The sequence below is a fragment of the Zosterops lateralis genome (genome assembly GCF_965231275.1).
Source record: "Zosterops lateralis genome assembly, chromosome: 1".
Taxonomy (NCBI): domain Eukaryota; kingdom Metazoa; phylum Chordata; class Aves; order Passeriformes; family Zosteropidae; genus Zosterops; species Zosterops lateralis.
Window position 1 is genome coordinate 109,018,101 of NC_139762.1, and position 69,438 is coordinate 109,087,538.

The 69,438-nt window shown below is 37.7% G+C and overlaps 1 protein-coding gene across 4 annotated transcripts; it reads right to left on the minus strand.

The window, feature by feature from the left end:
- Nucleotides 1-8,756: 8,756 nt before the first annotated feature.
- TRAPPC8 (trafficking protein particle complex subunit 8) lies at nt 8,757-60,738 on the minus strand. Of its 4 annotated transcripts, XM_083862896.1 has the most exons (31): nt 59,840-60,738; nt 54,447-54,641; nt 51,798-51,881; nt 48,893-48,982; nt 47,390-47,564; nt 46,845-46,998; nt 45,669-45,750; nt 43,968-44,215; nt 42,295-42,410; nt 40,489-40,639; nt 40,007-40,107; nt 39,048-39,153; nt 37,426-37,557; nt 35,217-35,441; nt 34,043-34,151; nt 33,104-33,298; nt 32,787-32,917; nt 31,651-31,725; nt 30,827-30,953; nt 29,556-29,713; nt 28,302-28,744; nt 25,816-25,963; nt 24,471-24,567; nt 23,961-24,029; nt 23,805-23,845; nt 22,062-22,247; nt 21,509-21,610; nt 14,805-14,852; nt 13,314-13,459; nt 11,729-11,818; nt 8,757-9,787 (listed from the first exon to the last, which is right to left on the minus strand). In XM_083862896.1, the coding sequence occupies exons 1-31, from the start codon at nt 59,994-59,996 to the stop codon at nt 9,553-9,555; spliced, it is 4,416 nt and encodes a 1,471-aa protein (XP_083719022.1). In that variant the 5' UTR covers nt 59,997-60,738; the 3' UTR covers nt 8,757-9,552. The 4 variants fall into 4 exon arrangements, with proteins under 4 accessions (XP_083719022.1, XP_083719024.1, XP_083719023.1 ...); XM_083862898.1 differs by lacking the exon at nt 51,798-51,881; XM_083862897.1 differs by lacking the exon at nt 14,805-14,852.
- Between the last annotated feature and the right edge of the window lie 8,700 nt (nt 60,739-69,438).

The window sequence follows — 69,438 nt, forward strand, 5'->3', positions numbered from 1 at the left end:
GTCTCCACAAGCACCCAGGAGATACTGGAGCCAATCTCTTCTTCCCAGGTGCCACAGGAAGCCACCGGGTCAAACACAAGAAAGCCATAAAAGTATCACACACACATCCAGACCCACATCTGGCAAGAAGCACAGATGGGTTTGTCACAGTTTCAGCACAAGCTGAACCTAAAATGGTTCTGAAAATAGAAACTGCCCCCAAAAGAGCAGCACATGGTGCTGAAGCAGAGGGTGGAGGGTGGCGTGTCAGCAACACCACCAACCACACAGCAGCATTGTTGAGGATTCTCTAAGCCATGACACACAGGCACTGAGTTGAAATTCTTTCTCCTAAATAGTCATATTTTATCATTTTCCAAAAAGTTAAAAAACCCAAAAACTCCAATAAAAAAGCACCTCTACTTTAAAACCATTGTTATACTGATTTTTGTACAAAAAAAAAAAAAATCCTTAAAGTTCATATTTTATTCCCATCAAAATATGATAATGAAACAGAGGGGAATGCAAATCAAAGCCTTCTTGCCTTGATTTATTTATTTTCCCTCCACTGAGATATGCCATTATTTTGATTTATTCCAGTTTTGCAAATTAAGAAGTCACAAACACTGTTGATGGTACAGGCAAAATTATGGCATAGTATACAACTCCCAATATAAGCACATCTCCCAGAAAACTTAAATCTTGTTTTCAAAGCTAATGCCCACCTGGAAACTGTTCTGACTTTAACAACAAGCCTCCAAAATATCACCAGTCTCTGAATTCATAGAATAGGAGGCAAAGTGACAATATGTACTGAAACATTCTCTTCCCTCCAAAAAGTAACATTGTCTTTAACAGTGAGTTTCTTAGGAAACAGAATAACCTTATTGTCATTTTTGACTTGAAAAATTAGCAGTCAGGGAATTTGAATTGATTTGCACTGATAATTAAAGTGAAGCAATACTTTGATGGAATACAAAGAGAGAATATCAGGAATCCTGAAAGTCACTACCTCCCCTGGTTCTTAAACTGCTCCTTTGCATTTTGAAGCTCTGCCCAAAAACTTCTTGCCTCAGATTTCTGCCTGGGCCACAATACAAATACTTCTCCTTCTGTAATTTTTAAGTTTGTTTTGCCAGTTTCATTTTCTTTTACAGAAGACAGTTGTAAGGATCAGCAATTTTAGAGAGGTCTGTGATGATCCATCAAAGCCTTCTGACCTCTAGTCTAACATTCTTTAAAAGCAGTATAAAGGATAATACAGATTTAATGTCAAAAGAATCCTTAAGAAAAGCTCTCAATTACAGGACACAAGTCTCATGTGAAAAATGAAAAGCTCTATCAGCATATTCCTTGGTTTTGCCAGAAATAGCCACCAGAGCATATCTGCCCCTACTGGTGTTTCCTGATACTTCTACAGGAATCTGAGGGAGAAGGAGGCTACAGCTTTTATGCTTATCTCCTTTTCCCATCCAAGATGAGGAATGATGGTTATTATCTTTCCTTCTTCCATCCTGCTAATTAATTGAGAGCAGGCAATTTCAAATAGTAAACTTATACACTTTTCAGATACCATTTTCCACCCTCTTCCTTCTCTTGACCACAGGTGCAACACCTGCTCTGAGTTCTCATTTACCCAATCACTTTGTCTTAGCTGCAGTATCAGGACAGAATAAATTTAATTGGGATTAAGGATTTATTTGGATTTTTTTCCCCTCTCTGACCCTTTTTAGTTGCCTAGTGACTCTCCTACTTGCAGATGGGATAGACTTCATTTTTTCTTAGTAGCTCTGTTTTAGATTTAAAATGAGAATATGGACTTGAGGATGTTTGCCCTTGCTCCTAAAGAAATATAGCAAACTTCAATTAATTTCATAGACACAGACACTCTATTAATCAGTGGTTTCCAATGTCAAAAAACAGTAGTGTGTCAAACAGTTAGTTTGGTACTATTAATGTGTAAATGCAGGATTTCAAAATGAAGACATTGACTTTTTTTTTCATCAGTCAGGAGCCAGTGCTGTCAATGCTGTCATATCTCATTTCTGTGATAAATGCTGAATTGATCAACGCATCATCCATCATACAGGTACTGTATAAGGAACACCAGACCTGATTGTACAATGATAAGCTGCCACACATGGCTAAACATCCCTGACAGGAATAATTATCTGTTTAACAAACTTAACTGTCTACAGCAGCATACAGGATTTTTTATAAGATAGTTGATGTAGGGCATTCATAATGAACAGGATCAACTATACTCACAGCAGACAATTCTATTTGGTAAACTGCCCTGATTAAGGATGTGGATAACACAGTCCTTGTTTCATTTACCACCAAAGTGTTGGGATTTAGCAACTTGCTTTCAGTTGCTAAATTTCTTCTAAACAATTTTTGCAAGCAGAAGCTTCTGGATTGCTGTCTCACCTGCCCCGAGGATGCTAATGCAGGTGTGTTGGCCTCACAGCTCACTCTGGGATTGTTCATGTGATCAGCCAAAGAGCAAGTGCTTGAGCTCTTGTTTATATATATTTTCTCCAGAGCTGTTTGGCACTGCAGGGATTCTACAAGGCTGGAGCCTTCCTGTCATGCTCTCCTCACTCTCACTGAGACACAGAGCACTGACAGTTCAGGCAGAGCCTTAACTCACAGAAGGGATGCTAGTTTTAAACCAACTCACTTAAATGCATGAGTTTTCATTGTAAAGATTCCAATCAGGGGGGGAAAAAAAGCCACAAAGCTGCTCCTTCACAACTTCTCATTTCCAGCAATACTTACAGCAGTCAAAGTGAGAAAAAGGATGGTAGCACAGGGAAGGTTTCCACTACATATCTGCCCTTCCACTGTGACCCCAATGCACACATTGTTAGCCTTGTGTAATGAAAGCATACCACTGTGCAAAGACCTCCACTGAATGGGATTTAAAAATCCTATTTTTAATTGGCATTTCTCCATGCTAAGGAAATGAATGCGTTTTCATGGCAACCTTCATCAATGTCAAATTTGACACACTCAGAAATTATATTGTAAAATGCTGAAAATACCTACCAAGCCTTCTGAGAAATTCTAGTCCATAGCCAGTTACGTAAAAGACTGAACAAAAGGAAGCTTTTCTCAGGAGTATGTTCAACACCCACACATATTTGCTGAACTCTGCCTTGCAGAGTAAAAAAAAGTCTTATCTGGTAGGAAAAAATGTGGTGACAAGCAACAATAAATTATTCCCAATCTCCTTGTAATCTTTGACAGATCCATTATTGAAAAAGTTCTAGATATTACTCTAAAAATATATATACTTCCAAGTGGTATTTCAATAAGTTAACTACTCTGCTCTAATCTGCATCTATAACAGAACAAATAAATTTAATAGTGTTTTTAGTACATCTGAGGATACACTTCATCCAGAATGCTTAGCACTCATGTGACCTACAGATGAAGAGTAGATTTGAAAAGCAGCCAGAAAGAGAACATGAACCTCTAAGGCAGTGACATCTCCCCTCTGTGATCTGGAGAATAAAAGCTGTGATCCTTGAGGACAGATGCTAAAATGAAAAACAGCATTAGCTGTGATTTCTGAGTCTTGTCCTCTTACCCTGACTGATGTGTTCAATCAGTTCTGTCACAGCAGGAAAACTTTCTAGGGTAGTCTTCTCTCGTAGGCCTCTCACTGCTCCTCCCAAGCAGAGCCAGAAGTGCTTTGAACTGCTACTGCCCTTTCCTCTCTCTGGCAGCTCCCTCCACTTGCCCATGGCATTACAATTGGGAGGGATATTTATAGAAGGTTTCTTGGTTGTTTTTTTGGAGGGTTTGTTTGTTGGTCCATTTTTTAAAGTTGTCTCATGGCTGCAAAACTCTTGGAACAAGCAAATCATGTTTTCAAGTACTTCCCCAACATCATGAGAGCTATCACTGCATATTAAAAAAACCTGATATTTTCAAAGCATCTCCTGGGTTCAAGAGCTTAGGGTTAACTGCCACTAAAACTAAATGTACCTAATACAATCCCGGTGTCAGCAACTGTAAGCGGAGCCCATGTCCTGAGCACACTTTTGTCCCTCCCTCTGGCATGCCCCCAACAACAGCATCTGCACTGAGAAGTGAGGAAAGCCGGGTCTATCACTGATGCTTTCTTCACAAGGGTAGGAAGAAATATTTTTTACTGTGAATTTCAGGAAGTATTTCTGTTCTTGGTAAGAAGGGGTTCTTAATTCTTCTACATTCTCCTCAATATACAGATATACTTCCTTCATCCTAAGACTCCAAAGTACCTGGCAATCATGGGGCAGCTGTGTAGAGATCATCACTAAGTTATTTACCTCAGTAAGAAAAATCTATGGCGAGAGTTGTATTTTTTTTTCTTTTTCTTTTCTTTTTTTTTTTTTTTTTTTTTTTTTTTAAGCAGAATTTGCATCATCCTGGAGGAAACAGGGTAAGGAACTATGCCACAATAATCAGGAGAACAATACATCTATTCTGACTTACAAAGAAGAAAACCCGAGGAATAACACTTGCAAACACCAGCCGAATTGATTTATACACTGCTATAGTCTATAAGCAACACTTTTTAAACAGTGTTCATTTTTCCACTTCTTCAGCTACCACTAAGCAATTAGCAGAACTCATTAACCAAGTGACATTTTACAAATTAATAATTTACTCCTGTAAACTAGAAATGTGTATAAATAAATCTTGAGTTAAACAGGATCAGGAAACATTCAGAGTTTAATCTGTATTCACGGTTTTAAAAACAGAAGTATTGAAAAAATTATCTTCTGTTCAGCCTAGCTTTTACTCTGTAGAGAGTCTTTTTTTCCATGAAATTGTTCAAGGGTAATTTTGAAGAGACAGTAAACATTAAGATTTTAAGGGACTGAAGAAAAGGCAACGTGCATATGAAGAAAGACTGAAGCTCCTTCAGTGGCTTTCCATTACTGCAGACATCTTCGTATTTTAGTATATTCAGAAATAACCCCTTATCTCACTGGAGCAAGAGTGTAATAAGTGAAAAACATCCAGGAGTCCCTACTGTATTCATTGCAATTCAGCAACCTGACTTCTGAGACACCTGGGCTGGGTGACACTTCTGGTGTAGACAGCCCTGTGTCTTAAAAGACAACCTTTAATATTAAAAGTTCTGCTCCCATTAATCTGACTGTGGCTGCCATTGCACCACATGGTTGCACTCTCCAGGGTGATGGCTCTTCAGTAAAGCAGCTGCATCTACACTTTACAGCTGAAGAATAATGAAAATGTTATTCTGTGGTTTAGTCAGAGAGAAAATTTAACTTTAGATCAGTAAGAAAGCTTTGGTGTATTACCAAGATTCTTTACATTGTGTAGTTATTGTGACCTTAGGTTTAAATAATGAAAACCAACTTTTCTTTTTTTTCATTATTCTAGTTATACACTATCCTCATTCCTAAGGCATAGGCATTTTCCAGTCAGTCTAGTACTTTAACAAAATTTTTCTCACAACTTAATTATATTGTCTTTTTATCATAACATGGTATACATGTATGCCTGTGTTACACGTGTAAAGAAATTTGGTAACAGCTCAAAATACAACCTATGAAATGAGACCCAGACTGGCCATGGGTATCAAGTATTATTTCTGCTGAAATTCACTATGTCAGTGAATCCAAACATGAAATTCTTCTACTTTTATCTTGGAACCTTACGCATTTCTTCTGGAGCAGCACACAATTAGAGTGACTGCCAAAGAACAGTTACTTTGAACCTCTCTATTCTGCTCCTGGACTTGGCAAAATCCTATCACAAAAATGAAATAAACTGCAACTGAGTTTATGCTTCAAGAAACACCAGAATTTCCTAATACTAAGAACTTTTTCAAAAATATTATGAAATTGTACTTAATAGCTTAGGTACTTTCCCTGTCCAGCGGGAAGAAACACAACTCCAGAAGGAGTCCAAAGTTATTTAGTAAACAAAAGTAAAGTTTATTTCTGGGGAAAACTGATGCTTCAAGGCATAGGCCACTAGAGTATTTTTATCTGTCAAAACTGGAAATGAATTGGTGCTCATTTCCTTTGTTAGCTTCAAGTCTTGGATCCTGAGAGTCAGTAATAATGACTGATGACCTATGACATGAGGGATAATAAGGAATCCTATTTGGCTTTGTCTGTAGTTTTGTATAAAAACACAATGGAGAAACTGGTTCAGTGCCCTTTTTCTACTTAGAAAATTCATGTTTTATTATTTTGAAATAAAAAAGATAATTTTATTTCTTTTTCCCCTCATCTTTCATACTAAATTCTTCACTGACCCCAAGTGTCTAGCCCTACTTGTTTCACTGTACAGACAGTCTTTCCAGGAACAAGCAAATGATTTCAGAAACCTGGCAGATTTTAAACTTTACAAAACTGTATTTAAATTAAGCGGATTTCAGTGGATTTTATATTAATTGGTATGAAGTCAGGCTGTGTGGTGAAGACCAATTATCTTCAAACTTCCAAACTTGGAATGGTAACCAGTTCCTGCAGAGAACATGGGTTTTCACACATACTGAGTATCAGGAGAATATTACCTGTGTTAAATCATGGTAAGAATAGACTTTTTATGTCATTTGCCAGACACTGTTCTATTGAGACAGCAATAAAAATTAAAGTTACACCAACCACAAGAATAAGTAGATGGCCATTTTGCTTATGAGTTAAGCCATTAATACTGCTTTTGCTACAAACTTGTAGATTATTTATTGCAAGTTAAGTCATTATTCCATTACTCAATATTTAGACAGGATTTTAATAATATATTTTCAATAGAGATAAAGTGAGTTTCTGTCATAAGTAATTTAAGTATTAATTTAAAGTTATGATAGTTTTTCCTGTTTTGAGGTATAGACAAGTTTAAGTTACAAGACAAGGCAACAAATTGAGAAAATTTCAGATTTCTGCGTAACCATTCCTTAAAAAAAAAAAAAATTAAGAATAAAATAGTGACAGTTTCAGCCAAGACAAGCACACAATATTAAAAATATAAGAACAATACTCCATTTAGAATGATCTCTACTGTTTTTGAGGAAGCAGATGGGGATTGCTGCTTGAGACAAGTAAAAGCACAAGACCTTGCTATGTTATCAGTCATCTCCTACAGGATTGACATTCTGACTCTTATCACTCCAGATTTGCATTGCACAAAACAGTAATCTGTCAATGCAGCACTTCAGCAATTTTTGCAAACCAGCCTACAACCACCTGAATTCCCCATGCAAACAATGGAGTAATGCATGCCATGAAGTGTGGAAGGACGGCAGAATTCACCTCAGGAAAAGGTTTGTTAGTTACTCAGCTCAAATGAAAAGCTGAACTTCATGTCTATTTGTATATGGAATTATTTCTGTATTTTAAGTAATATAAGATAAAATTGTTCCCAAATTCCCCAGACTGAAACAGGGCATTTTATTTCTCACCAAAAATCTCTAGCTTGGCAAGTTTCATGGTTTTATGTTACAAAGGTTGCAAGAAAGGAAAATCCACTAGATTCCTAGTACAAAAAAGATCCCTTGGATCCTATTGTGTTTGAGAACCATTTCTAGCTATCTCAAAATAAGATGTGATCTACTGTGAGCCACAACATTGCTGTGACAGAAGCACAAGCATGCCCTTGCAAATATATTTATTCAATGGCAAGACAAGACGAATTTTCATTTCAACAGAATTGTTTTCCATCATCACTGGGAGAACACAGTGCAGACACAGTTTCCCACACTAGAATCCACTAAGGACGCATGCTTAGCTCTACTTCCCTGCTAGTTCCTCTCCTAAGCAATCATACAATAAAACTCTGATTTTTAGAGCTCCCAAAGACACACTTAGAATTTCTAATGACACACCAGGAGAGACAAAAAGCATGTCTCCAGCTAACCATTGCTACTGCAATTCCAAAAAAGGAGAAGCGCCACTGTTACATTTGAAATCCAGAAAAGCAGGTTGCTAAGGACCCTCCTCCCTCAAACGCCCACAGCTGGGTCTCAGCCTGATGAATCCCAGACTGCCCAGATGTGCAGGTCAGAGCTTACACATTGAGGTCTGGAGTGCTGAGAAACTCCAGCAGCTGCTTTGCCCTGCTCATCATCTCATCTCACTGCACTGTCACTGAGAGATTCTCAAACCCTCACCTGCTTTTTACCTGCCAGTCATTGCTCAATGGCCAGATCTCACTTTGAACTGACACTTGTACCATCTCCAACCTCCATCAGATAAGCCCAGTTCCCTCCCCAAGGTCTCTTCTCTCCTCCTTTCATCCACAGTTTCTAAACATGATGCTCTTGATAACCCACTTTGGACAGGCTGTCTTAAAATATACACCAACTGTGACTTAGAACATTGTGGCGTACAGTGCACAGTTGAATGGCATCAATAATGACTTTTCTTTCCCTAAATGGGTGTGAGATAGAAAAAGCAACGATGACACTGCTTAAGGCTACAGTGCCGAGAACCTTTTAGAATATTATTTCAAGCTGTACACCAGTTCTATTGATACAGCAACATGATCCACAGCCCTATTAAGCTTGACTATGAAAGGTAATGGGCTGTGAATGGGTTCCAAGACTTTCAGGAAGTCCTGGAGACAGTCATACAATAGTACCAAACAAAAGTAAAATTGGAAAGCTTACCTGAAAAGAGTAAAAATGCATCAGAAGGTTGATGCACTGTCTCATACACCAGCACTGTCCCGTGATAGCAGCAGCACCTGTGGATTGCTACAGCTGTAAGCAAAGGGAAGCAAAAAGGCCACCAGTCCATACAGTGAATATGGTGTATGCTTTATTCTATTTACAGTACATTTGTTATAAATATAATACATTTCTTGAAAATCTTGAGTAGATTTTTTAAACAGATCAGCTGTTATAGTTACATAATAAAGTAAGTGACAATTTAAATGACAATCTCATGGTTGTGAAATAGTGCATTCTGTTTTGAGATGAATGAGAAAATACTCAAACTGGTTCAAATTATTTTTAAACACCCTAGGTGGACTTTTATGTAAACCTTGAAAAGCCACCAGTTTCCATAAATATGAAACCAAAATTTTAAACTAAAGAACCGAGAAGCAGAAATGGATTTGAGAGACCTCATTGAACTTCACAGTAAGGTTGGGATTTACCATGACTAATGGCTTCAGACAGGAAAAAGCCAATGAGGTTTTCTTCCTGAACCATATCCTAATACAGCCACAAATATTAAACACACCATGCTGGATGTTGTAACAGCAGTAACAGCTGCATTTTTGACAGGGCATTGGACATACAAGTATGTTCAGATCTGCAGTTAGAGTATTTTATGTTATGAGTATCTTAATTACCAGAGAAGAAATACATTATAAAAGGATAAACGTATTTTCAGTCCAACGTGCCTTGCATCAAGAAACAAACTGACAAGTCATCTGAATATTTTGCTATTTTCTTTTCTACACGATCTTTAGTAACGAGTTAGATGTTTGAGGTGCTATTTCAAAAAAACTGCAGCAAAATGTCAACCAGCAATGTAAGAAAAGAATCCCATTTATTTTGTCTTTTAGTGCCTTTTTTTTTTTTTTTTCAGGAAGTGGTCAGATATTATTGATAATAATAAGTGCAGGCATGGAGTTCTGCTGACTTGTTTCGAACAAAGTAACTTGGTCCACGAGCTTGGCAAATACTCTAGGGGTTCCAAGGTTATAGACACCAGTATGAACAAAGCAAGCTTTGAGCTGCAAGCTATAGACCTCCTGGCCTTTAAGTTGAAGCTTGTATTGTGTTTGCCCAAGCCATGTAAAAGATCCATGTATTTCTAGTGCTTCAGAGCTGAAAAAAAAATAAAATTAAAATGTTAATTCTCTGTACTTGAAGTATATATTACCAATTTACAAGATTCCCTCCAACTTCAAGTTTTCCCAAGATTTCAAAATGCACTCTGTCCCCCTCACCAGGCCCTTACAAAGATTTATACTTTCTAAAAACTTTTCAGAAGGCAGGAGTAGGGAACTTATGTTACTGTTCTGGCTCTCCTTGGATGAATGCCCACTGCCGTTTGTCTTTGATGTCTTTGAAGCTGCTGAGTCTTTTTGACTGCTTGCCTACAATCTCTACTCTTAAATCACTGCCTTCCCCAAATGCATACTGCTGCCTTTGTTCTGAGAACCCTCCTTTAAGAGATTTAGGTTTATCTAGCAAGACGAAGCTAAACTTTGCAAGGATTAACAGTTGCCATCATAGCTACAGACAGAACTCCACTTAACATTTTATTGAGATACTATAATACAACTTTAAAAAAAATTCATGTGTCTGTCTTCTTTCCTGCTACATCCATACCACACATGTGTTGCCAAAAATACATGCAGACTCAGAGTACCCTTTAGGCAAATTTAGGGATGCTTATGTTCATCCATCAGCTCAGTTTAACTTTGGGTCTTACCAAATGTTCTCTGACTCACTTAAAAATCCTTAGAGTGGCTCTCCCCTTAGCTCAGGTGAATCATTACAAACCTTCAGAGTATTTCTTTGGTTCCTAATGTACTGTATACTATACACAGGACATTAATTACACATAGATGTACAATTAAGAACTCAGTGTATTCTCAGCTTTCTACATAACTGGCACATAACACTAACACTAAATGTAGTAAAAAGATCCAAACTGTCACAGTTTAAGGAAGTACTATCTAAGGCATTCTTAGGCCCATCCCATGAGCTAGAGTTAAATCAAACTGCATGTCACACAGGAATAGTCAACATGGACATACACTGCCTTAGAGACATTGCACTTATACATTAGGAGAGAATGTTTGGGGGCTTTCTTTTTAAGCAGTTTCATTCATTAAGCACCATCCTTCCAAAGACATGTCTCACAATGTAACACAACACAACCATCTTGTGAAAAAACAGCAGATCGGTGAAAGGCTTCCTAATTATACCTGAGAAGTAAAACCACATTTAAATCTTCAGCCTTCCATTTCAGAACCTGTGTATTAGGCTCTGGGCTTTTGATACCTTACTTGGCTCCATAGATTGTCAGCAAGAAGCACCCCCCCCAATGTCTTCACAATCTTTCTCCCCTTCCTGGTGCAAACAAACTAGGTATTACTATATCTAAGAGGGCAGAAGGGAGGAAGGGAAGCTGTCACCTGCATTACCCATTAGTTGAAGCTGCCTTGTTTGAACAGAAGTGGCAGAATTACAATAGTACAGGTATCATGGTACTGAATTCTCTATCCCACGAAAAATCTTCAGTAAAACTTTTAGAAGCAATTCATGAACACTTCCTCAAAGCTACTATTTTCCCCACATACTACTACAGTTCTAAGCAAAAAAGCAGTCGTAAGAATCAGCTGCTAAATCTAGAGGAAGTTTTTAAAATATCCAAGGTTCTATAAAATTTTACACTAAGCCAAATTGCAGGAGGAAGTTGTCTACTAATTACTCAGTATTTTAAAAATGAAACCCCTGACAACTTATGTTTAATAAAGGTTGGTGAAGCTCCTATTTCACTGATGGAAAAGCATTTCCCATTTTCTAGAAAAGATCTGCAGAGTTTTAAATATTCAAGAGTCCCAATTAAAGGCTCTTTCTTAGCAGAGACTGAAAATGGTTAACTGTATGAACTCTTTATGAACTTTCATTCTTTCAAAGAAGCCACTGTTGAAAAAAATCCTATTCCAGATATTCAATATAGTTAAAATATTACAAGACTCCCCAAGCTAGGATGGGTTCTTAAAAAACACTGTTTTATTAACATTCACACACTACCTTGTTGGTTTATGCCTCAAATCAATCATCACATCTACAACAGCCTGGGAACAATTGGAAAGTAGGAGAGTCACAGGTACCAGACAGAGGCTGCAAAGAGAAACAGTTCCATATTAAATGAAAAAAAATCTTAATCCTGGATTGTCTTAATTATACTCTTAAATAGTTAAAATGAATTCTAGTAACACAGAATTTATATGTAGTTGTCAATTATGTTAAAGTCAATACAGTATAGGCAGCAATATAACCATTTACACTGACTAGAGCTACTTATAATAAAAGTTGTCAATTAAGGCAAACAGCATTGGCTCATTTCCTGTAAACCTCAGTTTACAGGAAATCTGCTTGTGTGATGAGAAGTATTTCAGAATGGGGTAACATGATCCAGTATGCTATTTTCTGAATTTCTGGTTGGCACATCTTGACTGGATACTTTTCTTCTGCACTGCCTCCTGTACAGGAATTGTTAGCATTGGGCCTTAAGTTATAGCCTGAACAGTGCCCAAACAGAACGACAGCACATGCACATCAGGATTTAATGCAAGCCTTTATCCTCAATAAAACTAACAGTTAATTGATATTCTGCTTATTCACAACTACTATTATTGTTTCTATAAATAAAGCTGCAGTAAGATATTGACAGGCAGGAACATAAACTACTGCAGCTGAAACAGCTCTATGTATTCACCAAATGATTTGTGCCATTGGAATTCCCTGCCATTGCTTAACAGTCTAAATATTCTAAAACTGAATTGTAAGAAAAGAACTATTACACTATAACCATAAGAGGTGAATGTCTTAAAGGGATAATGCATGGTCTATCACTGTCATTAAAATACAGCACTTTAAAATATTTGAACGTTAGAGTTTAGAAACAAATCCCTTTCTTTTGACAACTTACATTATTATAAAAAACTGTAACACAGTAGAGCTTTCAGATAAAACAACTCAAACCTAAACAGGTACCTTCATGTTTCAATTACAAGCCATTTAATGTTCCGAACTTAAGCCAAGGGGTTTGTTCATATCATTACCATTTAGAAAGACTCATGGATTTTACAGGCTCCAACCAATTCATTCCAAAAAGCAGCAGGCTTTGTAAGAGGTTAATACTGATATTCTTCCAGGAGACAAGCCCCAGTGATCTGAACAGTTACCACCTTTCCTTTTGACGTAAGTCAGAACCATGTGCAGCTAATCTTGGCAAGTGAGATGCTGTAGACATAACAGTTCCTTTGAGCTAAAAGTACATCCCTCTTTCTGTCTGGCTTCTCAAATAAATCACACTATTTATTACTCTAACAACAAAAATAAACACAAAGGGGGCAGACTATTTTTCTTTCAGTGAGTTTGATAATATTACTTGTTAACATTAAAACTGTGAACTATGGTATTATAGCCCTTTTTTTGTTACATGAAACTTTCATTTTACCCATAAAATTCTGAAGCAGTGAGTTTAAAAATTGAACAAGATTTCACACTTGCATACCAGATTTTTATACCATAACCCACATAACATCTCTCAAAATGATTCATGTCCAGTTAACAATGTTTCTGAAGTTTCTAAAGGTAATGTCCCACTAACCTTTTTTGATGAAAAGAATGATTGAAAGACTCTGGATAATGAAGACTTGTCTTAATAAGATTAGAAAGCTGCTCTGGTGTTGGTCTTGCAGGTACTGGTGTGTTTTCTGGTCGAAAAAACTTTAATAGAACCGTTTCTGGTAGTTCCTGAAACAAATTCAGAATAACACTGAAAATAGTAACATATGGTACAAGATATCTTGTCACAGAAGTTACAATTTTTCATTTTGAACTACAGCTCATAATGGAAAAAAGTCTGCAGCATCATGAAGCTCACTTTTGCTTTCCAATGCGGTTTGTAACTAAGCATGCTGGATGAGGAACTGGTGTGATTTACCTACTACCTTCTTTTGAGACATTTCACAGTTGCTTACAAAAAAAAAACAAAACTATCTGTACTATTTTCACAAAAGCATGCTATTGTTGCAGTGGTTTGCTAGTCCTCGGATTTGGCTTCTAGGAAAAAGGGACAGCATTTACACTGTTCCCTGTTCAGCAGCTGTACCTAACAACAAAAATTCATCACCTGCCCTACAAAGTTCAAAACAGGAAAGACAAGGCACAAGTCTCCCAGAATAGATCCAAAGTAAAGCAAACAAATTTACAGGAATGTGAACACTGTAAGAAGGATTTAATAACAGAGTACCTTTGAAATGCATAACAAGCATTTGCAGATATGAAAGTTACCTTTTGTCCCCAGCTGAAAGCCCAAGACAAGCTCTAACACATTATTTGGGATTCCCCCCAACCCTTTGGATGGAATGAGTCTCTGAAGCAGAAGAAATTAAGTGACACAGAAAGCTGCAATCAGCCTGCATTTGGTGCAGCATTTCTGTCCAACATCATCCAATCTGGTTTGTGAGCAGGATTTATTCAAGAAGGGGCTGCCCTTTAGAATTTCCTTATGAACCTATTCTGCAGCAAATCCATCTTTAAAATAAAAAAAGAATTTACAGCAGTAAATGCGACTGCCTAATAAAAGCACATGAAACAAGATTTTTAAGAAGCCACCAGAAAGTTGGTACAGTATAATAAAGTTAATACTTTTCATTAAAAAGTGATAGACTGTACCTTCTAAGCTGAACAGAAACACTACAGGCAATGAAACCTGATTTAAAATTCAAACACTGGGTGTTCAGAAACACGTTTTAACACCTAAGTCACTGTGCTGATAATACCAGGAAGACATCAAATGTTTCAACAGGCTTGCAAGTCTTTCCTTCAAAAGGAAGAGTAGTTTTCTCAAAAAGTAATTTGAGAAGAAAAAAGGATATTCCATAATAACAATAAAATATATTTTAAGTGTTGAATGAATTTGGTGTTTCCATCCTACCCTATCTAACAATGCAAACTGACAGCATGAAACACGACAGAGGTTATAGGTTTTCATTTAAATTATTCTCTCCCCTCAAATATTCCAACCAATTTTCAAGGCTGCCTTCAACCACACAGCAATATCCTACATACTGTAGTTTGCCCTAGAGTCAATTACCTGTTCCAAGTCCTCCCAATCAGAATTCCCGAGTATTTTTTTAAAACCCTACAAAAGACAAATACGAATATTTACCTCTACAAGTAGACACGTACATCATGAAATGCAGCAGAAACATTTACTGGTGAAAGTGCATACTGCTGTTAATACTTCAAACCTTTAGTTCTAATATTACGCCTCTGTTGAAGGACTGGAAAGCAGCAAAATTAATCATTTTCCAGAAGAGCTAAATCTTAATTCCAGCCAGCTTCTGGGTGTCAGAGTCAGAGAAGATGTCTCTCTCTCCAAGTTTAGCTGCTCAAGCTCTAGGCTTTTTGTGATTGTGTACCTAGAACAAAGGCTAAGATATGACATTTAGCCCATGATTCTCTTACCTAATGAATGGCTCAGGAAAGAATTAAGCACTTCCAAATGATAACCAAGAAGATCAGAAAACCATGCAGAGACAGCTAATAAATGCTAAGTTTAAGGATGCATTAAACTTCTGTCCTACTCTGGATCTCATGAAATTGGATCAAGGCTCAAAAGAACCAAACCAAAAGCCCATACCTACTTGGCACCTCTACCCTCCCTTCCAGAATATACACTAAGCAGTAACAGCCTTATATTTAGAAACAAAGCAAAAGAAAAATCAAGAACTGAACAGGCAATATTTTGTTGCCGAACTCCTAGATTATCATTGCAAGTGAAGTAATGCCTTTAAAAGGGAAAAAAAGACACTCTGACACCTAAAATCTGCTTGCTGACCCAGTGTGATTCTTTGCAGAGCCTACAGAAGTGTCGCAAGCTCCAGTAACCAGCATAAACTGCATACAAGAAAGCCACATCAATGGTTCGGGTTGTCCCTTTAAAAAATCAGTTATGGTGTAATTTGAGTGTCTCATTTATACAAACTGGTAGAGAAGCTTGACTGGAAGAGACTTTGTAAGAAATTGGAAGAGGGGTATGTGTTTTCATAATTGTTTTACATTCTATAGCTGCATTTTAAAGCTTTTTTGGTTTTGCCTAAAAATACACAACAGGCATTAGGACCAGAACAACAGTGTGGAACCCTTAGGTTTTAAGAGCTACAAACTGCACAACTGGTGCTTGAAAGTTGTTTCCTATGTTTAGGAAGCTTCTTGTTGCCCAAAGCCATTTACAAAGCCCAACTTCAAACAAATACACTCAAATCTAGACACACGATTTCTGATTCAAGTAAAATTATCTCAACATCTTCACTTATTTGTGTTACAAGCAAGTCCCAACCTTTAGAGTCTGGTATTTTGCTACTTTGAAATAGCTAGAAATCATTTCTAAATACACTTCTGAAATGGTGCTTCAGTCATTCATACCAGTTTCAGATTTCTCCTGCAATTATACTTAGCTAAAAGTTGAAAAAGGAACATTTTTAACAATTCAAAGCATCTTTTAATAGGTGTAACAGACACATCTATCCATAATATATTCCTTAATATCTTAGAATGTGTTTTCAAATTGAAAAGTTCTTCTTTTCCACCAGATGGACAGAAGTGATGGTATCTTCACACACAGTCACTTTACAAGATTTTTATACCTAATATTACACAACATAAAGGTTTTTTTCAGTTTCATAAACAATATTCTTAGAGACTGGGTAAATGTGCTCTTAAGCACACCAGAAGAAGGTAAGCACTGCTATTTGATTTCCAAGTTATGCAGAAAATCAGCATATTTGCCGCACAAACCACAAGTCACACAAAGCCAAAAGGATTATTGACGTGCTCAGTCAAATATGAGGGACTAGTATGCACAGCACAAAAGAAAATGTTAACAGGAAACTCTTGAATGGAGCAAAGCATAAGTAAAAATAGAATATATGAAAGCAGTACAGTTAGAGTGAGACATCTAAGTGATGTGCTCTTCTCCCTTTCCCATTTTAGATCTGAGAATTTCCATTTTAAAACCTCAGTTTTAAGTTGCTTCCTTCAACATGTGACTCATCTATATTCATTCTAGCTCTCAACTACAGAAGTGACAACTCCAGGAACAGTACTTTACTGACACCAGGAATAGTACATTTGAAAACAGATACCATCAGTCCATAATGGGTAAAGCAGCGGATGAAATGTTGCAGCTATTTGGAATATTTCATTCATAACAATAACATAAGCCAGTCCTCCCACATTGCTACTGTATCTGCACCATTAATTGATACAACAGAGTGAAAAACGTGTATTTCAGCTCTTGATGTTGATTTACCCTTAAGCACTTTGCTTTTTCTCTACTGAGGTGGTTTAAGGAAAGTCTTAAACCCATTCCAACAATCTGTTTAATTCAACTATCTCCTCCCACATATTCTGTAAAAAAAGTCCTGAAGTAGCAAAAGATGCCACTTCTAGTAATAGGAAAAATGGTTATTTAAACCCTATCCTCTCCTACATTTCAAGAATTCCTGCTTCCAACCAAACTGTTGCTGACTCACTAAGATGCATATATTTTAAGAAGCAGTCTTACCAAAAATTATCCTCTCTGCAGTGAAATACTGCCAAAAAGCCTGCATCCATCCTATATACATTTTATGGATTTTTGGGCTAACACTGTCCTAATTCACAGGACTAAATGTGCAGCCCAGAACATCATGTGCAGTCCTGAAGCACACCTGGGAAGGATGGATGCTATTCCCAACATGCCAACATTCAAATGACAAACCTCTAGGCTGCTTCTTGCCTTCCATCGGTGTGGAGTCTTTGCAAACCAGAATTGTGTCAAATGCCCTATTACTTCCACTATTATTTCCATCCCACCATATTACAATGCACTTTTCTTTTGTAATCTTTTAGATTGAATTCATCAGATTAGAAAACCAGGGAAGAGCAGTAAGAAAGAATATTAATCAACAGCCCTGACTGCGACTGGATGTTTAATGCATTTGAAGTTTTTCTCCTTTCACTAATTTAAGGTAGAGAGGTCAAGAACAAGAGGCAGAATAGCTGTATTTCTGGTGCCATCTTAAATTGACCTTCAGTTACAACTACCTGACTCCAAAAACCATGTTTTGGAAGAGAAATAGAACTGATAGCACTACCATTGTTGAAAAAAACAGCCACGAGTTACAAATACTCAGCTGAATTTGTAAGTGAGGCTTTTATTACTTGGTCTGAAATGGATCTATTCAAAGCATTTCACTTCACTTACGCCTTATGTGATTTTTTTTTCTTCGCATATTGTTGCCTGTGACTATTAATGTATCACTTTGTGGTACTTTCTGATTCAAGGCAACAAACTATATTTAGCATTTTTCCCCCTACCTTTAGCCAAAGGATATTTTTTCAAAAATACAAATGAAAGGAAGGATAAGAAGATAAATGTTTTCCATATAATCCAGAGAGATTTCTACATGAAACAAATAAATGTTTTAACAAAGTCAATATTCTGTAAGTGTTCTTCAACACACTACATGTTATGCCTCCAAACTTCTAGAACATAAAAGTGTAAGTAAGTACAACGTCACATCTCCTGGTAGACCTACTGTGTCCAGTAGCCTAGGTTCAAAAGCAGTGTTATGTTGTTGAACAAAAAAATCTCTAGTGTAAACAACAACAACAAAAAAATCTGTATTCAATGACAGAAAATCAGCTTTAAATTCATAGTTACTGTAGTGCTTGGAATGAAAAAGGATTAGTATTTCTAATTCTATTTTGAACAAACATGGGAAAATAAAGGAGCACATGAATTTGAGCATCAACAAAGTTGTATAGAATTTTACTGTTACTTATATTTTTAATATGTCAGTATATATAAAAATTTTACCCAAAAAACATTTAGCCTTTCCTCAAGCCCCATATAATCAGGGGTTATATCTTGATTTTATCAAATACTACAGCAAGTTCTGCTACTGCAATAATTGCACCCTGTTGTCTGCTCCACATCCCCGTTGTGCATTAAATGTCCTACAAGGAACCAAGCAGAAGTAACCACCCACCCCTGTGGCTCAGTCAGCAGTCTAACATCTTACACATATAGGAGGATGAATTTATGTCAGTTCACCCAACCATCAATCTACCAGCAACTGCTGGAACAACTTAAATGTAACAGTGCTGAAGAATGTCAATCTTCTGTTCTTCACTACAGGGATTTACTGAAGATTTGCTTCCCTGAACAGTAGTAGAAGCTTCTGTGAATCCAAACTATATACTTAGAAGCTCGCAAAGAGCTACCACAATTGACAATGCAGCAAAAGCCAACCAGTACAGAGGATTTAACCGAAATATAAAGTAAGCAATCTCATTTTGTTCAATAGAGTTATTTGATTAATTTTGCTATGACTGAGCCATTTCTCATAGAACTAAAAGAAATAAGGGAGGGAGGGGTGGGGGGTCAGTTCCAAGTGCTGAGAGAAATTTTGTTCATGTTTCTTCAATGTCTATTGTGAGACTGTTCTTGAGCTGGGGATAGCTGTCTGTGTCCGCCAGACAAAATTCCTTTGCTGATACAACAGCATGAAGCAAAAGAAGTCAGTGAGAAAGTCACTGTAAAGGAGCAACAAGTAAAACTCAGCAATAAATGCAGAGTGGACTCTTGCATTCTAGGTGACACTCTGTTCAGAATCTGCAATTAATTTTTTTGTTTCCCCAGATCAGAGCAGCCCTCTATCATTTATGAACTGGTAACCCACATTGTTGGTAAAAAGCATGCATCTCTATCTCCCTCTGCTGCTGAGTCCTCAGAAAACAACCAACTTCAATACTGTCAGCACAAGGCAACTCAGGACAGCCTAGCACACTTCTATTGGTATTCTACCAACTGTGTTCATGACTTAGGAGAATAAATACCAAAAAGACAAAACTATATACTGAAAATATTAAATCAGAAATCTGGGTTTGGGATTTTATAGCACTGCTCCTCCCCAGTTTTCCACTGCTTCTGATACTCCAATGCAAAAGTAAGATAATTCAAAGACAATATGCATTTCTTAAGAGATTAAGTACATTGTTTTCTCTATCTAGCCTAATTTAATTCGATTTTGGGGATTCTTTTAATTCTGAAATGTGGACTGAATGAAGTAAACTGCTGCAAAGTCTCAAATCAAATTGTTATACCTCACCTCCTACCTCAGAGCAGTTTATCTGCTCTCCTCACAGTATTATGAGCCAATTTTAAAAAAAGTAGTACACGTCAGGATATGCAATTTCTCAATTCTTAGCAGTCCTGAGATCACAGGTTCTTAAAATCCATGCCAACTCTGGGCTCTGGTTATCATGAGGACACAGATTTTACACATTTATTTTTAAAAAAACCCAACACTCAATTACTGTCATAGCAGATTTCCACTGCATGACAATGCAGATGGATTTTTGCTTCCAACCAAGGTACAGAATGCTTCAAAGGAAGTGTGTTTGTCATGCTCATGGAAGCGAATACAATAACCAATGTAGAACCTATATGAAGATAGTTGTAATAAAACCTGATGAGAAACAGATTTTAGACAGAGAATGGTAATATAGTAAGTAGCATGTATTCCTCAAAAAAATGAGAGTACATATAGATCCTCCTTGTTGCCGGTGGCAGGATTAATTTCTTTAGTTTGAAATTGATTGTGATACAGACAAACAGAATTCCAGTCAACAAGAAATGCAAATTTCTACCCATACCCTATTCAGTCATTTGTTTATTTTAGGATGCAGAATGTGATTCATTTCTATTTTCTCTTCCTATTAATTTCTGAAAACCAGAACTTAATGAGATCAGAAGGCCACACTACTTTGTCTCCTAACCTTAGATGTCTACAGTGTGATCTACTGTTCTACATATACATTAAGATAGGGAAAGTAATACCTGAGAGGGCAGTTGTCATTAGATTAATACACTACTTGTACTGCTCAGCATAGCTAGATCCTGTGTGTGCAAATTCCCATTTATTTCATAGCACAAAGAACTAAATGGAAAAAAAATTCTTAGCAATGTACAAATACTTAAAGGCTTATGAACCAAAGCCAAATGCACAGCTTCAGAGTAATTCACTACTTGCATTATAGCATGGTATTTACAGGAAGACATTTTGTCCTGTACTGTCTTCTTGACAAAATTAATACATAGCACTTATTTTTTGCTGCAACTTAAAGAGCTCACTAAAAGCTGTATGTTGCAATACTGGTAAAAATATTAAGAATGGCATCAAACCAAGAAGGAACAGCAACGTGCTGCTCAGGAGATGACTAAATGAGCACAAGACTTATTTCCTCTTATTCTGCACATTAGTGTTCTTCAACCACAAACTGAATTCAGTATAGATGTTTTTACAGACCTTATCTGTAACTTCCATAGTTGTTATCAATTCATGTAGCAGAAGCCAGCCACCAGTTTCTTACAGATGCTGTTTACTTTCATCAAGCAAAACAATCATAAGCTTCACCATTATACTATTAACTGCATTATAAAATAATCATTACCTTTCATACCATGAACAAGTCCCTAGTTCTACCTGAAACACCAAACAACAGTTTACTTCAACAACAGCTCATCAACATGCTTACCTGCATATTACTTTTCTCATGTTTCAACTGGGCCTGGCTAGTTCATTACAGAAGACTAAGCAAACTTGGAGTTAGTCAGCCTGAATTATTTAATAATAACACGTATCTGATGTTAAGATTCTACAAAAGCTTCCACTTATATACTAGAAAATTCATTAAGTCCATTAAGAGAAAGAAGCAATTCCAAAGGAAAATTTCACAGTAGATTACCTGCTTCTGAGGAAATGAAAAGGCCTCCTTCCCAATTGTGTTAAGGGCAACATGATGCTGGCCCTCCAAAATAAGCTGCTTGCTGTCTTCCACAACATATGCCTACAGAACATAATACAAAGATATCTGCAGACCAGAAACTATGGTAAGATTCGTAACACAGAATTACTGACTGCTCCCTAACTTAGGTGGAACATGCTGTACTGATCAAAACTTAGAGACTAGCATGACATTTATTGCTACCATGACACATTCACTGCTTCAAATGAGACTCTGTGTCAAAGCAGACTGGGTCACTCTTACTCTTTTAAAAGACAATACAAGAACTGGGCGCATCCAGAGTAATGTAAAACCATTTAAGGACACCTATTACAGTAACAGATACTAAGACTATCTTTGTTTCTTGCATCATTATAGTTCTTTTGATTGTTTTCAGAAAAAAAATTCACCTATAAATTTCATATACATATGCCTGAAAGTTCAGGATGCCACATTATTTTCTAACTGCAATGTTCCATGTCCAAATTACCACAAAGGCTACAACCATACATACCTTCCACAGTACCACGATGTTCAAACCAACTTCACTGCATCTTTGTATCAATCTGACTGTTTCATCAATTGATTGTTTCACTGCCCTTTGAGATGCCTGAGTATGAGATTGCACATGTGTTCTTTTAAATTCAGAGGATAAGCTTTGGAAAAAGAAGTCTGCACAAGGACTGGCTGAACTTATTATCTACAAGAGAAAAAAAGGAAGAAAGTGTTCAGAACAGGCTGTGAGCTGACTCAAGTCGCTCTATCAGAGCTCATCATTGTAGCATTTCAGTTCCATTTTTCCAGTTGGTTTTCCTTTGCAAAACTACAGGATGCCAGACCTTGCCAGACCTTGGTGTCCATGCTTGACCTGTTAGAGATCAGCCCTATCTAAAAGGCTGTTAAAGTAATACAGGGCAAACAGAGCTATAACCTGCTAGCTTAGAACTACAAATACGAAACTTGGAAATAGGAGCTTTGATTATTATCGCAAAGCACCCTACTGTGATATGTTAACTCTGTTAGAGAGAGCTGAAGCATACAACTAAGTCACACAAAAGTCATTTTTGCCTACTAATATTTTCCTCTGCTCAGCTAGAATTATTTATCTAAGTTAGGAGCACACACTTGGCTAGCAATAGCAGAGGTAATAGATTGCACAGCACATCCCCATAGAAACATGGCACAAACAGAAGCACTGTGCTGTCATGTGTACCAAGCTCTTCCAACACCAAAACCCTGGTAAGGAAACTGGTTTTTAAGAGCAACAATAATGATACTGTGCCCTGTTGGAAACAACAGGATCAGCAAGCAGCTTTAGCTTAGCAACCCCTCCCTTTCAAAAATGCTAGCTCTTCTAGAATATGCTGTTGCAGAGCTGCTAATTATTATACTAGCAGAACACTGACACCCAGGGAGAAAATCCACTTCTGGAGCAACTGCACCCTTCCTCATCTTCCCACTATAATAAAATGTTCTTGAGGAAAGCTGAAGTACCAGTAGCTCAGATTCCAAATCTAAAAATGTAGAGGGATCATCTACCTTAGATTTTTAGTCCTAACTTCAATTTATATGCCTATGAAATGGCAGTGAACAGGTTTTCTTTGGCTTTAAAAGCTGAATACATACAGGAAAAATGTGTGCTCAGCATAAAGTAAGCAATTTGACATGCAACTGACTAAATCCACTATGCAGATTTCCGACATAACGCAAATGGCCCTACTTTCCTCAGGTTTTGGAAAAGTATTTATAGTACCAAGATCATTTATTGAAAGGATTATTCAATATCTGTATGTTTAAAAAAAGATTAGAAGAGCATGGTAGTCTAGAATCCTAAACTTCTAGAAATGTCCAACAGTCCACTGCAACCTCATCTAGTAGTTTTTAAATTCTGGGACAAGCATCCATTATGTTTTCCAAATAAGTTTTTCCAGTTTTTCAAATAAGCCACAATTAGAATTTTTAGCCTGTCTTAGTATAATTAAGAACAAGAATCTGCTGACTGCAGGCCTCTACTAGAAAACTAGAGGGCTGGGATATATTTAAAATAACTACTCTGAAGAGCTGAAAATGAAGGAAAACATTAGCAAAAAAAAAAGCCAGCTCTGTAATGTGACTGCAAAGTAGTTCAACTGTAGAGCTGGGATCCTAATATTCCTGATTACACACTAGCCTAGGTTACCCTACCACCTCTTTGTCCTTACACATGACAGGGACAGCTTACACAAGACAAAATATGCAGTGGTATCCATCCACCTACCTGTTCATTTCCAAAGACAATATCTGCAAATGTGTAATTTTCTAAGGGATAAAAAGAGAAAGCACTGTTTTAGCATCATGGGAAGTCACAGCTTCAGCATACAGTATCCAAAGAGTATTTTTTTCAAAAAGTTACCACATTCAGGAAAGAACCTACCTTCTGAGGTTTTGCATCTCACTGCTTTAAAACACAACTTTGCTCTCTCTCTGCTGGCCAGTTTAGTATCTGAAAGGAAAAGGTGGTCAGATTTTTTTTCTCACCCTCAGCATAATCAGAGTCCCTTAAACAGAAGACACAAGTCTTGAACGTTCACAAACAGGAAACACACTGATGACACTCAACAAGCGCAGCTAATCAGGCATAGCAGTGGCACACAATACAACCATATTTCTTGTGAGGGGAGTTATCAGCCATCCCAGACATGGATTTCTCTACATCACAAAAATAATTTACCTGTAAATTAAGCTTATTTCTAAAATTAAGTAAGTCTGAATAAGTTATCTGTAAATATACATTTTTTTGAAATATAACAAAAGAAGCGCTTTAGTATATTTGAAATGGATAAGGTTTTTGGAAACTAATTATTCTGAAAGCCAAATTCAGTTCCTTGTTTTTATCAGCCAGAAGCTAGACTTGCCATCATTTTGGTGACAAAAAGATACACACCTTTGTCTCCAGAGATGTTAACAGATTTTTGAAGCTTCCAGTGCTTGCTATTGCTTGAAACTTGCACTATATGAAATTCCTTAACACCCGTCTCACTCTAAGGAACAGACAAGAGTTATGTCAAAGAAAACCAATCACAACTGTGATGTGCTGCATTGCACAGTCAGTGTTCACTGCAAAGTGGCACTGTTAGAATCTTAATTTAACTCATTATTCACACCACTCATAACACACAGTACTTAGAGACAAGGAGAGATTTAAGACCCACTGTAAAGTAAAGCATCAGTCCCAGATCACAGCAACTTCCAATTCCAGTAAACAAAGCCACACAGAGTAAAAAAGGATCCCCCAGAAAAAGACCACAAGCTAGTATTTTAGATTAAGAACAACTTCAACAAAAACTAGGCTTTTTAACTCCAATGCAGAACACTGTCCACAAGGCTTTCTAGGATTACTTTAGGAGCATTGCTATATCATAAATTCTAGAAACTCAAGATCTATTTTGGATTTACATATATACACAATAAAATGTAGCTTTTGGAGGCTTTCTTTCTGGTACAGAGTGAGGTGGCAGTGGAAAAATAAGCCTCACATTGTTAACTTGGTAAGTCCTTTATAAAAACATTCCTCTCTCCTTGAAGGAGTGGACAATATTCAGTAAATGAAGAAAAAAACCAGAGCGTACACACCTTCAAAAGGAAACGACAAATCAGCTCAGTGGTTCCATTACCAACTAAGCATCTATGAATTTTACAAACAGACAATTTAGTTACCTTGCTGTGCAATTGAAAAAATGGGAGCAGCTTTACCAAAAAAATGAGTAAATTTAAATTAGCATGGTTTGAAAAACTGAGTATTTTCACCTGCTTTAGTAAGTCAACAGATCACAACAGACATATCTGTATTTGGAGTATATTGGCAAAAATGTCTTTATTGTTTGGTGACAAATGTAAACACAGAAACTTCCTTCAAATTGGAGCTTAAATTTTGACTTTGACATTACAACTAATTCTACCAGTGTTTTCACTGAAAAGTTGCAGGGGACACAGACAGTTCTGAATGAGACAACCTTGGAAGGTGTGATCAAGACATTTATCAATTTGAAACAAATCTTTCTAAAAACACTATGAACTACAGTCTTGCAATATAATTAGTATAGGAGACTTCCAGAGAGTTAAGCTATAACTCCACATTAATACTCTTTCCAACAGTAACTCAATGATCAAATAGGCAAGGTTTATTTATTTTTTTTTTGTTTGCAAATTTACTGTAGAAAAACTTGAGTCTTGGTTCATATCTGCTGAGCTTCAAGGTGGTATTATTATTAACACAAATAAGAACTTACAGTATTGATATTTTCTACATCCACAAAGAGCAACATGTTGTCCCCTCTGCCTTCTTCATCCCCAAGTGCATTACTTCTGCAGACAGTTGCCCGAATGTGCAGAGACCGGCTGGTACAAATAACTGCAGTGTGCCTTAATACTCTATGGCTAGGAAAGGGAGGAAAGGGGAGGAGAGAAAAGGAAAAAAAAAGCCAACATTTTGAACAATCAGGACTACCCAGAACATGACATCAAGAAATTTAGCTTTTATGTTAGTCAATATTAAGGCCATTAGACAATTTGTTCATTTCAACCACCAAAGATACATTTTTCACTGAAGATACCCTATCAAACCTACTTTATTTTTAACCATCTTGCTGCATGGTTAAGTGCTCTTTAAACACACAGTCTCAGCCAGTGTGAAATATTGGAGAAAAAGGTTCAGATGTTACTATGAGGAAAAATACTTCAGAAACGTTTCAGATGTAAGACAATAGGCAGAGTGAAAGCAAACAGACATGTATTGTCACATTAAGCTATCTAATGCCACCAAATGCTCTGGAAAACAGTTTCTGAGTTAATAAGCCAGAGAAAGACCATTACTTAGTCACATCTCTTGCCAGAAGTATTTACTAAAAAGCACGTAGAATATCACTGCATTCAATAAATTCTCCTGAAAAGAGAATTAGAAAAAAGAAAACCAAACCACTGCTATCCTGCCTTTTTCCAGGCATGCTCAACCTCCATGACAGCAGTCCTTTTGTGAAAGTTATCTTCCTGCTCTTCTAAAGATGAATACAATTCCATTCTTAGACACCATCAAAACACACCAGTGTTTCCTATGTAAAAGCTTGAAGTGCCGTAACTTCCACTTGGCAACATTTTAGAGGCATGTAAAAGTTTGATATGCATTACCTACTAAATATGTTGAAACATCATGTGACACTTGGTTTTTGGAGGGAAAAATCAGTGGCTTCCTAAACTCTACTTCACAATGTCACAATTACAGAGGAAACTTTTAAGTTTTGCAGGTAATATTCAGATACACAGATTCCTGTATAGCTTTCAAGTGGCACAAACGACATCATTTTTTGAACACTTAAAAGCTACGCTCAGTCTACAAAGAGCACTGTTAACCAGCACAGTTCCCTTAAGTTCCCCTCAAAACTTCAGTACAGTAAGGAACAAGTACATTACTCAAACAACCATCTTCCATCTCCCAAACACGTCTGTTTCTGAATACTATGAATTGGAGGGGGACAAATTCCCTATTCCTACAGACTAGCTTAGAAGCAAATGAAATGCAAACTTTAGTATTTCAGAAGCTACAGAAAAATCTAAACCAAGGGTGCATTTGCATGACTTCAGTTTTGAGAATGCTACTGAGCCACTCTCAATCATCTTCAATTTACTCTGTTTTGGTTTACACTGCAAACCAAGTCTCACAGCACATGAACTTTGTTTCTCTCTCAGAACTAGCCTAGAAAACAAGCTGCAGCCACAAGATGACATTCAGCCCATCTTATGAGAGCTTATCTAAAGTAACCCTTACACAGATACCAAGTGTGCAGGTTTAGGCTGGGATTGTTAATTTTCTTCACAGTAGCTGGTAAGTGGCCATGTTTTGGATTTGTGCTAGATATACTGTGGACACAGGACTGTTTTTGTTATTGTTGAGAAGGACTTGCACAGGATCAAGGCCTTTTCTGCTCCTCACCCCACCCCACCAGCAAGCAGGTGGGGGGTGGCACAAAAGGGTGGGAGGGGACACATTGGGACACCTGACCCCCAGCTGACCAACAGGATATTCCATACCATATGGTGTCATGCCCAGCAATAAAACTAGGGAGAAGGAGAAAGCAGGGCCTGATGACATGTCTTCCCAAGTCATCATTACACATGATGGAGACTCTCATTTCTGCCTGCCCACAGGAAGTGGTGAATGAATTTCTTGGGGTTGTTTCAGCTTGGTGTCAAACTTGACTCTGGACTCTCTCAAGATGGTCCAAAAAGGAACCATGCAAGAGCATGCAAGTCAAACTTGGTATTTAACCCCTCCAAAGAGAATATATTTCAACACAATATAATTACGAACCAAATTTTAACTAGGAATAAAATCTTTCATTCAAGAGAGACAAGATTTTGTTTTATAAAATGTAGAAACAAATTAGGTTATGGTTTTTCACCCTATGCCTCAGAAAGATGTGGTTCCAAAGGAACTAAACATGAATAAAATTTGTTTTAACACAATTCCATTAAGCCTTCTATTAAATGATTTTAATGATTTCGTATTTACTACTTTAATAAAAGCAGTGTAGGCTATACAATTTCCTATGGAAATTAGATCATATAGTAGAAAAAAGTACTGCTTAGAATAGCAGATAACAAGCCATTTTCACATCACAGCAACTGAAAGAAATTCAGTAATATTTACTTTTACCACTACAATCACAGACTCTAATGTGTCTAATAAGTATGACAGAAAAGGTAGATTAGAAAAACTTACCACATTTTTGAGTGCTTTTTAATACTTTCATAGTAAAACAAGAAGTTAATTTCATGAACACCTTCTTCATCTGGTCCCCGTAACCACATTGGCAGCTGCACCGAAGCCCCAGGAAGAAGAACAGCATCAGGAAGCGGAACCTGTATCACTTCAGGTGAACCTCCCGTGCCAACCCCAAAGTCTGCAGAAGAAGCTGAAGACAGCAGTGCTGTTCGCACAGAGGTAGGATCTGTCACAACAGTCTTGTAAGCACTACAGTTCTCAGAGGCTGAAGGACTTAGTGGCGTTAGAACAGCAGTATTTCCACCAAAAGTGAAAAATTCTGGATGCTTGGATACAACCTTCAGTGCAGTAAGAGGACACTTGCTTACGTTCACAAATTCTACATACGCTTTTCTGATTTCTCCACAGAGAAGCCCTGTAGGGAAATTTATAAAGAACACCTGTACGGGGGAGAAAAGCAGAAAATAAAACCTGAACACTGAGCCAAGTTGGGAATGCCATGAAAACTACCATTAACACAAACTATACTGCTGCCTAGAGCTTCCTGAGAGGAAGTGAAGAGGGAGGTGCAGATCTCTTCACCCTTAACTCCAGTGATCAGACATGTGGGAATGGCTCAGGGAATGGCTCAAAGCTGCACCTGGGGAGGTTTAGACTAGACATTAAGATGCATTTCTGTGTGGAGAGGGTGGTCAAACAGTGGAACAGGCTTCCTAGAGAGGCAGTCGATGCCCCAAGCCTGTTACTGCTCAAGAGACACTTGGACAAAGCCATTAACATACTGTAACTTGGTCAGGCAGCTGGACTGGATGATCACTGTAGTCTCTTCTAGCTGATCATTCCACTCTATAGGGCCCTGTCATTAACCAGTTACCCAGAATATTTTAATAACCCTAGAAAGGAAAAGCACCATATTTGATTTAACCAGCTGGAATAACTTTTCTAGATGAATGAAAAGTAAACAGAAAAGTGTTTCTTTGCCTGTTCTCTCATTCACCTTGAAATCTGCCTACCAAAGCTATTGCCAACTAAAATTCTAAAGGGAATATAACAACTGCAGGAGGACACTAATTTTGAGGCTTCAAGTTTCAATTGAAAAAACTCCACACAAATTTGTCACTGATAGATCTGATAGAAATTACCTGGAAAGATTTAGGCATTAACAAATTCCAAGCCATCATTGTTAGAATTGCATTTATAAACTGCATTCAGCTATTTTTTTAAAACTGCCAATAGGAAGTAGCTACATACCTCTAACAAAGGCATTTCCTCTGTAATAATGGGATCTAAACGTCGATCGGGTCCATATCTAATCGATGTTTTTTCCTCTTTTGTGTTATTAAGTCGAGGTCCTTGGATTTCTAAATCTTGTCGTCCTCGTACAGATAACCCATTGGAAACAAACTTTCCTGAAAAAATTGTTAAAACTTTTGTTTAGTTGGGTTTTTTAAGTAATTCCTGACTTTGTCTCTAAGAAATGATCCAAAGCTCCCAATCCAATCTCAAAAGTCATTCTAATTTTTGTTATTGGGCACATGCAGTGTTCATTGATTAAGCAGCATCACCAACAAAGAATCATTCAAAGCTTACAGTCATGTAACACATGGCTAGTTCAAGTTCCAACAGCCAGTTATCCATTGTTGGACTTACTCTGCCCTTCAATAGTTTGACTACAACTGGAAGGGAAGTGGCAAACATAAAGCATGAAGCTAATGCATTTATTTCCTTTCCCAATTCCTACCAGGCTGGAAAAGTCACTTAGAGAATTATTTCCTTTAAAGACAGTCACCACTCCCCAAATGGTTTTTATTCAAAAGGTTTTCAGCCTCTAGATAAACAAGTTTCTTTCAGACGCTTTAATACATTTTAATCTCCATTTCATCTAACAACTATATTCTCCATGCAAGAGACAATTTTAGATTAATGATTCAACAAAACAGATCAAGTAGCATGCAATTAATTGTCTATTTATATATTAAAGTAAAGGAAAAAGAATTCAAGATGCTAAAAAAAACCTGCATCAGCCAAATTTAAATTTAGGAATATATAAAAAGGACTATAGAATCTATAAAAAGGACTATAGAATCTATAAAAAGGACTATAGAATCTATAAAAAGGACTATAGAATCTATAAAAAGGACTTCAGTGCAACATTTGGACAAAAGCTGAAAGTTAATGCAAAAAGATGCAAAATAATAAGCAGCAAGAGAGTCAATGGAAGTTATTATAGATTCAACATGGCACAGATGGAATATTTACATCTTGACTTTTTACTGGTCTCAAAAATTCAATTTATTGGATTTAAAAGGAGCAATAAAGTATGGATCTGGTATCCTTCCTTGTGGGATTCCTACAAGAGCCAATTTGTTCTTTTCCTATTTCAGTTGTTTCTTTTAGTTCTACCTGATGGAAAGCCTTGTACTATGATAGTCAAACACTCAACACTAGAATTTAGTTTTACTCTGCAGAGGCCATCTCTGCTCCTTCCAGAAACACATAATTTAAGGTAATAATACACTTACCTGCCTGTATTCCAATAGAAGCATCTATCCCATCTAATGACACAGCACCTTGAACACTGCCAAGATTATAAACGACTCCCAGAATATGTAGCTCCCCTGTTTGATGGGGAAAGAGCTTTAGTCTTGCCTGTGGAGATATGTTAAATTTTTGTTGTTGTTGCTACTAGAAAGAAGTATTATTACAGTTAAACGTCCAATTGCTAAATAAACATACTCACAGCTACATTTACTTTATAGCTGTGTCAGATACAACTGCAACAGTAAATACAGATCATTTACTAGATTCAAAATTTCATACACACAGAATTCACCAAACCAATTCACAGCTGAGAAATGCTCATTGCATTAGGAAAAATTCCTTAAAGTCAACTTTTACTGTGATTAGCAGGGCCAGAATCACAGAATGATGGAGGCTGGAATGGACTTCTGGAGGTCATCATGCCCAACCTGCCTGCTCAAGCAGGGCCACCTAGAGGCAGCTGCCCAGGACCACATCCTAAAGGGCTCAACATCTCCAAAGATGGATACCCCACAATCTCTCTGGGCAGCCTGTCCCAAGTGCTCCAGCACCATCACATTTAGAAAATAAGTAAGTGTTATAAATGAAGTTGTAAGTGTTTCCTGATGTCCAGGAGGGGCCTCTTGTGCCCACTGTCTCTGGTCCTGTCAGATTTATACAAAGTGATAAGATATACGAGGTACTGGACTTTCTGATTCAGCCATGTGTTCTGCCAGTTTAGCATAAACCTCAGATCACAAGTCTGAAATGAACACTAAAGTTCAACACTGAAAAAACTATATTTAAAATGAAGTACAGTACTTACCACTTTTGTCTCCTCACTATTAATTAAAAATTCTGCTATTGCTTCAGTTCCTACCATATCTTCATCACACGTACCCTGAAAAGAAGAAACAGCTCTTTAGATACTATTACTCCTAGGCAGAAAAAGTGTCGTAAATAATATTTTCAATCCCCTTCCTAAAATGTTCTAGGGAAAAAATATACAAATTTCCAAACAACTAGGAAAAACAACTGCTGCATGCTCAGCTTCTCAGCACTGGTTAATTAAAAAAGCAGCTCAAGAGCTCAGTAAACATTTATTTAAGAGAAACTTAAGATTTAGCACTATAAATTGGAACCATTCCCAGTCTGTTTCATTGATATTCACAGAAGTATTTATCACACCAAATAAACAGCAGTTCAGATCAGAACAGTAGGAAAAGTCTGTGGTAAGCCTTGAGGCTTAAACTATGTAGAACCATGTTTATAACTCTGGTAAATACTTACAGCATCTTTAGAGATCATGTGCTCACAATGTTTTGGCCAGGAAAACAATTTTTTTAGGAATTTACTGTACTACTCAGTATTAGAGAATATTTTAAAACCTGAATGTGACAACAGTCTATCAGAGCTTTTGGCAGCATTAGTTGAAATATTCAGTTAAACAGTAGTACAATAGTTCATCTTAAGTATTCAAAACATTAATTTTTAAAACAATAAATTTTCATTTCTATTCTAGTTAAGATACCAAGATACTCCTATATTATACAAGCAGTTTTTCAGAGTACACATTTCACTACATACAGTAGCTCAAATAAGAAAAGGGTATTTGATAATCTACCTACTGACACTCATATCTGCAGGTCAAGGCTAGTGTGACTGAAAACAGATGTAGTACACATACAATGAAATCTTGGAAGTATTTTGTTTTGCATTCGGTTTTACAATACATACTAGAATTTGTTTGTAGACCTGGCTGCTTTGTGCCCTACAGATCTAAGCTAATATAAAAATAATATCAGTAGCTACTTTAGTCTTGCTTTTTTTTCTTAGTTTACACTTAAACTTTTGTGCTTAATGTTTATACTTAAATGTTTTCATACTACAGAATTTTGAATACTTAACATATACTCCATACTTGCAGCTGTTTGGGTTGGAAAAGCATGAAGCTTCCCTTACCTGCCCTTTTGTTTCTCCATCATGCTTTGCGCTGAAGTCTTTAGGTTGAAACTTCCACAGCAATGAAAGGTCAGTCAAAAGAAGTGGAACTTTCAGAGGGTTTCGGAAGGACACTTCTACAGTTATTGGTTCTATTAAATAAGTGCAAGAAAATAATGACAACAGGCTTTACCCATCACAATCTGAAAGCTCACCTATCTCAGAGTATTCACATACAAACACAAGAATATTAGTTCAAATCTATAATAAGACAGGAAATATTAATACAAATTTATCTAACTCAGTTTATTTCTGAAGTGTAAAAATCTCGACTTTACCTTCTATCACAGCAAGTGGAAATTTGGAGTTATCTGAGTAGCGATTTAAACAGAACTGCGTTGGTTGGAAGTTTGGAGGGACTGTTCCTTTATTTATTACAGACACAACCTGTTCCTCGAGCTCCTTCCACTGTTGTGATGATTCCGAGTCATACTCCTGATCCAGGCTAACATGTGTAGCTGCCTGCTTTTCACCTGGAGAGAGAAAGGCAGTCTAAGAAGGCGAGGACAGCAACGTACAACAGCTGCATCAGAGGGTTGCATTGGCACTTTGGTAACTATCTTAAATATTTTAAGTTCTAGGTCACAATCATTCTTACACTATAATTGATTTTAAAAAGGGAATTGAAGGACATTTTGAAATAAACACATGGAAGACAACACTGAGAATAATTTGAATATAGTTCAATTTGGATACCATGGCATTCCAAGATTTTACCAAGCTACATGGTATACTCGGGCTACAGATCATTTTTACTTTATAACAGACTATAACCCCACAGTACAGCCCTGGTCTATATAAGAACTTCCACTCAGCTTTCTTTACATTCAGGACTCAGAGTGTTTCAAATATTTCATCCTAGAGAAAGTTAACTGTAAAGCTAATTTGTAGCATTGCCACTAGCATCCAGAATTTGCTACAGCAATAATAATCCTTTTCATGTAGTTCTATTCAAGTCTTACAGACTTGCATTGAAGCTTTCCAGGTGTGAACACTGATAGCACAATCACATACACAGATTTCATATTTACACAGGAAGTCTGAAAACATCCAGCAAGTAGATATTAAGCTCAAGCTTTTCTTTTGAAATATTTTTAAGTTACTTAGTCACTTTAGTTTTACATTTGACAGATTTCTTTTAAATGGCGCCAACTCTTGCGTGTATTTTGGTTCCTTAAAGAAAGGAACATGAAACTGTTTACTTAAAATTTTCTAACCTTCTGCTGGTCGTCGATCATGGCCAAAGAAAACACGAGTTGCTGAGCTGTTAATATATGGCAAAGGAAGCTGTGGTAAGGGACCATCAGGTAACTGCTGGGTTGCATTCTGGAGCAAAAGAGTAAGAAAACAGAACATCGTGTACATTACCAATGGCTGAATGATAAGGAAGCCAAGTTAAAAACACTCAATGTTTGAACAGAGAGTACTTTTAAGATGGAATAAATAATTTCAATTAACTGTTTGACCTTTTTTTCTTTAATAGGAATTTAAAGTTTGTGAAATCTTTATGGGAAAAGGAGAATAATTATTTTAACCCTGAAATCTAATCACTGTCATGGCTGCTTTGCTGTTACAAGCTTTATTTGATGCAAAACTTGACTCTCTAACTCAGAATTTGATAAACTACATTCACTATCCCACCACCATTAAACAAGACTCTCATGAAGCTGAGCTGTGAACTCAAACACCAGCCTTTGAGTCTGCCATAATTTAAACACACAGAAATTCTGTCCATAAGCTTTAAAAGGCAGTATATACATGGCTGCGTATTGTGTGGCAATATCAGCACTAAACACCCCATAATGTAAATATCCCATAATTATATAATATATACATAATGTATATATGGTATTCTGCAATCCAGAATCACCCATGAACTTAAACACAAGTCAGTGAGTCACCTGATCCATCAAATTTTATCCTTACTCACTATATGGATGACGACAGGGCTACCTAGTGTTTATTAAACATGTATTATCAAAAAGTCCCCAAAATCATTATGAATTGATCAAAATAGAACAGATCCATCTCCTCTAAAAAACTATGAAACTTATCACAACTACAATTCAGCCATGACCCTCAAAAAGAAGACTTTATTGTGATAAAAACACATAAATTACTGTAATAATAACCCATCTGTGAAAGTACTACACAAGAGACGCAATATATGCAGGTTTTTTGGAGTCTGAAGTAAATAACTGAACACAGCAACTAGATTTAAAAAAAAAAAAAAAAAAAAAAAAAAAAAAAAAAAAACAAAAAAAACACCCCACAACCCTGGAACCCTGGAACAAAGCAGATAAAATAGAAAATCATTTAATGATTTAATAGAAAATTGGTGGTAATACAATTACTCATTACTCAAGAAACAGAGACAAGGAAGTCATTTACCTTATAGACATAAAGATATTCTCTTAAAAAAGCTCCTTGCTGAGCTGGAGGTTGTTTACTGTCATTGATCAAAATATGCCTGAAAGCAGACACAGCGTTGTCCAGCTGTCGAAGCGTAAAGGACTGACGACCGATGGTGAAGTTAATGTGGTCTTCTGCTAGAGACCAGCCTTTCCCTTTGTAAACCTGCATGGCTTGACAGTAGCAACGTAAGGCATGTTTCTTCTGCAAGAAAAAAGGTAATTTCTCAAATAATCCCATGATCCACTGACTGTAATCATAACATTATTAAGACTGAACAGTAAAAAAAAGTGGTTTTTACTACATCCCCACCACTATGAGAAGTGTAATGTTTCACAACTGTGCCTCATAGAATCTGGTCAATACTAATCTAAGCACAGAAGTGTTTGTTCCTACAGTACAGAGCCTGGTTTCCAGATTAAGTTCATGTTTTCAAAGACTACAGTAACAGGCAGTAAGTTAAAAAAGCAAATAAACAAGAAAAGACTACTTTTAGAACAGTGTTGGAAGTTCCTTTAGGACTGACTGCTAAAGTCTACTGCCAAGCCTCAGGACATAAACTGGATTTAACACATTTCATTCCACCTAAACTGAACTTTCAGTGTGCTGCTTTCAGCTAGTGTTGTTCAGTACACATACCTGGGACAAAAATCCATGCCAAGAAAACCTGCATGCTCTGTATGCCCTACATTACACACAAGAAAAATTACCAAGCATCATATCAGCCACTGGGAGATAGATGGCCTGATCTCAGTCAGCTCCATAGTTCCTTTCCTGTACTTACATCAGGACTCAGCCATTGAATCCTAAGTCTAGGTATTGAACAGCTGTATAGACATTCACTGTACAGCTAAGTCTCAGCTTCTGAAAAATGGCAACAGCATTCCCTTACTTACAGCACTAATGGGGAAAAAATCTAATATATGTTCACACTGGTATGGTGATGATAGCAGAGTACAACCAGCAAATCCTTAATGTTAGCACATACTAGTGACACTTTAAAATATGGTATTATGATCTGCAGCTAAACGGCCTGGCTGATTTCTCTTCAGTAGCATTTTATTTTGATACCTCTAAGGATATGGGGAAAAAAAAAAAAGCTACTTTTCTTGTAACACTGAAAAAGTATTTCTTGGAAACCAGAATCCGTACAAATATTAGATGAAAACAAAGAGTTGCTACACAAACTCAAAACTTTACAAAATGCATTCATTTTCCCAGACAAAGGAACAAGATATAAAAGAATGAATGAGAAACTGATCAATAGCTTCATGTTAGTACTATTCTGTCATACAGTACAACAACAGACAGGAAAACTATTGCATGAAGAAAAGCAAGGAGAGAGAGAAGTACTCCTACTATTCCTCATGTCATAGAAGCCAACTATGCAAAAATACTTATTTTAGTCTTTACCAGGACAGTTAGGCTGAGACTGGGTGTGGTGGGAGAAAATCCCCAGCCAAGCCACAGGGCTTTGTTCCAAACAGAATTTTGACATCTTGGTTCTCCTATATTATTGTCTTGCAGTAACAACCCCAGCAGAAATCAAGCACAAGCTATCTTTAGAGAATGTATCCCACAACTAATGCAGAAAGAAAGCACAAAAGTTCCATCCAAAAGAGTTTGTCTACCACAGGTAGAGCTGCCTGCAAAGGAGTGTGAATGGGAGTAAAAACAATCTGATCCGTATTGGTTTAACTGCCAGTTAAGTCTAACAGCCATAGAGATGCTTTAGTTTGTCATGTAGTAACTGTTCATGCACCTGCACCTCCAATAAAGAACATGTAAAGGCATCAGGAAAAATCAATCTAAATTCTGCTATTATTCTAAGAAACTAAGTTTAACAAATAATTATCTCCCGCAATTCACTCTTATCCCAAGAGTAAAAATATTCCTTTGCCCAAAAAGGCCTTGAAAATTTATTGTGTATAAAAATGAGACTCAGAAATGGAAACACACATCACTTAAGTTTCAAGTCAGCAATCTTCTGCATTACTTCAAAAACAGAAGTAAAAGGCTGGGTGATCAATCCAAAAGTCATTTTCAGAAGACTACAGAACAGAATACTACAGACTAACACAGAAATGTCAGAATCTGAGTTTCTTTTTACAGACTAATGACACACTTTACATATTTTTCACAGTATCTAATACCGGGCATACTTTCCATGTGGAAAGATACTACTTACCTGGCCTGCTTTACTAAATCTGTGACCAGCCAATATCATATGAAATGCAAACTTTCTAACCATGGGACTTTTCATGTTTATAAAACAATGGGCTGCCTGCTCCAACAGGAGTGCACTGCGAAGATCTGAATCCTGTTTAAAAGGAAAAAAGAAGAATTAACCTAAGTTATATAAAACTACAAAGGTAACAGTGGCCTTGTTTTAATGCTAAGAGGGACAGTAAGTTGTAAGAGTTCTGTGAAGTTGGAGATTCCTTTATATGCCAGCATTATATACATATCTGGGCACATAAAAATATGACGAGAAGTATTTCTCAATAGTGTTCAATACCATCATGTTCCTAGTTCTTCTAGCGAAGAGTATATGAACCTGTTTCAGTATGAGTAACAAAAGAAATATTTTCTGCCTTTTCAGTTACTCAGGCAACAGTTTCAAACACTTACCATTACCTCTGAAGCACTCTCCTACCCTTTCCCCTCCCTCCCCCTGCAGATATTAAGGCTAGAACCAAAAAATAAGAGCTCTACCAGGACGACTGAAAAATACAGCGAGCAATGAAACTTGGTGAATTTTTATCACATGAACCTTTTGAATCCATTGATTTCTTAATGTACAATTTCTTACTATTATACCCTTTTCTTCTCCTGCCAAGACACAGCTATATTACCTTCAACCAATCGGAACAGAATCTACTTGATTTTACCACAGCTGAACTCCTTGCTATCAGTGATGTTCAAGTATATATCTTGACTACAAATATACTCTGAGACACCAATATAGCATCCTGTGAAGATTTTCCTTGCAACTACCAAAATGCTCCACAGGCATACTATATGTAATTTGAAGTTATAAAATGATCATGCACAGCTAATAGTATTTAAATTACTTCCTTAATTATTTTAGGTTGCTGTTGTAAACATTGGTAGCAAGTTTAAGTTGAAAGGGCAAGAATGAAGCAACAAAGACACCTGAGAAAGAATATCACAGAATTAAACAGATTTATTCCATGCTGAACCTGTCCCAGGAAAGTCTTGGAAGCATCACATTTGGTGCTGCTACATTATTACTGGAATTACATTTTTCTTCACTCCTTTTCAAGCAAGACAATTCCTGGTTAGAAGCTGATTCCATGCTTAATTTCTGCCAATTATTATCACAGAAGTATAGGGTTTCATTTACACAGTAAGGTTCTAATGATTCATACCAGCTGAGCTACAGTAATGCCTTAGTTGCTTAAACTATAGAGAACTTCCGATTATACATGGGATAGCATCCATTATGGTTCTGGCAAACCATGCTAATGCTTTTAACACATGAGTCTGTAAGCTACACCATCGAAGAGCTAAGCAGATGTCAAAGAAAATTAGTTACAAAGCCAAAGATAACATATTTAGCATGGTTAAGGAAGTCAAGCAAGTCATTTGACTAGAAAAAGAATAACTGTACTAGTTCCTTCACTTACAGCGTAAACAGTTTTCTTCACTTCATGCTCTATACCTGCTCATTTGCTACCTTTGGTTAGAAAATATTGTAGGACAAGAATCAGAAGGTAACCTAGAAGTGTTTGGGTAAGAAAAACAAATAGTGAGAGGGCAGAAATGGAAAAAGCTACTAAGTTTTACCTCACTGGTTAAACGAATCAGAAGAGCAGCTGCCTCTGAATATTTGCTTTGACTTTTTAAGATTTCAGCACTAAGCAGTACACAGCGTTCAGCCAGAACCATGTTCCTAAAGTAAAAACATATATATATTAATAAATAAATAAACCTCAGAAAACTTTTTATCTCAAACCTTTCTACACATGGCATCAGACTGAGGTTCTGTTGCTTATTCTTCTTAAGGCAAAAGATATAAAAGTTCACTCCCCACAAAACAACCACATACAGATTGACACGTTAAGTGTCACAGCGTCCCCACAGGTCACAGCTCCTGCCAGCAGCCTGCTGTGGCACAGATTCTGTACAGAATTCTGTGCACAGATTCTGTACAGCCACCTTCAGGGTACATCCATCTGCTCTTGCATTGGGACAGGTTGCAGGGCATAACCCTGCTTCCCCATGTACCTCCGTGGACTGCAAGGGAAAATGTTTCAGCATGGTCTTCACCACAGGCTGCAGGGAAGCCCCACCTTCTCTTGACCTTGGTATCAACAGGGCTGTTTCTCTCATTTTCTCACTCCTTTCTCACAGCTGCTATTTTTACCCTTTCTTAAATGTGTTATCACAGAGGTAACAGCAGCATGGCCAGTTTGGGCAGCAGCAGGTCCATTTTGGAGCTGAGTGAAAACTGATTCTGCCACAGGCAGCTCCTGCTGTCTTCTCACAGAAACCTTCCTTGCAGCCACCCCACTACCTAAAAATCTACCATGTGAATTCAATACACAGGTTCAATAAGCACTCTTAAGAACACCCCAGATCTCTTTTCATGGTATCCTATGTTATAATGGTATCAAGTTTATCTTATTCCTTCAAAAGTTACCATCACACTGTGATCATCTGGCATGATTACTGGGCAGAGCAAGAAAGTTCAGCCATCGTATCTTTCAACTTTCACTGGATCAGTACAAAAGTAAACAACATACTTGCAGATATCTCGATAGGTTTGAATTGCTGTCTCCATATAATGGGCAGGATATGGCCTAGGAGCTCCAGGCTGAAGAAAAGCTGATACTGCTGCCATTTCCTACAAGAGAAATTCAGTACTGTCACTGTAGTTTCTTCAACATATCATAAACTTCAAAAGAATGAAGCATGCTTCAATAGCTACTAGATTCAAGATCTTCATCTAATCAGTTACAGGCATATAAAAGTATCCAGTACACTGTAACTGAAAAAAGGTTTAATACAACAGCCTATTTATGGTTCTGCTTTTAATTAGCCAGAGAGTTACACACAGAAATGTTTGCAGTTGACAGTACCCCCAACATTGTAAAGAAACATTGACTCAGTACAGTTTTACAAGTCCAAAAGAATTTCCTAAAGACAGCACTTCGTTACCTTCAGACAAATATTAGAGATTATTAGAAAAAGTTCACAAAATATTCATATTATGGGAAGTACCAACCAGTGCTCCAGCTGCATAAAGCATTGCCTGATCATTTAAGAAGTCCTTCTTTGCTGTATGGTAACAGCTATATGCAAGTTCATAGTGTTGCACCAAAAAGCACAAGTCTGCCATTTTCCGAATTTGAAGCTCCGGCGCTTCTGGTGGATACCTATAAATACAAATATTTAAATTCAAAGTCATCCTTTCTCATCTTAATATCTATTCACAAAGTAGTAATAAAACCTGCATTGCTCCAGCCTTGCCCAAAAACAGCTAAGAAAAGTGAATCTGCTTCCTTTCTGCCACATATAACTTGGTTTCACATCAAAGCACATACTCCTCTTAGTCAAGAAATGCTGAATGGAGTTTATAACTACCACTGAAACTGCTCAGACAGATTAACCATTAGAACTAAACAGAGCTGTATGAGAATGAAAAAGGTGACTTTGACTGTTCACTTGGCTGTAAATTGTTATTTCCCCACATTTCTCTTGAAAGAAGTAAGTCCACTAAAAAACTGTGTTTTATGCCAAAATGCTGTGCAAGTTCCTGTCCTCTGCAAGGATAATCTAATTTTTGGTTAATCCTATATATATATGTTGTAGTAAAGCAGACAGGACTTAGTTTCTTTAGGCAGGAAAAGTTAATTCTTTATTCACATAACTCATTCTTACACATTTTTCACAGACTTTGTGTTTAATTGGCTAGTGGTTTCTTGCCACCCAATTCATTGGTTAAAAGGTGTACATGCTAAGACTCTCTCTTATTTAGGCATTTACGTAGTTCTTCATGGATTCTTATGGGACAGATGTTTTGTTATTATAGATGCAACTTATTTTTCTCTACAAGAATAGTTTATGCTGTTTCTCATTCTTCTAATTCTTCCTTCTAGGAACTTACAAGCTAGTTGTTAGTTTAGCTAGAGTAGCAGAGTCTAAACTATATTTTATAAGGCCTTTATTTTATAATATCTTTACTTGTATATATGATTCACTTCAGTAATAATCAAGTACCTTTTCACAAATACTTGTGTGTCAAATGCTGTAGGAAGTGAACTACACTTACAAGTTCAAAACAGAAAGCTGGAATTAGCAACATTTTTGATTATAAATCCAAAGATATGCAACATAGACATCTGAAGCTGTATGTGCATGTCAAGGATATTAACCTTGACTAGGTAATGGTCAAAATTATTTAGACTTCTGTGGTAAAGACAGCTGGAGAGTGATTTTTGTGATTATACATCCCAAATCACAGAGGGAAGTTACCAAAGCATACAGAATTAGTATTTTGGTAACACTTAAAACCTGGTTTTAGTGTATATGAAGATACAGGTGCACTAAGTGAAATTCCCTTTAGTTTAGCTCTTGAAATTGCAAAAGCAATATACTCAATACTCTGCTGGAGCAAATTAGATAGTCACATAAGCAAAAACACCTATACATGAGGTTTGACTGTTATAACAGGTGAAAAAGCTTATACAAATTTTTTTTTTAAAAATCCTCATGGCAAACCAAAACTTTTCATTACCATTACTCTTAAAAACATGTGTTCATATTAACTTAGAAAGTTTCATTGTAAATAGAGCAGGCAGATGACTCTGCAAACAGCCTATTTTATCTCCTTCTTTAAGTTCTGCTACTGCTTTATTGCACATATTCAGGCACAGCACTTTTCATGATTTTTCTAACTGAATTCACTCACAACATTGCTGGCTTAGCTCACTTTGCAGAACACCATCAAACAAACATGTACTTTCCCTCCTGCCCCTAGGAAAGGTGCATTTGCAGTTTAGATCTAAAAATAAGGACTGAAATTACTTACAGCAAACCAGAAGTATTCTTGAGTTCATTTATACTTTTCTCTGGAACCTTGCTGCCACTAAACCATTTCTTAGTAGCAGAAAACAGTGATCGGCTCAAGCCTTTCCTGGATATTAACTGGAGAAAGACATTGAATTAGGGCACTACATTGCAAGAGATGCAAGTTAAACTAATACAAAAAGCCAAGCTTTGTCATGGCTTCATAAATTGATTTTTCTTCCATAAAACAGAATAAAAGGAGTAAAATAACTAATACACTTTCTTAGAATTAATCTCGGACACTGAGACAGAAGGTCATATATTTATTTTCATACATTCATATATTCATAATTCATATGTTTATTTTATCTCAGTTGAAGTTCACATTCTTTCTTTAAACTAGAGAAACATCCATCTTAAGAACCTGAACACTTTATACATCTGTTTGAAAACTAAATTCTAAATAATTGTAATATCTAATTTTGGGTATTAGTCCAAGCAAAAACCTAGCCTAAGTACATACTACAAGAAAAAACCTTTTCTCTGTCATCCACATAAAGCATTATCACATCACAAACATCAATTTCAAGTGCCAAAGGTTTCAAGTGTCAACAAGGCAAGCAAGGTTACACAACTTCATTCTTTTAGGTAATTTCTACTTAGGAAACTTCTGCAGGGAATTACCACTCCCATCCTATAAGACAAACTATATCGCTTTTAAAAAAGTGGAGCAACTCCCTTTCCCTACCAGAACTATTATCATTGCATTCCTGTTTGCTACACTTTATAAAACCACTTCTTTCTAATGTTTCTTCATGAAGCTTACTAAGCATAAACATGGTCAGCACACACAACTCAATTCAGGGAGTGAGCATTCCTTACAGGATATGATCCTTAGTATGAAAAGCCTTCATACTTAAACTATAACTTGAATAGACAATCCAATCAAAATAAAATCAGAGCTCAGATAACAGACAGATATTTGGGTCCAAGACTTAATGTTAAATACAGTAATTTGATTGCACAAATATAAGTCAATCCATCTCTGCAGCTATTTAAGAGCATATAAGAGTGAAATACTTGTAAAAGAAAGGACTTCGCTGTGATGCAAATAACTTTAATGCACACCCTTAACTTAACATGGACATGGTATTAATCTCCAAAAAATCCTAGTTTGAGAGCAGCACGTTCCCTGCAAAAACTGCTGAGATCAACATAATTACATGATTTGGGGTGTCCCTGCATTTCTTCCCTGTCAAGTAACAACTGAAGGATGCAGCTTTTTTTGCAGATTATAGATCAAATACATTTCTTAAATTTAGCTGTGTATTCTGATGTTGAAACACAAAGTCCATTCTGTTCCCCACGCTGGAATCATTGAAGAACATAGAACAGTAAGATTTTAGAGTCAAGAACAGGTTTCCCTAGAAACAGTTCAGACAAGCTTTCATCAAGAAGCTACCTTGCAATGGAGCTGTTCATACAAATTAGTTCTTGCTTTTTTAAAAGACAAATTGAGCAATAATGAGAACTTCAGTTATTTCTTTTAAATCTACTTACAGTTTTCAGCAAGACCATTGAATCATTAGACGCAGAAGGAAGTAATACTATCAAAACAGATTTCTGGATAACTGGATTTATACCCCAACCATTTTTCCTTATTAGAGCATGAAGTGTTTTTAAGGGTAAACTGACCTGATCATTGAGCTGCCGAATTGTTTTCTCTATGTGTGGTAGAAGTCCCCTAAACGTGAATTCCTGTATGAACTGCCTAATTCGATCGTGATCTGTGAGAGTTAAACAAGCACCATGAGGTGTCCCAGAATTTGACTTCTTCGAGTCTTGCAGTGATGTAGAAGCCTTCATGTAATCAGTGCTATCCAAACTGCCACTGGGATGATCCAGTTGAAGGGGGTGACTCTTAAAGTTATTTGACAAGCCATCTGTTGAAAGATTGAAACAAAAACCCCTGTAAGTATAACGTTACTTAAACATTTTGGGGTTTAAAGGTCATTTTTACTAACCTACTTCAAAGCTATCCTCACTCAGAACTCTAGAAAGCAAAGCAATTCACCACCTATTCTGCACTACAGATTAATGCTGAGCAGGCAGCAGCAGAGCACTGAGTATTGCATCATTCCTGGAACTCTCAGAAAGCTCAGGGAATCTCAAGAATTACAACTTGGCTAAATATGTAGTTTTGGTTCTCAACTACAGTGCAAAAAAATCTTCCAATATGCTGACTAGTATCAACAACATTGAAGGAAAACTATGGAAACATTAAAATCAAAATAAAACATTAATGAAAGTTGGAAATGCAGCAACTATGACAATGGACCATTGCGTCCATTCTTATTTTTCCTGCTTATGTTTCAAATTTAAAAAACAAACAAACCCCAAAAACAAACGAACAACCAAACAAAAACAAACCTAATTTTCCATATCCTTCCAAGCAATCATGATGTAAAACAATTTCCTCCAAAGACACTTTTGTTCAATAAGAAGCGCTGCTAACCACACTGCATTTAGCTCTCTGAAAATAAGACTATGACACTGCTTCACTCTAAGACCTAAGCAGTTCTCTTATAAATAAGAAAATCGGCTTGCCCTATCTGGCACTGAGCAATGCTGAGCTGTGAAAGCAAATCCTTAATGGATTTTACTCTACAAAGTCAACTTTACATTTAATGAGTTCAAAGTTCAATTGGCTGTTCCCAAACAACATCTGGGCTGCAAGACCCTAGAAATTTGGCAACTGTAGGCTCTCCCACACATGCCAAGTCTCCACCTGCCTTTCAGGTGAGGTATGAAGGATCTGGGGTGAGGCAGGCCAGGCAATGCATGGTACCTCACTTCTTCCCTATTTGGTGATGCCTCTCATCTGAATCTTAATTATTTTTTAAGAGTGCATTAATTTGCACTCTATTTCATTTATTACTCTCTCCCATCCACAAGCTGAGTTCTAAGGCAAGTGCTTCCAAACAACTTACAGTCTAAGCACTTCCCCGACATTTACAGATTTAATACCAAAACCAAGGACAAAAAACCTCCAAAACCTCAGCTTCCAAGTTACAGTAAAGCACACAAACCAAAACTTCCATTATTATGTAAATTGAGCATTTAATTCTATGTTATTTTTAGTAATTACCAGGGTTTACAGACAATATGCTTAAACTTACAAAATATGAGCCCAATACATCATTAGCCATCTCATTAAGGAGATGCCACCAATCTAGTAGGTCAGCACCACAGCATTTTTCTTTGAGGAAATTTAGAGCATTTAGAAAACCATTACCATGAGTTTCTTAACAAATCACCTAATTAATTACTGTCCAAGACAAAAGAAAGCTGTGTAAATGCTATAACATCAAGGTTTTCATGAAGTTACATAAATACCTTTAATTTCACTGTCTATGCCATCTGATATCAAGTGATCAGTATTCTTGTTTGAAACGGCAGTATAATCTTCATAGGAATCCTGCCAGAAAAGGGGAAAAAACAGTCAAAACTTTAATACTACTCAACTCCATACAAAAGTCAGTAAACAACAGTTGTTAACTTCAATGAGTTAACTGAATCACTACAGCAGCATGTTTGTTCATATACATTAATTCTTCTAAGCAGTTTCTGAGGCTTTAAGAAACTGTCTTATTTTAATGCTGAGAGTTGTAGTCACAAATGAAGAAAGTACCTTCTGACTTGCTCAGCTAGCTTCCCTGTCAACCCAAGCAACTCCAACTCTTACACAGCAGTGTCTACAGCAGCAGAAATATATTCCCTAAAGCAGCTTCTGAACAAGCTCACACACACACAAATCTATACTGCACAGTTGACATGGGACAGAGAAAAAGAAAAATATCTGATTAGTTTATGCTGGGCTACAACTCACTGGTCCTCTTAGCTTACAGTTCTGACTTTCCAGTACCAGCTACATTTGGTAAAGAAATACAATTCCAGGAAACCTTTTAATCATACAGAGTTATAACTGCAGGTCAGTCAAGAGCAAACTCAAGAAAGAGTATTTTTGGTTCTAAAGCAAAAAATACAGTTATTTATGGCAAACTCAAAACACACTATCACTTGTAATCTTAGCAGATGACAGACCAGACTAGACCACAGGAAGTTATCACAAAAACCACACATATTCCCATAAAACAACACACCCACACTATATAGCGAAATACAAAAGACCCAGGAAAAAGCAAAATTTAAGACTGAAGAAGACCAATAAAAATGCAGGTAGAAAGTTACCATGAACAGGACACTTCTGAGGCTACTCCCTCTTACAGCTCTTAAGGCACAAATCTATTATTTCTGTGCTCCTGTCAGTCTATATCAGACAGTCCAGTATTTCAGTGTTCCTTACTGTCAACTTAAGCAGCACAGAGGACAGTTCCTACTGAGGACTCATCTTATGCCCTCAGAAAAAGTCACAGCTGTGTCAGAAGTGTCTTGACTGCCCATTAGCTCATTCCATAGAAGCATACACATATAACATTAAGGTGAAACTTAATGCAACTAAAATGGACTTTCATATGCCCCTTAGAAAGTATTTTTAGAATACCATAGTACCTGGTTCTGGATAGTGCTTTTCTGAAGGTACTGACTCCAAGGATCTGGTATCTGTTCATCTGCTCCTCTATTAGACACCCGAGAATTTATTTTCAACAAATAGCAGCCCTGAGTTCCATATCTCTGTTTCATTTCTTCATAAATGGAGTCAGCTCTGAAACAGTAAAACAACATTTATCCTCCCCTGATATCAAACTCACTTTAGAGTGTGTACTGCAACAAGCTATTTTAGACTATTATCCATAGTGCTTAAAAGGAAAATTCTCCTGTTTTTAAAACAATCTGTTATGCAAGAGTAAAACTGAGAATCTTTGAGAATTAGTTCAGCAAGCTAGCAAAGAAAGCATCTACCTCAAAAGCTGGGACTGATTCATTTTACATGAACACAAGAAGAAGATCTAAAAATAATACTTTCAAATATCTGCCTTGATAATAGCATACTGGCTGATGGATCCTGTTGCACATGTAATCTCAACATAATTTATCAACACAAACATTTTAGTCAAACACCTCATCTGTAATCTCACTGAAGGCAGATGACCCACCTTTGTTCTTCTCCTGTGCTTACATCATGCAGTAACACATAATATTTGAGCGTGTTTGGTATAAACCACTTGGGATATGAGTATTCACTACTGTGCTGAATCCGATGTTGTTCTTGGGACAGCTTCAGGAACTGCTCCGCAGGGTCAGGTTCACTAGAAGAAACTACCAGCATACCTGAATTCATTATTAAGGACTTATACCCGAAGAACACAGGGACAATCACTGATCATAGAATAAATTAGGAAGTGTATAAAATGTAAAGAACAGATGAGTACAATACTTAAACACATAAAACATGCTACCACAAAAGTATGTGCAATTAGAATTTGGCCTTAAGTCTCAATAAAAAACCCCATCAGTTAACTAATATCTGTAAAATGAGATGCAACAGGAGTTTGCTCCCATTCTGACAGTGAATCTAAGTTTAAACTGCTACATGAGAGCTCATTTAAGATTTTAGATAGAGACCAGAGGCTCACATAGCAAACGTAGCTGAAATTCGTTCCCACTGTATTTCAGCTTTCAACTTCCAAGGAGAGCTGGGGCTTTAAGTTATCACCCAAACAACAGTGATGACCAGCATTAATAAACACAGCACCACCACCTAAGTAAAATGCAGAAGTGTTCAGGTTTTTATCTCAATGCAACTACACAATCATTAATAAGGAACATCCCACTCTGCTACATCCACTCACCAAATCAAAAGACATTAATTCAGAGAAGCCAGAAAGCAAAACTATACTTTAAATGTATTAAAATTCAGAAGTCAGAATCAGTATTTTGCAAAGTTAATTCTACACAAGTGTGGCCATTAACATACCTTTCCGCTATACTGGAATTATAACGTTCAGTAGGGAACATTATAGGAACATTAGGAACACAGTGTCATAAAACCTGCAGCATCATAATTACTGTAAAGCTAAACACCAGTTACATTATCAAAGTGATTATTTTCCATTTCCCGGTAGACAAGCAAATTGGGCCTAAGCTTTGGTAAGAAAAAAAGTGAAAGCATTCAGGCATTGTTCCAGTCTTTCCAGACTTCTTTTTCTCCAGTGTAGCTCAAAGTTCACCAAATTTCCAAAACATCTTCTCCCCAACCTCCACCACTACATCTACTTATAAAAAGCTATTAAAAACAGCACATGCATCCCAAACACACATTCCTCTGCTGTAGATAATGACTAAAGAGCTACAGCAGGAAGTGTCTTAGGATGATGGAGTTTCATTTACAGATATTGGCTTTGAGTTCACTTTGACACAAAAACTGTGTGGAGAAGGGGAAAAAATCTCAATATGAACACCACAAAAAAACTCAGGCCAAACAGCCACAAAGAAAACCCTGACATCCTTACAAAATCAGTCTGCGTAGTCAGATGTAATGGAAAAATGCATAGACTTCAAGCCATAGTTGAGAAAGAATTACTGCAAAAATTTCAGTGTCTCCTATATTACATTTTGTAACAGCCCCCCCGGAGCAGTCTGTAACATTCAAAGGATACAAGCAACATAGTGGTTTAAGAATTCGTGATCAGATGCAGGCATGGACTGAAGAAAGCACTCTCTGTAAGACTCAAACCAAGGAGTAGTAGCTGAAATACACAACAAAACAGGACAAATTAGACTATTCAATGAAATTTATTTACCTATTAATGAAAAGGAAGTATGAAAGACTACACCTGAAAGTGAAGCCTGCAAACTCTGACAAGGCTTGCATGGCAGGGGAAAGAAGGGGAAACAGTCCAAGGAGAAAGTATTTTAGATGCTACACACAAGTAGGAGAAACAATAACACTTGAGTCAAATCCTGTGAAACTGAATAGCACCTTAAGCACCACACTCCTCACCACTGAAGGCTCGCATGTGTTCAATCCTCCTTAAACCGACTACTCTTTAGCACCCCTTTAAACACCCATACACTTGGCAAAGAAAGAAATAAATTCTTCTAACAGTCATTGAATTTCAGGGTTACGGATGTAAGAATTGACCAAGAAACAAAATTCATTTCTGAGTATGCAGAGGAGCTTAGGATTACCAAAACCCTACGCTGCCTGTTTTCTACAGGTGTTGACTTGTTGACTGTTGACAGCAGTCTCCTTCCCATGCCTTTCTAAAATAAACAGCTCAGCTGGAAAAGATCCAAGATGATAAAACCTCAGATCTGAATTGTGCCATTAATGCCTAATAATTTTAACTTGCCATGTTCAATGCTCTTTTACAATAGGTATTTCATTTTCCTAAGAGTAACAAATCAAGGGAAACTAAGGATGTCTGGGACATCAAAAAAAAAATACATGAACCCAGTATCATCCATTTCTTTCCATCCCAGCTATGGGTCAAACAATGAACTATTATTTCTTCTTTTAAGCCAGTTCAATGCCATCTTAATTCAACTCCTTTCCCTTGAGTGGAAAACAGATGCCATAGCAAAATCAATTCACTTTCAATAACCTGATTTCACACTGAAGTAACTGGAATCCAGCATCATCTCACCTGCAAACTAGAAAACAGTAACTAGTGGAGAGAAAAAAAATTAAGAAAGCCTGAAGGTATTTTCTTTATACGACCCTAAAAACCCCACATTGCTAGACTTGATTAAATAAAAATAAAAACAAAGTAAATAAAAATTTCTAATGCTTTGTAAAGCTCTCATGCACCTCCTCATAAAAGCAAAGCCAAACCATCACCTTGATTTCATAAGCTAACTTTAGGAAACAGTTCACTTTTAAGTTGGAATTATCTTGTAGGGCTTTCATTTAATGCATTTTGTTTAATCCTACATGGTCAAGCCACCTTAGATTGGCTTCAGACACACAGAAGCCAGTTACAGCTACCCTTAAATTCAGTACAGCAGTCAGCACATATCACATAAAATAAAAAGCCTAATAGGAGAGAAACTTCCAGCTTTTGATTACAGCCTTTCTAGAAACTGCTCTCTGAGTACTCATCTAGGATATAAAAAGCTCTTGGCTTTACTGAGCCCTACATGCGAACATGCCAACTATTTAAATTAAGGAAAACACAGCCTGTTCTTATTAAAAACAAGCCATAAGAAAGTGACTCATACACATTTTTCACAAGTATAACAAGCCATGCAGTAACTCGGGTAAACACTGTTTAACAACCTAAGTAAACACTGCTAAACCTAAGGGAAAATTATCAACTACATTGTACTTTCAAGCACTGTTTCCAAATTTTCACTTCTGTTCTACAGCAAAAGAATCACAGCAAAAGAAAAAAATCATGCTCTTTTTAAAATCTAACAGTTACAAACAGGGAAGTATGACTTTGTGGATTGGTTCCCCTGCCCTCCTTTTTCATTAGGCCTATTAAAAACCTTGGAAGCAGCCTCAAAGGCAACTGGATTCCCTCTACATAACAACATTAATAGAATTCACTTGAGCATTTTACAGGGCTGTAATCACTTACCATAGATACTGGATAAACATACACATCATATTCAAAACAAAAGCAGTATTTGAAAAAAAAATCACAACTGTAACGCCTCATAACATGTTACAGCAATGCAGACCAACATTGTCCTTTAGGTACCCAAACCAGCATGTTCTGCATTTTTCCAGTAAAATGTTTCCAGTGGAATGCTGGAACAGGACTGAAGTTTTGGCAAACTTGTTAACACGTTCAGAACTTAAGGGAAATAAAATAGTAATATTTGTACATAACAGCTTAAGAATGGAAAGTCTACTTAATGAAGTTTTGTACCCTTCAGGCATTTAGCAGGATCTGAACAGATACTACTGAAAGGATAGCTATTATTAACCACAGGCATAAACTATATTAATACATAAAAGTGAAAAATATCAAAACCTGGTTCTTACAGACCACAATGCAGAGCCTTGAGAGGTCAACAACCAACATGGTTTGGTAGCAGTAAGTCTCATGAACTACATAAAAATGTATTAGAAAGCTTTTTCCTTTTTTTTTAAGGGTCATACTCCAGAAAGAATGTCAATATAGCAGAGACATATGTACTCTAAGTACACTCAACACTTGAGTTCCAACTTAAACCGTGTTACTATCCCCTGAAAAAGAAGTTCTCTGGAGAAACAGAAAGTACATATGAAATACAGCACAGTGACAGTATATAGTTCCATAGAATCAAACAATCCAGCATTTTTAACAGCATCAAGTAATTCACCACCACCACCCTTACTGATTGTATGGAAAGACCAAATGATTTTGATTAACAAGAGTAGAAATGTGATTAAAAGAAATTAAAACAACCACCACCAACGATTTTCAGTTAGGGGGGAAAAATGGAGGAACACACATCTACGTCCAGAGAAGTGCTGAACAGTTCTAGCAGATGGTAAGGAAAGGTGGATGAGGCACATGGAAAAGGAGTAAAGGGCAATTTGGCAAATCAGCACCAACTACAAAAAAATACCTGAATAAAAGGTGGATGTGTTCAGTTCCATCAGTGTTTCTTTCCAATTACTGTACCAAGGAACACTAGCTTTAACTGAGCGATCTGATAGAAAAAACATGGTATTATTATACTAAAAAGGGTCAGATGCAAACACACTCTTGGCTTTTACACTCCAGCAGTGTTAACTAGAAAAAACCTACACCGTGCGGGCCCATGAGGAGCACAGAAGAGATTGGACTCCAGCTAACCTTAACGGTGAATATTTCAGGCTTCTCAACACTTGCCAGTGTACTTTAATGGAAATCAGTATTAATTCCTAGTTCAGTCCCAATTCTAGGCCCAAACAAAAATGGAAATTCTAACAAATAGCAAAGATTCAAGTTGTATGTTATTTCTATTTTACTAGTTGGAAGATACCCAAAATTTAATGCACTAACTCGTGAGATCTCCCAGCCTACAGTACCAATCAAAAGTAGCTGCTGAAAGTGGCTGCCCCAACATTCTCCTTTATTTCAATCATATTCCTCCACTGCCTCACACCAACATTTATATCATGCAGCTCTGAACAAACAGAACTGATCTAGGTGAAAAATAATTTTACTTCTCTCAAATAATTTAATTCTTTAGTGGGATAATTTTTCTTCACTTTCTACATGCACCAGTACATGGGAGAAGCAGGCATGGCTGACCAGAAGCAACTTTTCAGCAACCAAATGAGTCTCTCAGCACTAGATTATGGAACTGTAAGAATATTAAACAAAATTGTAACAAATAAGGATTACAAGCAATTAAACCAATACAACACAGCAGTTCCAAAACTTTTCTCAAATAAACTTTTCTGTTTTGTGCCAGAAACAGTCATACCTCAGCTTCTTAAACACTGTTTATCTTTCTTCAAAAAAGACTGCATTTGATCATCATTAAAATTAAGGAAATATCTTCTAATATCATTCTCCTAGAAAACTAATTCACTCCCAAAAAAGAACAAATTAAAGCACTAATGACAGTATTTCCCATTCACATGCCAAATGATTATGTTCTGCTGTCAGGAATGAATGCATCCCTTGGTTTGAATAAAACACTCTAAGAAAATTGAAAAAAAACCACCCAAATGTCTTAGTAAATACCCATGTTCATCTAAGCATAAAGGAACCCTACTTGGTACTTCCTCATATTCTCTTACACTGTAATGAGATACAAGTTCCTCCAGCAAGAGCACTGTCAGTGTTACAAGCTAAACGGCAGAAACGGGGTTCCACTGAACAGCAAAGTTACTACATGAATTTGTCCTTCTGTGTGATCTTAAACAGCTTATCCACCTCCCCTCCTGTCAAATAAGCGTGTAGCCAGTCTGAACAGAAATGAGAACCTAATCACTGAGAGACAAGAGACAGTCAAACATGGTAATTTCTACATCCGAGGCTCCAGCAGCAAATATGGAAAACAAAAGGAGAGATTCTATAACTACAAAACATTGCTTAATATAGCCACTGTTTTTCTTCCCTTCTTTCTATACCTCACTTCTAAACTAAGGTCATTAGAAACCTCATGGAAAAGTCTCCTCACTGAAACCATTCTGCTTTCTTAGGGAATTTCAATCTCTAGAATTGAAGCAAACTTTCCATCCAAAAAAAAATTTCATAACGAAATGGCAATTCACCAACTTGACCTATAAACAAAGGCACAGAAATTGAAAAAGGATATGGGATTTTCAACATATCTCAAAAACAAGAGGTTTCCAGGCTCAGGTATTTTGCTTTATAACACAGGACATCAAGTTGAAGATGTACCTCATAAATTAGGTACTGAAGATATAAGAATTATGCCATTTTTCCACCATTAACATAAAAAAAAAAATTACTACAGCAACATCAGTTACTAGTTGTCATGAAGTTTTATCAGTCTATTGCTATAGCAGAGCCAAACTCTTCACTGCAGGGTGAACTTTAAATACAATAAATTATGCATGTTTAAATAGGGCAGTGCATACATGCTTTGAACTAAGCACATGCTCAGAGGCTTTAATGGATTAGGGTCTTAATTGGGAGGAGTTTAATCTTCTCAGCTCCTAAGATCAGGTCTCACTTAGCACTATTCACAATGCCTCATCCCTTGGAGATCTGAGAAAAAAAAAACATTTTTAGAATACTCTAGTCATTTTGACAGTGAAATATGAAGCACAAGTTCCATACAAGAAAAAAAAAAAATAAAAGGACAAGGAATCAAAGGAGTCACATACCTTTCCTCAAAGCCTTTTTTCTTTAAACTTTTTTATGAATTGATCATAACAAATAAAAGAAGGCAGGACAACTAACTTCAAGATGAAGATGCACATTAGTACCAACACTGTAAGTTCTGATATTTATTATGCCAAGTGCAACAGTCACTGTATCAGTTTTGTAACAAAAAAATTACACAACCAAAGCATAAGTAATTGCTACATTAAAATAATGGTTTAACACAAGTTGAAGAGAACTACAACATTAGGAAAATTAATATCATTAAGTTCAACTACTCTTCCAAAGGCAAAACTATTTGAAAAATCCAAAGTTTCAGTAAAAGCACTGTGTCAAAACCGATAAACTCTGCCATGAAGCTGAAATAAAGGCTAGAAACCTCTTGGCCAATTCCAGTTTACTTTATGAAAAATACAATATCATGACATACCACTGATGTTGAGATCATAATCTCCAGCTGTGACGACATTGGCCACCAATCCTTCAGCAGGCTGACTGACAGACACAACATCGTGCAGAAGTTTCCGAATGGCACCGGGCTGAGGTGGGTGAGTAATGATGTTGTTGACAGCGATCTTCAAATTTTTAATGATGTGAAGCTGATTATTAGGATCTCTCATGTGAACTAAAAAGGAAAAAGAAGAGGATTTGTTGAAGAGTGTAACAGTTAAAATAGTTGTCATAAATTAGTCTTTTCCAACACATTTTTTTCTTTAAAGATTGCTCCACTAAACTTCTCCATCATCAATTTTAGATCACAGTCCATAATGCTTGGCTACCAAAAATGGACGGGGAGAAGGTGGTAACAAAAAATTACTTCATGTTCAACACTAGGCTCATCTAAGCAGACTGATTAAAGAACAGCATAGGATCTTAGCTGGTAAGAAACCTGACATGGGTAACATAGTATTCACAAAATTAACATATCCTAAAAAACAAGCTGAGAGAGTTGGGCTTGATCATCCTGGAAAAGGGGGGAGAACTTAGAGCAGCCTTCCAGTACCTAAATGGGGCTTTCAAGAGAGCTGGAGAGGTACAAGGGCACGTAGTGACAGGACAAGGAGGAATGATTTAAAACTGAAATTCGGAAGATTTAGATCAGATATTGGGAAGAAGTTCTTTACTGTGAGGACGGTGAGGCATTGGAACAGGTTGCTCAAAAAAGCTGTGGATGCCCCAACATTGGAAAAGTCCAAGGCCTGGCTGGACAGGGATGTGAGCAATGGTCACTTTCTAATGGAAAGTGACCCTAACCATGGCAGGGTAAAGTTAGAACTGGATGTTCTTGAAGGTCCCTTTAAAGCTAAACCATTCTATGATTTTTAACACTACAGCTTCCTTTGTAGAATCTTTGTGAAAATTGCTCCCTACAGCCATCTGTTTTTAAAAAAACTATTCATGACATTTTCAGCACTCATTACAATTCTGAGCCTGCTGTGATTTTTCACGTAATTTCACCCTATTCCAAACCACAACCACCACCAAGCAAGGCAGACTGTGAGTGCAGGCAGGACACACTGACTACGGCTGCCCAAGTCACCTGGAGCTACCACACGCCACACAGCACAGCCCTTGACTCCTCTGTACGCTATTTTCACAAATTCCTGAAGAGCATATAAAAGGTAGTACAAAGGAAAATTTCTGCTCTTTTCTTCATCTTTCAATTAACTACAGGATTTACACCATAAAGGTCTAAAACTGAGTATTCAATCTGCTCCAGCCTGGAAGGCACTCCACACCTTTTCCACCAGCCTCTTGAGAAGTAACAAGTACACAGCTAAAGCCAGATCACACTAGATGTGTTTACAATCCATCTTAAATGTTAGAACAGATTTCTAATGTTCAAATCTTGACTGGTGTAGTTCTACCTTCCTCAATCACATTCACTCCCAAGCTTTACCCAGCACTCAAGCTCATAGTAAAGCAGGTTAGAAAACTCGTCCTGCCAAAAACAACCTAAAACTGTGCGGGTTTTTTCAGCTGTAAGTTTCAGACTGAACTCATACATCATAAGGTTGTATCAACACCAGAAAGGGCAATTGTGCTGGCTAAACTTTACTTATTTCAGCTCAGCATTTCTATCAGAAAGCTGAAGAAGTTGTTTTGGATGGAGCTTTTTTATCTTATCACGTTGGTAAATTATCAACCTTACTGCCATGCAGTTACTGAAATTATCAAATGTAAAGGAAGTGGCAGGAACAAAGAACTAGAAAACTAGTTTGCCTTCACCAGCACAGCTACAACACTACAACTCATATCCTTGCTGTCTGTCCTAAAACATAACAGCCATAACAATGAAGAGCAACCACATTTCCATACAGAACACAGATCACATCTCTGGCAAACATCTAATGTTAAGGACTGAAATAAGAGACATACTTGGAAACCCAAAAAGCACTTGACTTGACACAAAAAAATCTATGTCTACTGTTAAACACTTCCTTCAAATGTTTATAAGAACATTTCAGAAAGTACTTGGCCAAAAGTGGTGGCAGCAGCATGTATTAGAAGAGTATCTTTCTAATCAGAAGTTGAAAACAATCAGATAGATGCTAAGATACACATGAACAAGGAATTCCTAACATCACACTAAGCTCAAATAAGCACAGTGTTCCAATTATACTTCCTTACATCTTGCACATATTTAAGGCTTAGAGTCAGATAAAGTTATCAGTTGTTCTCCTTTTTTTCTGTTAAGGTCAAACACTTTGGTTTAAGAGTAACCAACACTATCTTAAAGTGATACTTGCTAATTGACATGTACACTAATTCTCCCTCCCACAAAGACAGTATTCATTCATAGAGTATTTTTAAAGATTCTTAAAATGGGATCCTATTTTAAAGAAAACCTACCTATATACACAATATATGTCTACCAATATATACAATGCATACACTTGTTAAATCAGGCATCAGTTGTAACTAACAAACAAAACAGTTAAGAAAGACACTTTGAGAATATATGAAGGTATAAAATCCTCAGCATACTTTTGATTTCCTGTATTAAAGGAAGTTGAAAGGTTGGGGAGGATTTCGGTTTTGCTTTCCTCTAAAGATTTATTTGGGATAGTAAAGCTGTCTTTTCACTTTTTTAAACTTTTCTCTTTCACTAACAGGAGGAGACTTACAGAAGTCAAGAGGCTAAAAATTACAGGACAGAGCACCCTGAATCTGTGCTCAGGACACTCTGCCACGGCAGTTTCCTGAGTATTGCAATATCCTGGGCTACACCAACATTAGCAAGTCACTGATAGGGAAAAGTTGATGAGGAGATTAAATACTGATTTGTGCAAAGGGCAGTCCCACTGCATCTACATTACATATCTTTGTGGGGTTTACTTGAAATTAGATAGAATCTGGCCTCCTTGGATTGAGCAACCTCAACAGTGCACACACTTTTACACTACCTGAAGAATCGTGCTGTGTTCTGGTATGTGCACAGTAGAGAGCTCAGCTAAGTTCCTGTTTATCAGAATTGTTTTGCACATATGTCAGCAAATTAATTTCATAACTGCACTGCTTCCCTAAACAAGAAGGCTGATGAGCACAGAGCCCTCAGCTGGTTCATAAGCCATGTAATTCCTACTTTCAGACAAAAATATGTATTGTAACAGGACTCTTAAAAGTACAGTAGCAAATCCAGGACTGAGTTTTCCAAGTTATAAAAATTCAAGAAGCAATGCATGTAGTTTAAATTTCTGCATAATAGCCACTAAGTAAAGAGAGATGGTTTAATTTAAAATAGACAGCATTTCACACCCCCTTAAGAAAAACCATGCTTAGAAAGGAAGACACCAAAACAGAATTACGGAATCACAGAATTGTTGTAGTTGGAAGGGATCACCGGAGATCATCTTCTCCAACCTCCCAGCCAAGGCAGGAGGATCACCTCGAGCAGGTGACAGGAATTGTCTGGGTGGGTTTGGAATGTCTCCAGAGAGGGAAACTCCACAACCTCGCTAGGCAGCCTGTTCCAATGCTCTGCCACCCACAATGGAAAGAAGTTTTTCCTCATGTTGAAGCAGAACTTCTCATATTTTAGCTTACGGCCGCTGCTCCTCACAGAATCCCAGAATAGTTGTCACCACAATATCATAATCAAACATAACACGAGAATAATAATAATAATATTATAATCATAAGCAGTAAAACACACAGCACAGCATGTCATATAACAGACATTCTGCTGTACCACAATCAGACCATTTAATCGTGCCTTTCTTCCCCTCTGTCCTTACCCTCACACATGCTGCTTCTAACCCAAGAATTCACAGTCAGCATGCAGAGTAACCTTTTTTCCTGGGAGCAGGAAGAGGAAGTCACTCTTGGAATGAGGATCTGGAGTCGGGCTTGTGGCCTGTTGTATCAGGATACACACAGAGTAGTGCAGCAACAATACCCACAGTACCAAGTTTCACTCAGGGAACACTGAGGATAATTCAGGTTTGCAAGTTCCTACACTGTCACAATAATTGGACCAAAATAGTTGCAACTAAGTAAATTAATTAACCTTCCAACTGAGTGCTTCATTTTGAGTTCTCTGCCTGGTTTTGTTTGCTAGGTGCATTTTGAGAGCCTTTCACTAAAAGAAAGATTATTAAGTTCAGAACTCTAAAGATGTGAGCGTCTGCATTTGTTATTTTTGCCTCTGCTGCATTCTCACATAGCTCATGAGCACTGCTAAGCAAAATTAAAAACATTCCTAAACAAGTTACAGTTGATAAGCTACTAAGAATTACCTGAAAATTAGGCCGATTTTTAACACAAAGTAGCTTTTGAGCTGTTGCCATTTTTTTAAGAAAGAAATGGAAAGATGTAACGAGAAAAACAGTTAAACCTTTATTTTCTTGCACTCTTTCCTCAGCACATGAAATGCAGAGGCTGCAGCCTGAGCTACATGACTGTCAGAAACCAAATTTGACAAATGTCACTGCATCGCTATTCTGACAGTTCTCTGCAAACTGCTGTCCTGCATTCCAGTGTAATGAGCAGCAAGTTGACACGCACAGCTTATCTAAATCAAAAACAAACGAATTCGGGATAGTAAGTTAAAGCATCACAGCTAAAAAATTCTATTGTTTCTCTTAAGTGGTCAATCTCCAGTTTTCCTGCTGCTTCACGTGGTCATTTGACCGATGCCACATAAGCAGCTCGACTCCCACCTCTTCTTTGCACAGATCTTATCCACAGACACATCAATTTAAAAAAGTACATAGGATAAAGCTACAGGTGAGAGAAAGGAAACTGCAACTGAAATTACGATTAATGTTTCTGAAAGACTGGCCGTACTTTCAACGCCTGTCTACCACAAGTGTGAAATCCAGCAGAGTCTACAGCAGGACTGTAGGCATGAATACTAGGGAGGTAACAGCAATGTGCTTTTAATGGAAGGCAAAAATCCGTCTGGAAGAGCTGAATTTACAGACCCTTCCTCTTCAGCCGTGGGATGTCTCCAGGAGAAGCCAAAACTTCCCGTGTTCCGCAGACCGAACGTACTTAAGCTGACTTAACAGCTGTCACCTGCGACAAGCCCGGCAAACGCGAGTCTCCGCCGAGCCTGTCGCGGCTGCAGGTGACACCCCCTTGGGCTGGGGGGCCGCCCCGCGGGAAGGGGTGTCGAGCCCGTCCCCTCGGCAGGCAGAGCCCGTTCCCCCGGCAGACAGAGCCGGCAGACAGAGAGGCAGAGCCCGGCGGGCAGAGCCCGGCAGGCAGAGCCCGGCGGGCAGAGCCGGGCGGGACCCCCGAGGCCGCGGGCGGAAGGAGCGGCGGCACCGCCTCCTCCGCCCCGTGTAAACAACAACGCGCTCCGCTGACGGCACCGACCTTCCGAGGTGAGGCGGCAGAAGGGCCTGACCAGCTCGGCGAAGCTGAGGTTGTTCCTGCGGGTGAGCCGCTCCGCCTCCTCGCTGCACAGCGCGGCCACCAAGGGCACGAACGAGTCCTGGATGAACTCCTGCACCGACTGCACGCACTGGGCCATCGCCGCCGCCGCCGCTCGAGGGCGCCGGAGACGGCCCCGCCACCTTTCTCCGCGATTCTCCGGATTATTCCGTTCCTGGCCGGCTCCTGTCCGCCGCTCCCGCCCGGGCCCCGCTCAGCGCCCGCCGAGCGCCGCCATGTTGCGCCTCCTCGGCCGAGCCCCTCGGGGAGCGCCCGTTCCCGGCGGCCCCCGCGCCCGCTCATGTGATTGGCCAAAGGGGCGGCGCCGGCCGGGGAGGGGAGGGGGAGGCGACGGTGGCCGGCCGGAGGGGGGGGGGAGGATTGGTTTGTGTGTTTCCCACCCCCCCCTCGGAGCGGAGAGTTGGTGCGGTCCGGGGCGGGGGGGGGCCTGGGATGCTCCAGGGGATTCCTGGCGCCGGGAAGAGGGTTTGGCCCCGCAACAGGAAAAGCATTGGTGTCGGATCATTTAGTAAAAAAAAAAAAAAAAAAAAAAAAAAAAGGCCAAAATTACTTCAAAACAAAACAAAAGGGGGAAAAGTCAAAAACAAGAACAACAATCCAAACAAACAAACAAACAAAAAAAAAAGCCCCAAAGCAACAACCATAAAAACACCAAAATAACCCCAATGTGAAACAAGAAAAATACACAAAACAGCAACAAAAAAGTACCACAATGTACACACACTTCTCCCCTCAAAATTGGAGGGCAGAGGGGGGGAAATCAAAAACCACCATAAAAAAAAAAGAGGAAAGAAGCACACCAAAATAGCCCCAAAACAGAAACCCCAGACACAAATAAAACTACACACATAAACTCCTGGGTTTATGGGGTTAGCCATAAACTAAAACAAGTTCCACTTCAAAGTGAGGAAGAACTTCTTTCCAGGGAGGGTGGCAGAGCACTGGAGCAGGTGCCCAGGGAGGTCATGGAGGTAATTTGTGTCTCTGGAGACATTCCTGTGTCACCTGCTCCAGGTAACCTTGCGTTGGCAGGGGGGTTGGAGAAGATAATTTCCAGAGGCCCCTTCCAACCCAAACAATTCTGAGATTCTGCTAAAAAGTCAAGAGTTGCTGGGGTGTTCGCTGGCAGATCTGTCAGTGCTCAGTTGTATGCAAGACATTCAAACTGGGCAAAATAGTTGCATTTTTAAAGCTTTGCACATTAAAGTATGATATTAAATAAAAATGTTTTCCACGGCCTGGTGGGCAGCTGTCCTGGGTACCAGGAAGCTGGTTTGTGGTGGGACAAGGGCTGGCATGTATCCCCAAAACCTCCCAAAAAGGAAAGCAACTCTGTCAGTTTTATTAAAATAAAATAAAATAAAATAAAATAAAATAAAATAAAATAAAATAAGTAAGTAAGAAACAAAACCCCAATAACAAAAGCAGAAAAAATACCCTCAGAGAAACCCACCAAAAACTCCCACAGAACCCCTCAGAACAGTTTAACTGATGCACAGGAGGCTCCACTTGAGCATGAGGAAGAAGTTCACTGTGTGGGTGAATCTGGTGTGATTTTTTAGAGAGATTTGCAGTTTCCCTCACTGGAGATACTCAAGAACTGTTTGGATGCAATCCTGTGCTGTGTGTTTTAGAATGACCCTGCTTGAGCAGGGAGGTTGGACCAGATGGCCACTGTGGTCCCTTTCAACCTGACCCACTCTGTCATTCTGTTAAAAATTAAAGAATTGTTTAGGTGTTCTCTGGCAGACCTGTCACTGCTCAGTTGTATGCATTAAATTCAAATGGGGCTAAAGAGCTCTTTTTTTATTTTTTTCCTTGAGATTTGCATGTTAAAGAGCAATTATCATCCAAAGTCCTTTTGCATTTGTCACTCGAGTAAGGAAGGCACGAGGGGAAGGAAGACAATATTGATCATCCATGATGAAATAAGTAATTTTAAATGTTTTTTCCAAAAAAAAAAGAGTACTGTAGTAAGGCTGACTTTTAACACTCTGCCAGGGAGAGTCCTTGGGACAGGGCTTGTAAACATCACAAAAAACCCTATCTTTTGTGAATGAAAAAATAGTTTTAAATGTAAACATTAAGGAAAAAAAAAATCTACTAGGCCATACAAGTTGTCTTTGTTCAGGATTGGGTCCTGGGAATTCTATCTAAAAGCTACTAAATATTGCAGAAAAAAGGTTTTTTTGCTTTGATAGATTGTTAGAACAAGGGGAAGGCCAACTTCCACAATATTTATGGCTTATACATTTGGAAATTTCCCAGAGCTATTCCAAAATCATGTTTCCACAGATACTTTAAACTAGGACCTCCACACAGACACTTTGGGAGAATGGTGCTTCTCTCCCATTCCTCTTGATCCATTACTTCTGAACACTACGTGAGTTATATCCAATAGAGTGAAGTAGATCTGGATCAGAAGTCCCCATGAGCACATGACTTGAGGTTAAAAATTATTTTAAAATTCTGATCATCATCACGTCCTTCTGGCACCGATTCAATTATTTATTTAAATTTCTGGGAGAGATTCAAATTTCATGTGGCTATTATCAATCTTTGGTAGGCACTACAGAATGACTAATCATTCTTTTTAATTGTAATTGTGTTGGAGTTTTTTATTTTTATTAGAGCAGCTCTAAACTTATATTTGTGTGCTCAGAATTTATTTTCTGTTGTACACATTTTCTGTTTACCCAGTATTAAAAATTTTGTGCTTAGAATGTCTCTGTCCTTGGATGTTCTCTCCCAGTAAGACACTGTCTACAGGACCGGTTTTGTCACACCAGTTTAATGCTGCTCTGCTGTCTCATGGACTGCTCTCCTAAGACAAGGTAACAGAATCACAGAATCAGTTAGGCTGGAGAAAAACTCTGAGATCACTGAGTCCAGCCTTTGGCAGAACATCACCATGTCAACTAAACCACAGCACCAAGTACCATGTCCAGTCATTTCTTGAACACCTCCAGGGATGGTGACTGAGAACCTTTTGATGCAGCCTCAGATTTGCCTGGAGTACTGAGGAGGGATGAACAACTCCATGTTCAATGAGCACAGTAACTCAGAGTGTTGTATCCCAGATCTGTTACTAAAAAGGGGTAGTCAATTAGGATTCAAACACCTTTACTTACAAGGCAGAAGATTCGTTAGAAGGAATATAATATATCATTGCTAATAACTTGTAGCACCCTAAGTCTGGAAATATGGGCATGACATTTTGCTTTCAGATTCTGACAATGTACAAATAGATAGGACAGACAGTGGACAGTAGTACAAAGGGATAATGGAATGTCATGAATCCATGTTTTAACCACCTGAATTATTTAACTGAAAATACTGGTTATTACAGAGAAAGTAGTGGGTCAAAGGAAATGGTATCTGAACAGATGTCAGAGAGTATAGGATGGAAAAGGACAGGAGAAGCCTAATCAGGGAATAGAAAAAGAGAACAAATAGTAAGAAAGTGTTATTAATAGATCAGAGCATAAACATCACCGAGACACAAAAATACATCCACTGCTTCAATTGTAAGAATAACCAGAACATTACTGTAAAATTCGGAGCTGAAACTGCTTAGTCTGTACCCTTTGCTGTTTCTTTGCTGCTGCCAGTTGTGCTTTTGTACTCCTTTGGGCTGGAAGCTTCCTGAACTTGTAAGTTTTGCAATTCTTTTATGCAGATAACCAAACTAGATCTTTGTGCTGAAGTCAGCTACTGCTGAGGAAGTTCATTTGAAAGGGTTTTTCCATCTATTAATAAAATATTTGTATTATTGTGTAGGTTTAAAACAGAGGAAAAAGAATATAGAATTGCAAGAGGAGCAATCTCAGGTTAAATCCAATACTTTTATTTGCAGTCATTTAAATATGGGATGTAGTTGTTTCCCTGTGATAGTTACAAGCTAAACTATTTCCTCGAAAGTTTGCAACATGGACTCTCAGCTCCTTGCAAACTTCAGCTGCCCATTTGAGTTTATGCTCAGTTCAAATTTCTCAGTTACAGAATTAATGTTTTTCACAGCAACCCTCTGCAGCATAACTTGAAATGAAATTTTTAAGATTTAGCTAAAATCACACGAGAAGCTATCTATTAGAGAGGTGGAGTTGGTTGGTTGAAGGTTTTTTTAAATAAACCACAGGAACACAAATAATTTCAAATTCGGTAGTAATGTAGATTTAGAACCAGTTAGCTGTTGTGTGGTAACTCCTCAAGGTTAATCTGGGATCCTGACTTCTCAGCTTTTGAATTTGCTTACGACCTTCAAAGACCTGAACAATGTGGTCATCTGTGTCAGCAGTCACTGGTATGGAAGATGAATTGCTGCCAGAGTGAAGCTGTGGTTCCTGCAATCTGCCATGCATCAGTAGCCCCCTTAAGTTTCATTGCCTTCCACCGATCAGGAAAAGCTCCTGAAATGCCCATCTGCAGCTTGCAAGACAAAGGAAAAACAACACGTGCACAGAAGAAAGAGGAACTCCTCCTAAGCTAAATCAACACAGCTTGTCTTTTCCCAAAAAGACAAGGAAAAAACCTTCTCTGAAGGAAGATTTTAGCCAGCAAGAAAGTAAGAACTGTTCCAGCGGCCCCAAGTGTGTACCAAGGCCAGGGTGCCTGGGACATGGTCCAGGTGATCCTCTGGACAGAGTCTGCTGGCTGAAGCAGAAGGTCAGATCTGAAGCTGCAAGTGTTAATGGGAAAGGTTTTCCCAGCCGTGCTTCAAGGTGGTAGCAGGGGTCAATCTCCAGCTCTCCGGAATCAATGGTACACTCTCCCTGACTGTCAGATTCCAATGCCCTTGATGGGCATGGGATGGGAATGGGTGATCACGCAGTAATCCTTCCAGGCATGATAATACAGCTCTTCCAGTGAACAGCTCCTGGTATTTAGAGAGAGCTAGGAGTAGCTCCTGATGATCCTGCTCTGATTGGAAATTCCGGAGTAATCATTCTCTATAACCTCTCTTTTGTTCCCCAGAACGAGCCGTCTACTCCACCCTGGATTAGCAGCAATCTTCTATTCTTTGCCGGCAACAAAAGAGGGAGACAAGTAGAAAAAAAGAAGAAATTAAGTAAAATAAGTGAATCAAAACTCAGCAACGCACTCCTTGGATCCATTCACCCCAAAACCTTGCACACATATAACTATTGCCACTCTCCTTTTAAGAAAAAGTGAAGTTCTCACGCTCACTCTCTCACACACTCTCACACTTCCTTTTTTCTAATTATCTCAGAGGTTTCTACCTGAAGTCTGTCATCCTTTCTGCTCATTTCCTTTAAACTGTAGTCAGATAATCTTTCTGATTCCAGGGTGGGGTCCCTTTGTCAGGGAAACTCCTATTGTTGCTCGCCACTTGCTGAAACTGAGTCACTAAACTAACAAAGAACTAAAAAACTGGTTCTTCATTTATAGGCGACATTTGTACTAATTTCTCCAAAGCAGTTCCATTTTTGTAGTCCTAGTCACATGCAAAAAACCCCAACATGTAATGTGTCCCTATAACAAGGTGTCTAGTGAAGTGTTTATGACTTAGTATGTGTGTATAGTTTGCAGCTTTGATTTGTAGGTGATCCAAAGCAAGCAGGGACATTTTAGTGGATGGAAGACAAGTTACAAAATGCATACACAGAAATGTAGACAAATAACTGAAAGTATGAATTAAAACTGATTAATTAAATCTGGTTCCTCAGATTCCACTCTGTTTTCACTGAGCTTAGCTATCAAACTGATATTAAATGTAAGCAATATAAAGGGGAAAAGCCATCACTGGAGCAATAATTAGAGAAATGACAGCTGGGAATGTGGAAATGCAAGTGGATATGTGATTTCATGAATATACTACATCTGTTCACCTCAGGTGAATCCATACCTTTTTTTTAAGTCAAATGGCAATCTGCTTTATGCAAAGGAATTTGCCAAGACTTCTTAGTACTACATTTTTTCTCATCTTTTTTCCTTAAAATAGTCATGGCACATTACTTTTGTATCCAAACAGATTTTCTCTTCTATGTTCAACATATTTAAGTAATTACTCTTGGAGACAGAAGATGAAAATGAACCAAACCGTAGATTCTCACTTAGAAATCAGTATTTTCCTGGTTCATAAGGAGTATTTTTTCTGAGGTTTTCAGATCTATAAATACAGTGCTACATAGAGCAAAGTCATAAAATAATAATAAAATGCTGTGAGATGATAACATCAGTTTTCCATTGTTCACCAGATATTACTCCAGGAGATACAATCAATTTGAGATTTCCTGTCTTTCTTATGATTAGAATCACCTCTCAGTCCTTCCACAAACATACTTCTTTTACTACATTTAAGAGATCAACAAATAAAAAAGTCTAAACAAACTTCTCCTTGTCATTTAAAGAAATTTGGTCTTTGAATCAGCAGTTCAGATTTTCACTGCAAAAGGTATTTCAATGCATTGGAAACAATAGGTAGGCATAGAAAGGCCATTTTGAGCTTGACAGTTTACCAGTTGCAATAGTCAAGTAGATGTGATTCATCTGTCTCATCACAGGGGGATTGAATAGACTGAAATTTAAAAAACTGTCTTTATTGTATGCTTAAAGGTGTGAGAAGTAGTGTTTCCAAACAAATAATTTGTTATTTGGGTTCTAGTTAATAGAATTAGCTGTATTCCTAGAAAGTGCCTTGCTTAGACTCTCTGTCACTGTAAATTATTATTTTTGGCAAAAAATAAATCATTGAAGAGGAAGAGAAAAGTAAATGAGAACTGCTACTCAAGAGATTTATTATTTTTTTAGTAATGGCATTATTAAAAATGCTCTTGGGAAACATTCAAGTTACATATTCTTTATATTCTCTGTGCCTGGGAAGTTTAGGGAAATATGCAACTGTCCAAGTAGCCTGTAAAATCTATAAAGTTTCCTTATTTTAATATATCTTTCAACTATAGTGCTTGGTGAATAAGATCAGCATTAAAAATAAATACTATTTATCTTAGGAGCCATCATGTGTGTTTTAGTCTATGATATTATTCAACATCATAATTGCTGCATTATAATTTGAAGCACAAAGGAGTTAGGTCTGATCTGAATTATATCAGGAGCCACTGGATTTAGTGAGCAAGATATGATTGCTCCTGTATTTTTTGTAGGGATATAGACCTCAGCTTAGGTAGAGATGGGGGTCAAAGTGAATAAAAAATCAGAGCACTCCACTACAACAGCTTCCAGACAGCATAATGCAAACACATGAGAGAACCATCCTTAGAGAACCTACTAAGAAGTAGAACTGAATGCATAATTATATTTTTGCTGTTTGGGAAGGAAGGGAAATGGAGGAAGAAAAGGAGTGTGATAGATTCAGCATGACAATACTGGTTCTAAAATTAGAAAGCCCTGACCAGAGGATATAATCACTTTTTCTTCCGTGTCTTGTGTTCTGTACTAGAGATGGCAAGGTAAAATCCAAACTTTCCAACCACTTCTAAACAGCCTGCTTAAATTATTGCATTTAGTAATTCTATTTAATTCAGAAAGGTTTTTCATATTCCTGACTTTTTCTACCTCCAAAATGCCAGCTGGTAAGAGATTTTGAAATTTCAACTCTTGTTCCAGTTTAAGGGGAGAAAAATTAATGAGGTCATTTCTTGAGGAACAGAAAATAACTCTTAGCTCTACACTTACTATACTTCATCAAAGTCATCATATGCTCTTGAGCTGAGGCTGGCAAAGCAGTGCAATGCCACTAATCTCAGTGTGATTGCTGTGGCTATGCCCTTGCAAGGCAATTTGAAGTTTTTGTGATAGCTTTCTTCCCCTTTCCCTCCTATTCATGATTCCCCAGGGCCTCTTTTCACTCTAGTTCACTTTCCAAATGCCCAGCCGGGTGGATCAATCAAACTGCCCTGATCCCTCAGCTAGGCACCAACTCAGGCCTGCTGGTTCCTTCCCAGGAGAAGTTTCTTCAGAGGAAATTGCAGGGTAGGTACAGAGAAAAATTGAACATTCACACAAGCATGCATTCTAGCATGGAGGAAAATAATTTACTCATTGGAAATAATTTCTACTTCAAACTGATCAGGAAAGCAATGAGTGCTACTGGTCAGGCAATACTACAAGGCAAAACAATAGACAAATCTAGAAAGCTAAGCCAGGTTAGCCAGACACAAGTTACTAACTTGCAAAGAAACATGAGTGGGGAAAAAATACACGGATGAAGAAAGCTGGATTTGGAAGGACAATACTGCAAGGAAAAAACATTGGACTCAAATCTCAGTTAGATGAGGATGACAGAGCAATACTCTGGGGATAAGTGAAAGACAGGCAGGAGGGAAGGTCCTTGTGACTGCAGTGGGGTGGCCAATGAATCTGTGTGGCAGCCACAGCTACAGATAGGATCAGAGCTTGGAGCAAATACAAGGAATGGGGAAATCAAAATACCGAAGGAAGTTTCAAAAGTTTTCCTATATGTTGATACCAAAAAGTAAAACTTGGGACACTGTATTGCTACTTTGCCATAAAAGAAGTGACTTCATAAATTAACAAAAGGATTTTAAAACTTCTCTTAAAATCCTAGCCATTAAAGATATCGGTACTTACACGGCTTATCTTTTCAGCCATCTCTTCTTATTTGCAAGGGTTTTCCCTGGAGGAACTATAATTTCTCAAGGTACAAGCAGAAGCTAGAAATTACACCATGATTTTATAAAACCAGCTTCATGTCAACACATGTTTTCACCAGGAACCGTGTGTCTACTTCAATTGACCTTACCCAATTACTTAATTTTATGACTCACTCTAAAAAAGGTTAAGACATTAAGGTTTTAGAAAGTTACACCAAATAATAAAATTGTCAGAGATTACATTCTCATATAATAGTGTCATTACTACCAGGTAAATAGATGAAGGGTCATGATGTAAATAAGCCCACTGAAATTAAAATTCACATTTCCAGGCAACAGCACTGCTGCCTGACATGCATGCATGCTGTAATATCTCCTTTTTGGGAGTAGGAAATCTTTGTCTCTTTCTGACTTGCATAAATGACAGGAAACTCATATGAGGAAATCCTCTACAACCTTACATTTTCAACTAGGACATGGGAACAAAGAGGAAAGGCAACTTGGTCTGCTCTTTTCAGGTTGATCAACAAACATCCCTTGCTGTGCTTCAACATGTATCCTCAACTGTAAAACCACGGCTTCCGTGTGGGTGGGAAAATGCCCTGTGGTTTGTTTAACATCAGTGTTCATTATATGTATGCTCAGGTTACACCAGAAGAATGCATCCCAGACCCTCTGCTTGGGAAATACTGTCCAGTTTCTCATCCTCTTCAATTATCCCCTTGTCCTTGTGCAGATTATCTGCGGTTATCTGATGTATATTATGCCTTGGGTAAGAAAAAATATTAGTCAAGTTGCACAAGTAGAGTTTCTTTCATTTGCTCTGCATTTAAGAGCAGTGAATCCAATGTGATAAATATCCTATTTTTCAGCTTATACTGTTGTTTTCCCCATCAGAAGTCATTTGGCTTCGTTGATAGCAGAGCT

What these genes read in the sequence shown, in the direction of transcription:
- TRAPPC8 (XM_083862896.1), bottom strand. Translation starts at nt 59,996, where the DNA reads ATGGCCCAGTGCGTGCAGTCGGTGCAGGAGTTCATCCAGGACTCGTTC. An exon ending in AGGAAATGCCTTTGTTAGAG is followed by an intron (nt 28,745 to 29,555) that starts GTATGTAGCTAC and finishes TCCCCCGTACAG; the next exon opens with GTGTTCTTTATAAATTTCCC. An exon ending in CATTCTTTTCATCAAAAAAG is followed by an intron (nt 11,819 to 13,313) that starts GTTAGTGGGACA and finishes TTCTCTTTGCAG; the next exon opens with CCTCTGTCTGGTACCTGTGA.